This window comes from Salminus brasiliensis, chromosome 18 (assembly GCF_030463535.1).
Source record: "Salminus brasiliensis chromosome 18, fSalBra1.hap2, whole genome shotgun sequence".
Lineage (NCBI taxonomy): Eukaryota > Metazoa > Chordata > Actinopteri > Characiformes > Bryconidae > Salminus > Salminus brasiliensis.
Window position 1 is genome coordinate 10155337 of NC_132895.1, and position 72089 is coordinate 10227425.

The 72089-nt window shown below is 40.5% G+C and overlaps 2 protein-coding genes across 3 annotated transcripts; both read right to left on the bottom strand.

Annotated features, from left to right (window-relative positions):
• Positions 1 to 2002: 2002 nt before the first annotated feature.
• On the bottom strand, positions 2003 to 16935 carry LOC140539483 (BOS complex subunit ncln). The gene is made up of 17 exons (XM_072662202.1): positions 16895 to 16935; positions 15159 to 15326; positions 14003 to 14193; positions 13616 to 13760; positions 12186 to 12283; positions 12001 to 12078; positions 9951 to 10054; positions 7435 to 7523; positions 6794 to 6933; positions 6447 to 6509; positions 5205 to 5320; positions 4996 to 5083; positions 3993 to 4031; positions 3728 to 3900; positions 3569 to 3622; positions 2157 to 2235; positions 2003 to 2059 (listed from the first exon to the last, which is right to left on the bottom strand). The coding sequence occupies exons 2-17, from the start codon at positions 15313 to 15315 to the stop codon at positions 2003 to 2005; spliced, it is 1671 nt and encodes a 556-aa protein (XP_072518303.1). The 5' UTR covers positions 15316 to 15326; positions 16895 to 16935.
• An 839-nt stretch (positions 16936 to 17774) lies between these two features.
• fam219aa (family with sequence similarity 219 member Aa) lies at positions 17775 to 48020 on the bottom strand. Of its 2 annotated transcripts, none has more exons than XM_072662371.1 (6): positions 47808 to 48020; positions 30109 to 30208; positions 27220 to 27322; positions 26093 to 26173; positions 22940 to 22994; positions 17775 to 21002 (listed from the first exon to the last, which is right to left on the bottom strand). In XM_072662371.1, exons 1-6 carry the CDS (start codon positions 47865 to 47867, stop codon positions 20844 to 20846), a joined length of 558 nt encoding a protein of 185 aa, XP_072518472.1. In that variant the 5' UTR covers positions 47868 to 48020; the 3' UTR covers positions 17775 to 20843. The 2 variants fall into 2 exon arrangements, with proteins under 2 accessions (XP_072518472.1, XP_072518471.1); XM_072662370.1 differs by having other exon boundaries at positions 22919 to 22994.
• Between the last annotated feature and the right edge of the window lie 24069 nt (positions 48021 to 72089).

Here is a 72089-nt window from a genome sequence, read left to right on the forward strand (position 1 = left end):
CTATCTTACACTCATCTTGTACTTCATTCCCTGAGGTCCACCTTTGCTTATCTCTCTAACCTCTTTTAATCCTGTAGAATAGCAGAGGCTGTGCCTTTAAGACTGACATATGTAAATGACCTCTGTTCTGACTGGATCCATGTATTGTGCCTTATTCCAAAAGCAGTGTGGGCTGAAACATCCTCTATACACTGGATTTAAGGGGCCTTCAAGGTTTAGATTAAACTTCTGCAGGCTAAAGGTAAAGGTGCATGTATTTGTCACTCTACTATGTACAGCAAAATGTGTCCTCTGCATTTTACCTATCTGTGGTAGTGAACACACACACACAGAGAGTGTGAAAGGCCTCGCTCAAGGGCCCAACAGTTGCAGCTTGCTAAGCCCGGATATCGAACCCACAACCATGTCATCAATAGCCCGGAACTCTAACTGCTGAGCCACCACTGCCCCATAGACATGAATGCCCCATTTAAAAAAAATTCAAAAGGAAAGTATTATTTCCCATGAGATGGGCCTGTAACCACTACACACTATTCTCCCTCTCCTCTAATCACAACACGGGTCAAATTACACAGTGAAACCCATCATAAGGAATAATTGAGGAGGGGATTTTGGTAGTGGAGTCATGGAGTGTATTATAAGCTCCAGTAAGCAAAGAAAATAGAGGGCCTAGGTGTTTGGCAGGTGTGCGGTCACTTATCCTTCAGCAGATTCTAGTCTCTCCTGTCTCCGCTGGCTCAGGCCCCTGGAGGCCGGACTGCCATGGAGTGACTCTGCTTCTGTCTATCAATAATTCAAGTATTTAGAGTGAGTGGGGCCTTTGCATCCTGCTCCCACTGGGGCCTGAGTCTGACTGGATCTCTATCTACAGTCTGTAGTAAGCAGCGAGCTGTAGACAGCGAGCTGCTTTCAGTCACTTGGGAAATACAAGGAAAGAGATAGGAGCAATGAAGAGTCAGAAGGTCAGCCGGTGCATGGACAAAGAATACATCAGACATCTGTGCATGTCCCCTCACCCAGGTAAAACCTGCTATAGCCATATTCTCATGGCAACATCTGCAAATTTAAAACACATTTGGACAGATACATTATATGTCCAAATGTTTGTGGACTCCCCTTCTTGCACCCATTGCTGGCCTGTAGAGAAATATTGGCAATGGAATAGAGCTCACTTGAGCAGAGTGACAGTAGAGAAATGTTCTCCAACAAAAGCATGATAAACTCTTTTCAAAGAGCCTTGATTCTGGAAGAAACAATGAATGAGCAGGTGTCCCAATACTTTTGTCCATATGGCATATTTCACAAGAATTACACTGAAGATACCTTTAATCAAAGCATTTTCAGATAGCTGATTCCTCAGTTTGTAGACATGGCAGCTAACAAAAGCAGTTGCTAGGCAGTTGCTACGTGATTGCTATTGTATTCCAGGTGTTCTCTATGATGTTGCTAACTGGTTGCTTTGGTGTCCCAAGTGGTCAGTATTGTGTTGCTAAGATGTTGCTAGGTGGTTACTATGGTTTTGCTCGGTGCTAGTGCTTACTTGATGGCTGCTACAGCGTTGCAAGGTGATTGCAATGGTATTTCAGGCAGTAGCTATGATGTTGCTATGTGGTTGCTAAGCCTTTGCTATGGTATCACAGATGGTTGCTATGGTTGTGAAGTGGTTGCTGTGGTACCCAATGTGGTTGGTTGGGAGTTACTATAGTATTTAAGTTATGGCCACTTGTGTAAGCTTGTGTTCACTCTTACTGTGGCATCATGTTTCTGTTTAAGTGACCCATTATTAACCCATGAGATCTGCTCCAACGGTTATACCAGAGTGAGCACTACAAGCATCTATGTAGGTCCCCTGGTTGTAGTGCATCAAAAACATTGGTCTAGTGCTGAAGTAAAAGAAGCAACGCCAGGAACCAGCAGCATTTTTATTTATAAAAGTCAATAAAAAAGTGAAATACAAAGCCACACAAGAGGCTGCTCTCAGGCATGTATTGCTCAAAGTGTCTCACTGCTGCTTGGTCTTCACTGTGGCCTTGAGTTTAGTATAGAAGCTCCCAAAGTTCTGCAAAGAAAGAATAATCATCTCGAGGCTCCAAAACTCTTCACTAGTGTATGTGGTTTAAATGAGGAGTGTGGACCATGAGGAAGAGGGAACAAACCTGGATTGCATAGTACACCACTCCTAAATACCCTGCAATGCAGCCGCCCAGGAACAGATCAAATGCAGCAGGCTTTACCCTAGTGGAAAGAATTAAAAGACAGTAGAGGGGTGCAACTTCAGTAGCTGGGGTTGTTAATGTAATAGTTATTTAGAGGATCCAGAGATACTTGTTGGGGAAATGCTCTAAAACCAAACTTACAACCAGATTTCCTTATTTGAGCCTTTTAACTACTGCAAACTGAAGCATTACAGTGCCTCAGAGGCCTACCTGTAAGCTGCCAGATCAAAATGTATATCCACAAATGACAAATTTTAACTTTCAAAGCAAGTCAAGTCATATTGGAGCATTTCTATTGCACTATTCAGCTCTGTCAAACAACTTTTTATTTTATTTTATTAAGAACAACTTCACATTATGTCCAAAAGTGAAAAACGGCACAAAAGGAAATACAAGATTTTTGCTTGACAGTCATAATTAATGACCTCCTTAAATCTATCAGGTTTAGCCCAGATTGAAATGTAAAAGCCTGAATATACATGTCAGAAGTATAAGTGTTACACTTGATAACAATGCCACCACAGTGCAGGAGATTTTGCAATCATGCATATCGTGATAAATATCGTGTATCGTGAAAATTTCTTTTTACCTCAGTACCTGTTGAGGCAGTACCGCTCTCATCCAGAGCGACTTACAAAAGTGCTTTTACTAAAGAATAACCTCAGCTAGTTTGAATATGAAAAAAAAAAATCAGATACTTCTTAGACACTATTAAACACAAGTCAATATGGAGACCATAGTACTATACACTTCACCCAAGTATTCTCTGAAGAGACGGGTCTTCAGTCTGTGTTTGAAGACAGCGAGGGGGCAGTTCGTTATTATTCTCAACACCTACCTGTTACATATCTACGCACCTTACACTCAATAATGACTGGTATTTATTATATTTATTGTGCTGTCAGTTGTTGTCACCTACGTCACCACATTGCACTTTCTGCAGGCTGTCCTGTACTGTATTGTTTTTGTTGAACCCTTGTTCAAAAATAATTATTTCACTGTGTACTGGTATAGAGCTGAAAGGACAATAAAAGCCTCTTGACTTGACTATCATACATTTTTTACATATCGTCCACCCCTACTTTAACTCATTAGCTAAACATTCTCTGCTATCTGACGTTTACAGGCCTAGCATAATATGTAATGCAGTTTACTGTACTTACACTAAAAAAAGATCTCTGAATACCCAGCAGATGAAGTGTTCACATTATTCAGGCCAGCCCTAGCAATCACTTAACCGTAGTACCTCCCCAGGTAAAAACGATCCTGCTTCAATAGCAGTAAAGCTTTTTTTTCCCTCATTGGAAGTGAAATCAGATGTAGACTGACGTTAAAAAGAGAAAACCCCGAACCTGTACATCATCATTGGCTGTTTCATCTGATCGAAGAATGTAATGTCAGGATCTCTAGAAAAGGATAAAAGGACAAACACATGAATAATGTGTGTGTGTGTGTGTGTGTGTGCATGTATTTCTTGCCCTTTGTGTGCATGGGTCTGTGTTTGTATATACTTGCGGTCCTGACGGAAGGTGTGTCTGTAGACCTGCTGGAGGTGGCGTCTGAACTCCTGCTCTAAGCTGTTGATGAGAAGCGTGTGTTGTGGCTCCTTGTCCATCAGCTGAGCGGCTCGTGGGACAGACGTCAACATGGCCATCAGCGCAGCTAAACGATTGTCCAAGATATCCTACAGAATGTATACCGCACAGTAAGACAGAGAGACACATCAGGCTGCTAAGTATGTAATGCAGTAGCCGGAAAATGAATGTGGTATTTTACCAAACTGCCCCTGAAAACCTGGATTTCCTTTGGAGAGCCCTGCACCGTAATAACAAACAGGGAGAAAGTAGAATTAATTAACATTAACATTAAAAGGTCAAACATGAAGATTCAAGAGTTTTGTGTGATGTGACATTATCCAAGCAGGCCATAGATCTAATGCTATTTTTTCCCTGATAAGACTTTTAACATTAATCAATGCTTTTCAGTGGTTACATCTGAAAAACATCTGATTTGGTGTTGGATTTGTTCTGTTATCAAGTGTCGACCCGAGGAGGATGGGTTCCCCCTTTTGAGTCTTGCTCTGAGGCAGTATTTTCTTGCCACTGTGGCCTCAGGTTTGCTCAATAGGGGCTCAGACCCAGATCTCTGTAAAGCTGCTTTGTGATAACACCATTTTCAAAAAGCTCTACATAAACAAACCTGACTTTGACTTTAACAATAACTAACAAATTCATTTGCGAAAAATATTTTTTGGCATAAAATGTTTCTGGATTCTTATTTAGCAAATTTATTTATTTTTAGATGACCTATTCAGGTCACGAACTACCAACATTCTGTAGCAACTGTACTTTAACAGCAGCTTCAGAATCGTGTTGATGCTCTACTGACTGTAACAGGGAGAATTGCGTCTCTGTCACTGCCACTCCAGGCCAGAATGCTACTACTGCCCTATGTAACTGTGGTGAAGCTGCTTGAGACCTCTCTCCAGAACTGTGTAACGCTGCTTTACCCGAGTCATATTTGTGTAAAATCCTGGCATGTTACTCTACCACCTCAGTACACATGCATCTTTCACTTTCAATGGCGGTTCGGTATCTCTCAGCTTGTCCAGAAATGCATGTGCAGCATGTAAGTCCTTCTTGAAGGGTGGCTCAAAGTGCAAATTCCACTTTCTGGAGCAAGACATACCAATTTTTGCATAATGTTGCTTTAAGGGAAAGGAGGTTAGACTTTCACAACTTTCAAAACGACAACTCAATGCAGCACTCTTAGCTCTCACCTTGTCGGACAGATTGTACATGTACCGCGCCAAGGACTCTGCAATAATGACTGCATTCCGCTTGACTTTCCTGATGTCCACATGTGACCTGAATGTGCACGGGCAGAGATTGGTTTAAAAAAAAACAAAAAACAAAAAAAGAAGCAAATTCAGCAGTTTTTCTAACCTACAACTGACTGAGTTCAGTGGACTTGATATTTGCAGCTCACATTGTGTCCAGGATGGAGCCCCTGCGCTCTGATCTGGGGTCTTCCAGGTGAGAGAGGGTGAATCCTGGGATGTGTCTCATGCCATAACGCTCATGCTCCCACGCTACAGTGGACTCCTAAGGACATGCTACCATTATTTTGATAACTTTCACCATGAAAAGCTTTTCTGAGTATAACAACAATATTGTCAGTTCTTCTAGAACACTAAACAGCTCTACAAATCATACTGTCACTGGCACACAAAATCCCTGTGTCTCCAAAATGGTAACTTTGGTAGAGGAAAACCCTCCTAAACCTTCAATGAAAGTCAATGTAAAAAGATTTAACTAATTTTGGAGCATTTATATTAGTCCATTCATCATAATATTTTATCACAATGTGAAGAACAACTGCCTGATTCAGACCGATTCAATCAAAACGTGAAAAAGGTCAAGCATGAAGTTTCAAGGGTTTTGTGTAATGAGACATTACCATGTCAGTCATAGATCTATTCCATAGAAGACATTTCATATTAATCATTGCATATCCATTAGTTATTTCTTTATTTCATGCTTTGGGGTGTGATTTGTTCTGTTATCTAGTGTCGACCTAAGATGAATATTTTTTTTTCCCCTATTAAAATCTTGTTCTGAGTTTTTCTTGCCTCTGTGGCCTCAGGTAAAGGTGCTTTGTGATAACACCATTTTTAAAAGCTTTATATAAATAATCTTGACTTGACTTAACTTTTTAACAGTAATCTTAACAAATATGACTAATTTGGGAGTCATATAGATACGTAAGTCAACCAGCTGTTGACGTGCCCAGTTAGAGTAACTCTAGACATAAACTTTTAAGTATTGGAGGACAGTCACTTTAATGGCTACCTACCTATCTAGATAGCTGTACCTACCGCCAATCAATGCACAGTGTTGTTCATTAAGGCTCAGTTATGATGGCTATGGCAGAAATAATAAATACCGCTAGCTCACATGTGAAGGTAAAAAAATGACAATTCAGTCAACATTAGCGTCCAATTCTGTTTACCCTAACTGGGCAACTCAACTGAGTGGTCACACACTTTTCAGGGTAGTGTAGAGACACATTTATTGTCTTATTTGTGGGTGTTTTTTTATGTCTCAACTTTTCTGTGTAGCTTGAAGAAAATGTGTGAAGAGCCGCATTACATTTTTTCCCCTCAGCTTTCAGACAATGGAAAGTGAAACTGCCTTCAAGTATATTTTTGCCTCATCACCCAACACTTACCTGCAGGTTGATCTTTTTGTGTACAGTTCCAAACCTCACCCATGGAAACCTGGAGGATATAACCTGCAGTGAAGGGAAAGGCATATAAAGCAAGTTCATAAAAGTACCATTAATGCGCACTTATGAGATATGAGATAGAACTGCGGTAATATATGGATGGAAATAACTGCACCACCCTTTTCCATACTGAATCTTTCAATGGATGATTCTTTAAAGAACCATTTTGTTTTGTAAATAAGATGAACCATTTCACAATGTCCCATAAAATGCAAAGGTTCTCATCCAATTAAAGGGTTTTCTATATACAGTAACTGTAAGTCCAAGCCAATAACCATTTTCATGCTCACCTCTTCCAGCTGCTGAATGAAGCCATACTGAGGGGTCCCTGGTTTTGGGGGTCGAGACACGTGGAGGAACAGCTCATCTCCAGAGCCAAGAGAGTCCAAACAGATAACGAACGCAACACTGTCATGCAGCAGACTGGATTCTGCGTAGCACAGAAAAACCGATCAAGAAACCGATATTAACACAAGTAAATTATGTCCTGCTGGAGTGTCTTTTTTCAGCTTTGCTACTTTTTTGTTTTGTGCACTGCAGTGTCAGGGCGAATAGGACAGGGTGTTGTTTAGAGAGCGAGGCTGTTATGCTTTGTTATGACAGGCTGACTTCCTTATCACAAACAAAAAGCCATCCCAGCTATCTTCAATTCTGCAACAAGAAGTGATGACCAGGGCATATCTACAAAGCGCGACAAGCCTCCTGACAATGTTAAATAATTCCAATAGAATCTGTAGAAAACACGTCCCACAATCCTTTGCGTGTTTGTCTGATTGTCTGCTGAGCCTGAAAACAACTCCTGGACACAGTCCAGCTCGGCGGCTCAGCTCAGCTCATCTCTGGACCAGGAACACATAATAATCCTTCTCCATCAATCAACATTGCAATTAACACTGAGGTGAATGGATGAATGTCGCATCAAATTACTAACCTGCATGATCCATGTTTTCCTCAAGCCAGCGCTTGGTGCCAAGAAAATTATACTTCCCACCACCAGTAAGCGAGAACAGGAGGTGATACCTAAAAACAATACAGCCACATAGAAACCCATTCAAATCAACTAGAAGCGCTAATGCTACACTATTACAAATAAAGCTGCTGCAAAAGGTCCTCTGAGCAATGCCATAGAAGGAGCATTTTTGTAAAGGGATGTCTGTGTGAAGTACCTTTTAAAAGTGTAAAGGTTCTTCAGACTCGCAGCTCCTCTTATGGAACCACAAGTGGTTCTTCTACGGCATCACTCAAAGAACCCTTTGTAGAATATACAAGCAGGTACAGCAGAACCCCATGTCCAACCTGGACCCCAGCACAGCTTTCTACATGTACTGAGGAGCATCTGTAAAGAAGGGGATGTGCGACCAAAAGGTTGCTGGTAGCCGGCAATATTAGCTGAGGTGCTTATAAGCAAGACACCTACTGGGTGTATGTTCTCAGTGCGCTGATTACTAGTGTGTTCACGGCCATGAATGGGTTAAACGCAGAGACTTCCATTGTGCTGTTGTGCAATGGCGACAAAGTGCACTTTCCGAACAACTAAATATCTCGAGATGCATGTACCACATTTTTAGCCCACTATGAGAAAAATGTGCTAAATGAGGCTCTAATTGCAGATGCCGAACCGATGGGTGTGGCCAAATCAGCAGGAGATCTTCTAAGAATTTCTAGGGTAATAAACACACGGGCGCTTCTCCTGTTTGGCTTGTGTGTTTCTTGTGTTTTTCTCTTATTTTGGTGATTTATGTTCCTTTAAATCAGGTTCAGGTTCAATTAATGACAACACTGACAAAATGAAGTATTGCTCTTTGAGTATAGGATAATTTAAAAACAAGGGCGTAAATTAGACGTAAATGCCCCACCTGCCCCAGTAAAATGTTGCTGTGTTCCACAAAAAAAGGTAAAAATTGGTGGTAAAAAGTCTTTTTTAATTTTATCCAGGATTGTAGGACTACGCCACACAAATTCACTACAGGTACTACATTTTCCATAGTGCCCAAGGTCTTTCCAAAAGCCTGAACAGCTAAAGCTTTCGGGAAGAGTCAGTTTATTTAGTTTTTGTGTTTTATTATTTTTTTTGGGCATTTGTAAATTTAAAAGAGAGGCCAGGCACACAACAGATGAGATAACATTTACAGTACATTTACATTTAAGGAATTTAGCAGACGCTCTGGTCCAGAACGAATTGCAAAAGTAATGATAGCAGATGGGTACAAGACAAAACAAGACAACACAAGCATATTCACCATTAGTGTTGGACACAGATTGAATTTGGCCTCCAGCTTTAACCATGGCAAAAGTAATGATAGGTATCAATTAGGTAATAGCGATGTTTTGGTCATAGCCACTTATGACCGTATAACCTACCAAAAATACATATTAGACCTTTAAAGAAAAGGCATTCATTTAACTAGGAAAGACATCAGATATGTTAGCATAGATTTTAATGATGCTAGCTAGTAAAAGATGCATGGGTAACACAAGCTTGTAAACCTTTTTTTTTAACTGTTAAACTTTTAAGCTAATTATTAAATGCATGTAAGTAATAATAATAATAATAATAATAATAATAATATGTTAATGTTACTAATAACATTACTTTTATTATTAACAGTGATGTTACTAGTTACAGTATTAGCTTATTTGTATGATTATTATTATTATTATTATTATTATTACTACTAATAATATTATAAGGCTAGCAGATGGGTACAAGACAATACCAGACAAGAAAATCATATTCACCATTTGTGTTGGACACAGATTAAATTTGGCCTCCACTATAAATCCATCCATGCAGTGAACACACACATACATACCAGTAACAGTGAATACACATGCCCGGAGCGGTGGGCAGCCATTGCTGTGGTGTCCAGGGAGCAGAGAGGATAAGTGGCTTGCCCAAGAGGCCCAACAGTGGCAGCTTGCCTAGGTTTCGAACCCACAACCCTGTCATCAATAGCCCAGAGCTCTAAGCGCTGAGCCACCACTGCCCCCTAAATTCTGTAAGTGCCTCAGTACAACTAGTAGTCTAGATATCATATAATACATTACACTGACTTTCATTATTAAAATGCTTGACTTTTAATGTTTTGATATCCAAACACTCTGGTGCATTTGGAAGGTGTGTGATAGTGTATATCCCTGTATAGTTTACTGAGCACATCCTGGTCACTTGAGAACTGTATGGGTTCTTAAGTAGCATCAGCCTATTGCCACAAATGTGAATGTAATACTCTCAAAACACCTCGACAAGAGTGTTTGCGAAATGCGACACTTTTCTGTCTCTGAGAATCAACAATGGCAGCCACTTTAGTGCCTCTATAGTCAATCACAGCAGTCACTTTTTTAGGGCTTGTGATGGTGCAAAAGGTTAGAAGATCAGTCCCACTGTGAATAAAGGATGTATGAAAGCATATCCTCAGTGCTCTTGTACTGAAATTGGTGACTCACGGAGCTTTGTTGCGAGGGTCACTGTAGAGTCGCTGAAACAGACGAGCCAGTTCCAGCAGTATGGTGACCCCACTGCCATTTGAGTCTGCTCCGTAAGCCAGCCACTGTGATCCAGGCAGAGGTAGAGCCAGACACAAACAGAACAGCACAACTTAATACACCGCATGACATGCTTCATCTACATCTGCCTATGGGAGCATAACAGAGCTACAGCCTATATTAGGCTATATTATATTAGTCTTCAATCATTAGTTGTCTTGCTGTAATAGACTGGATAGCACCATGAACCTCTGGAGTGAAGAATCAGCTCCAGAACTTTCATTTATGACTCATATTTTAATTGGTCGGTTTAAAAGATTCATTAAGTGACACAATTTAACAATCTGAGAAGAACTGAGGGATACAGATAAGGAGTAAAAAGGGCTAAGAAGAGAAAAGCCAACAAAAAAAAAGCCTTCAAGCTTCTCAGAAGGTCACCAATACATATGGGTATTTAATGTGGCATTGGAAGTACAGAGGGAACTGTACAGAAATCCGAAATTGGAAAGTTGTACAGTTGGATAGTGTGGGCAGCTGAGGCGTTATAGGGCCGGACAGTTTGGCAAATCTGCCCAGAAACAACTTTCACGTCTCACAGGGGACTGGAAAGGAGAAAATCAGACTGTTTGTGGTTCTCCACCACAAATATAAAGAGCTGGAGCTGCTGTCTGTTAATGTCTTTTTGACTGCCAGTTTCTTTTTAGGTATTATGTAGTCCTACCTTGAATCTACAAACTTTGTCTATTGTAATAGTTGTCCCTACACCATATACTGTAGAACTTTGTTCGTTTACATTATTGCAGCAGTGCCACCAACATGATTATAGTATGGTAATGTGCATATGGTTCGTGTTTGTTGTTTCTAGGATTTTTACACATGTAGAGAATCTTACACTAAGAAAACATATCCATGTGGGCACAATGGACATAACAATGGTCTGACAACCCCAGTCTGGGCAACTGAGATGCTATAGGATGGGATATTTTGGGAAATCTGCTTAGCAACAACTTTCCCATGTCACACAGGCCTGGAAGTGTGGTTCTCCACCAAAAATGAGAAGAGATAGATCCCTTCATCTTACTCCAGACAACATCTAAAAATCAGTGACATGTCCATATTGTCCACTGATCTGACAGTTTACTAGGTAGTCCTACCTTGACTCTACAATCTTTGGCCATTATATTAGGTGCACCTAGCATATAGGAGCATTACATTATTGCAGTAGTGACACCAACATGGTGTCCAGCATGATACTGTGTATATGGTGCTGGTATGCTGTTTCTGGGGTTTGAAGTGTCACTAGGTTGAGAATATTCCACCAAGAGTGGTCCAGTGGACATAACAATAGTCTGATCATCCCAATCCGGGCAGCTGAGGAGTTACATGATTGGACAGTCTGGTACTGGTATCTGCTTAGCAACAACTTCCACATCTCACACAGGACTGAAAAGGAGAAAATCTGATCGTTTCCCCTCATAAGTGTGAGCGGTCGATAGCACTGGCGGGATTATGGTGCAATAAAGCACCCTCATTTCATCAGAAACCTGGAGATGTAACCTTTTAGATGATCTCCATCATTTAAGAGACACAGTCTGAGTCCATGAGACACAAAGACCAAGTCGCTTTGCTCTTTAATGGACGATGTGCCAAGTTTACGAGATTATCACGTCATCATTATTGCCATATTAATCAGAGACGCAGAGGAACGCTGAGGGGCAAATTCATCTCCACAAGTGATACTGTGGGGTAAACTAATATAGCCATTCCTCACTGTGTGTGTATGTGTGTGTGTATGTGTCTGTGTGGTTGTAAAGGTCAGCTAGATCAGAGCAGTCGCTTTAGGACGTGACAACATAAGCATAATCGTTTTATGATTATTACAATGGTTCCAGTGCATTGTGCGGTCATAAAGGGCAACCAAGGTCACTAAGGAGTGGCCACCTGATGTAGTGAAGAAATGAAGAGCACACATACTGTTCAAAACATTTCCCAGTAAACAACTGGGACTTACCGGAGCTAGGCCGAACGAGTCGTAGTGGGCTGTGATCACAATGGTAGGTGGATCCTCTCCGACTCCAGGAAGCACACCCTTGGAATAGCACAATCAATCAGTGTGTGTGACTGGCAGGTTCAATTACAGGTCACTCGCTGATACTTTAGAGGGAAGGAGTTGCCAGTTAAAGCTGTCAGGCTCACCTCTAATGTAATGATGGAGCTGTCAGTGATGGCCTTGATGGGGGCATTGTTGCTCACCAGTATCTGGAAGGCAGTGGCTGTGACCATACTGCGGAGAACTGCAACAAGAACACAGCAGCAGAGTTCACAGAGGACGCAGACTGGACCTCCAGGATATATGTAGTTCATTCTTTCAGCTACAGCTGGAGAACTGCAACGGGTACCACTTTACAATAAGACGACCCTGGAAAGATTTAGGTCTTGATGCATTTGCTGTGTTTTCCTTCTTCCTTAACACTCCAAGGCTTATTACACACTAAGGTGTGTTATTCAGTATCTACAGGGACTTCTGTACAAACTGGTGGGGCTATTCTTTAATAATAGAAGTCTTTAATAACACTTTTGGCCCACTGGCGATCCATAGCCTTTTTAAGGGGTTGACGATACACAATATTAATCATGATATTTTCTCATGCAGGCAAAATTCACCAGTAGCTGCAGATAAAAAAAAAAAAAACAGAAATCCAAATAAACAGTGATTTCTATTTTATATTTTTGTATACTCCATCCAATTAAACAGAACTAATTACACTCTCTGTAATGAAACAACATGCAGCTGGTCAGTGCTGTTTAAGCCCTGACGATATCTACAATATGCTCATAAAAGCATATTGTGCATCATGATAACAAAATTGATCACAAATCAATAAAATACTTTTTTCATATTGCCCACCCCTACATCATAGCACTACTGGTTCAGAAAACCTGGATTTCTGATGTCCATGAGCTATAAGCCATACTGATAAGTAGACAAAAACAAAATATTACATTTCATTAATATAAAATATGACAATTTACCTTCTTTAATGAAATTATGGACAATAATAAAATATTTTATGAGATGAACTAGTACTTTCATATAAGCACATTATATAAAGTTTGTACAAAGTTTAATGTACAAGGTACTTTTTCCCTACCTCACATGGCACTACTGGTTCAGGAAACCAAACAAGTCAACTGAACTCTACCAGTTCTGCCAGAAAGAGAGGTCAGAAATCCAACCGCAATTCTGCCAGAAGCTTGTTGATGCCTAGCAAAAGTGTCTGGTCAAGGTGCAACTTGCTAAGGGAGATTTCACCAAATATTAGGTGTGCTGGTGTATATTTTGAAACCTGTATGCACCATTTAGACCTGTATTGATCTTAAAAAACACTTAGAACTGACATTTGTGCTCTAAACTCTTTTCTATGAAAGATACTCTCGTAAAGTACCCTCATTCTGCCTCAGAAAAATGTACAGTTCAAAGAAGTTCACTGAAAGCGCAATATTGCTATGCTCATGATTATATATTCATGTCAACCTCTGACCACTACTGTATAATAAAGGCTATGTTTAATAATGACTATAATAATATTTTTGGGGGTGGGGTGGGGTGGGGGGGGTCTTCTTACCTCGAACCAGTATGGAGGCAGACTTAGTTGCTGCAGCCAGCTTCACCTCAGTATACATACAGAGCAGCTGCTCGTCCTCAGGCACCACATAAATGGGCATGAGAGTCTCCTTTTTCAGGGCCTCTGACTCGCTCACCATAAACCCCTGGAGAGCGAGAGATCAAATTCATTTTTAAACCATTAGCTCAGGCAGCTGAGCAAAATTATATCTTCTGAAATGTTATGATGCAATTCCTGTAGCCACAGGGCGTTTTTATTTGCTTTCACCCAACACAACACAACCCCCTTAACAGTAACATGGAAGCCCGAGGCTAGATCATGAAATGGTTAAAAAATAACCCCAACAGAACCGCAGCACTGTGTATAATGCGACCTGGTCTCCAGCACCTGGATTACATCTTCAGGTACAGCAGAGATGTTCTGAGGGAGCAGTATGAGCATTGCCGCTGCGTTCTGCCTTTTGGCCTCTAGGTAGCGCTCTACAGTGAAGTCAGGCAACTTCATGATCACACACCGACGGGTCAGGGTTGAGTCATCCGCAGCGCGTGCCTCTGCCACAACGATGGCACCACGGCAACCTGTCCATGAAACACCAGTTTCTGGATTAGCTGTGTTATTCCATGTAGAGACAGCACTGTGTAAAGGTTTTAGGCCCCAGCAGAGGCACCATTAGACCCTGTTTATGGAAATGCTGCCGTGCCCCACTAAAATCACATGGGTGATTCCCATGATGCCACGGCATACTTCCAAATTATTGACCAGCTAATGCTTTCAGTGAGAGCCAGTGTATTTTGGGGTTTTGCACAGAGTAACGGACATTTGTGAATAATAATAGAAGGTCAGCCTTGCAGTAGTCAGGGTACTGGCAGCTCCTAGCTGTATGTTTTGGTCGAGGCCACTTATAACCAAAAGACCTACCAAAGACCCCTAAAGCAAAGGGATTAGTTAAACTAGGTAGTGCTAACAAAGACCTGGAAAGGAAATACTTCATGCAGGTGTGTGACAGTAATATTTCTTATATAATAAAATACAATAATACATACTATCCTAGCTCCTACCACCTCTGTGGAAACCAGCATTCGAGGAAGCGCCACTCAGGGAAGCACAGCCAGGGAAAGTTCTGGGGCAACAGGGTTTTTTCACCCCAATTTAATTTTTGATTTAATACTATTTATATTATATTTATCTTAATACACGGAATACATGCATTAAATAGCATAATTAACAAAATTCACAATTTGTAAATGTAATTTTATGCTGCAAAGAAAATATTTCATGCATGTGAGACAGTAATATAACTAATATAATAAAATACATTAAAATGTAATTATTAATATTTTTATTAACATTATTAACATCATAATAACTAGTATAGTTATCATCCAACACCTGGTTGAGGGGCATCCAGGAACTACTTCAATGTAGAAACAGAGCATGTACAGTACAGTTCTATGCAGAGGTCATAGGCCATCATGAAAATAGGCCCTGTTTAAAAGCACTTCCTTTGGCACAGGCCTCTTTAGAGGCTTTGCAGTGAGGTTACCGCGTTTGTCCTGATGCAGGTTGTACTGCTGCATCCTGTAGGCTGTAAACTCGTAGGAGGATGCAGCTGGAAGGGCGGATGCATGTAGAAGGTGCGCCGACAGCAGCAGCAGAGCTGCCACTCTGGAGCTTTTCAAAGACATGGCTCTGCTCCACATTCTCCACAAATCTACAAAGAACAAAAAAGAGGATTCCACAAAAGAGCGTAGATCTATTCAGCTATAGCCACTAGAATGTACACTATGTGAACAAAAGTATTTGGACATCTACACATTACACCTACAGGAGCTTTTATGACATCCTATTCTGAATCCATAGGCATTGATATGGAGTTGGTGCCTATTTTGGAGCTCAGGTTCACAGCAGGTTCGGAGCTCTGCAGCTATTGAGTCAGCAGAGTGTTGGACACCTTTATGCACGATGCGCCTCACTCAGCACTCTGTGACATCGCCTTGTAACTTTACGAGGTTGAAAACTTCGTGGCTGAGATGCTATGGTTCCTGAATGCTTTTAGTTTTCAATAATACCACTCACAGCTGATGGTGGAAGATCTAGAAGGGAGGAAATTTCACCAACTGCCTTCTTGTTGCAACAGTGGCATCCTATTACATACACACTGGAGCTCAGTGAGCTCTCGTAGGAGGATTGTTCTTTAGAACCACCACTTCTTTCACTAATGTTCACTAATGTGTGTAAAGGCAGACTGCAGGGCTAGATACTTTTTTATACTTTATATTTTATACAGCTGAATTAAATGATTAAGAGGTGTGTCCCAATTATTTTGTCTATATAGCGTATCCTGCAATTGGAACAGTTAGTAAAACTGGCCAATTCCAACCCCCCAAAACAGTTATCTAACTTTTCATATTTACACCTCCTAAATGTACATACTCCCAGCCGACTAGAGCAAGCCCTGCTATCCCTAGTCAAAGCTGGCGAAGCATTAAGATTCAGCAGCTGCTTCAGGAGAATATGGTGTCGTTGATGCTTGTAGTCAGGTTTCTAAGACTATCTTTACCACTAATGTATGTCCAGTATCACTGGAGATCAACACCAGACACTGCTGATTAAAGGACAATGGATTACTATGTGAAGCAGGCCCTGTGACTGCGCTATTTCCTGTATTTTTTTCTGCAGAAGGGAAGCCCAATCTCGGGGAGTCAGTTAGCCAAAGCCATAAAAGCAAGTGCCTCTGTGGAAACTGGCGTTTGAGGAAGTGCCACTCAGGGAAGCACAGCCAGGAGAAGTGCCTCCTGCAGGTATCAGCTAAAAGATAAGCCTACCTGACTGGGTTTGCTTCTCGGTGCACAGAGAAGACAGCCAGACTATTCGGTAAGACGTGGAAATAATTACAAATAAATAAATAATTAGAGTGTTCTTGTTACAGTGCTAGGCTGTGTGGCTTTTGTGAGAGCCTCTGCAGTGATGTAGACCAGACAATCAGAGCAGAACATCAGAATAAGGAGCCCACCTTAAAAGGAAAAATAGCGCATATGTTCAATTCTGGGGCAGCAGGGTTGTAAACAGGCTTGTAAAACCACAGCTTGGCTTTTTTTTGCATCTATTATCCAGTACTGAGTACACATTATTCAGTAGTTACTCTAAAACTACCATGCAAGTTAGACAAAAGTGTAGAAAGTAGACCCAGCAACTGAGTTTTAGGGGTCAACACTATATTGATTGCAGTCCAGTAGTACATAAAGCCCTCAGTAGCCACCCACAAGTTTGAAATCTCACCTGAAACCTTTGGCGGTCTCTGGATCCTTTCTTTACCAAGGTTTTTATTGTCGACAGACACTTTTTACTCCTTTGGCTTGTGCTGTATGTGCTGTCCAGTGTGTGGTCAGTAGAAAAGGGCTCATTGAGGCCTGTAGGTAAGCCTGCTGCACCATCTGCTCCAGGAGGGATGAAGGCTAATCATGCCTGCTGACCAATCCTATGGCTCCCTGTCTCTCTGGGCGTAATTACAACTTCCTGGCTTATCAGTAGGCTTCGAGGTTAATACTGTGTCTTCCTGACAGCACTCAAAATCGACAGTCTGACAAAAGACAATGTGACATGAAGCAGGAATAACACAATAACATACACCCCAAATATCCAATGGGTCATTTTGATGTGACCCATTGAGGCCCCACCTCACAATTTGCAGTACTTGAAGGATCTGCTGCTATTATGCCACCGATGCCTCTATACTTCAAATGGTCAGATATGTTGTACTCAGTATCAATGTCCTGGCTGACCGGAATAGGTTCATGATTTCGGTCAAGACTGGCTGCCCTGTACTGCCTCATACAGAAAGCAGTCTAGGCTGAAGCACTACTTATAAGTTGTGTAAAAGGGGTGGGGCTAAACTGATGTTTTGCAATATTACAAACAGTCAAGATGTTTTTAAACTCAATGTCCATATATGGTAACTTCCAGATGAGTTGAATCAGGTGAGTTTCAGGTTACCTTCAGGTCTGGACTGAAGAATCCTACTGTGCATGTCTAATTAATGGAGTTTTACTGGAATGGCTACTATGTGCTAATATATAACTATGAATCCGGTCACTCTGGGCATTAATAGGCACTTAACTGAACGTCCTCACACATGCAATCACGACAAGGAACTCTGCTGTATGTGCCAGATGTATTTATTGATATGCTACACTACAACAGTAACATTGTTAAATACTGGTATGGAAACTGTTCACATCTTTACAATCATGATATTCGTCAGCAGAATAAAAAAAATGTGTCTCTATGTTAAAAAAAAATGCATACTTTCCCCATTTGTTGAAATAAATTAAAAGAACCCACTCACAATAAATAAGAAGGTGTACTACAGAGCTTGACTTAAGGCATACTCTAACACAGCAGACCGGGAGAAAACACAGGTCACATTAAAAACAAAGAGGACAACTGAAATATCACCCTAAAGCAGGTACAGAAGATACAGGGCACTCAGTCTAATGGAGCAAAAATTCAGCTTCAGGAGTTCCCTCCCGTGCTCTGTCAGGTCCAGTAAAAGAAACAGCTTTTAGAGGACCCTTTAAAATTGGCCAAATGAGAGCAGAAGTCTGAAATGAGCTTTATACATCTGACATGTTCTCTACATCTGAGCGCTGCTATGCTGATCAACATATTCACCCAAAAAACAATGCAAAATGATGGAAAACCAAAAAATAAAATCAATGTTGAACAGAAATCATATAGCTGTAGTCTTGTGTGTGGTGTCTACAGCCACAATGTTCGGCCTAGAACATTCATTCACTCTGTTTGTGAGGGTTATCATCCTAAACAAGGCTGATTATGCTTAAAATAGAAAAAAAAAATAATAATAAAATGATGAAAATCAGGACATTGCTGAATGGAAACTGTAGGAGTAGCCTCGTACCCTGACTACCATTAAACATCGCTTCTCTGGTAAGTACGCCATGCAAAACTGCTGAAATGACAGTCGTGGGCTTTGCACTGGGGAACTTGCATTAGACACAAGAGATAACACAGTACTTATAAGCCCCCTATAAGCCCCTGCACAATCAGACTGTGCTGAAAGCAGCTACAAACAAAGCAGGGCACGCTCAGACCTTAAAGGAGGCAGTGTGACGAGGGTTCATCCTTGAGAACATATATAGTGTTATCGCAATGAACCTTGCTGACGGGTCGACCCACAGTACCAAAGGTAGAAATGGAGACTGGTTAGCAGGCATACGCACTCCACACGTATTACATAGCATTTATGCAATTTCATGGTCATTTCCCTTCGTACATTCCTCGAAAGTAGTGTGTAGTAGTGTTAGTATAGGGTGTGTGTGGGGGCATGTGTCTTCATACGTTGCATGTCAGAGACATCTAATAACAAATGGCAGCGGGGAGAAACAGCTGGCACTTACACGTGGTATGCTCTACAGGGTGGTTATAACATGTTACTATGCTGTGAATGGAAATGGTGAGTACTGTGAAGAACAGAAGTCCTCTTAAACATATAACACTCACTTTTAAACTGTCAAAAACTAGAGAAAAGTAATAATACTGTGTATTATCTACAGTACCAGCTTCAAAATGCTTAGGGCCTTCGATAGAGAAGCATTAGCATCCGTAGAGGGCTTTCCCAGAATCAAATTAAGCCTTGTACTAACTAATCTTTCAGTTCACACCGTTACAGTCCAGATCACAGTCCACCAGGAGGAACTACTGACTAGTCTTTGGCTAAAACCAGATGAATGCTGCATGCGGATGCTGATGTGTAGCCAAATGTGTCCACAAAGGAGGCCGGTTAATTAAGTGATGGAGCATCGTTGGGAAGGGGAATTAGTGATGTGATCTGGCAACCTTGCACTTTTCCTCAGTCCTTGTTTTTTTTTCTTTCTTTCATTAAAGGTCTGACTGGAGAGCCGCACTATAGTACCGTATACACTATAGTGGCATCGCTGAGAACACCAGACGCTTTTCATCATGGGCTCCTACTATACTTTTGGCACAAATTCAAAAGTCAAAACAGAACCAATGACTTTTCAGTCATGACACAGAAAACTATGCAATATGTATGGCGGCAACGGCAATGTCACTTATAGGACACACTGCACGGTAAAACACAGTGAACACTGTTATTAATGCCTCTAATCAGAGGTGTAGAAAATCACACTCATCATATTTTGATAATTCTCGTCATATCAGACAAACAAACACAAAAAATAGTGTAGCGGATGCTAGAGATAGGCGGTCTGTTAGCGCTGCTTTAGTTCACCGTCATAACTTGTAGTAAACTGATATTTATGTAAGAAACCACGAAAGCAGCATGTAAAAAATTATAATAATAATAAAAAAAAGTCAGACTCGTATCTGATCCCAGCCATCCTCACCGAATCACTGAACAAATGAATAATCCCTTATTATTATATGTAGTACATTTCAGTTCTTCGCTGCAGGTGATGCTCAGTAATTACTGAAATTATGGTCATTGTTTTTTTTTTAGCTCTACCATGCAATCAATGGCAGTCGATGGAGTCTCAATTCCAGTGAAAAATGCAGATGTCTCATGCCAGATTAAAAACCGCTGATAAGCAAGTGCTACATTGTACTGATATTCCATTTAAAATCTACTGACCTAGGATATTAAATAGTTTAAGAAATTGTCCAGAATTCCCATCAGCCAGATGCGAAGGCAATTCCCTTTCTCATTCAACAAAATGCAATTTTTTCCCTTCGTACAGCCCTAACTGAGCAACGCTGTGCACTAAGACATTGAAACAACCGAAACAAGAAGCTGGAACAGAAGCAAAGACTGGAGCTTCTGGAGTAAAACACTGAAGAACTTGTGTGATTTACTTTTTAAATACATTTTAGCTAGTTCCTGCTTTTTATTTTTTTGTTTTTAAACTGTGCATTCGTTTGTTTTTTCTTTTCTCACCTTAAAACACTCTATACATATGCGCACCTAAGCCTAACGCCCTCTGGTGGCGATACAAAGACTCACATATCCTACCATAGGAGGAACCATTGACTTTTAGTATCTTTTTTTGTGCATTTCCTTCTGATATTGTCTCCTATATATTAGTTTTAATATAACCATTCTCACAAGTTTAAATTCTTTAGTAGTTATTCTATTCGGAGGGTTAAAGTGTAGCAGTGAGGTAAACTCACATTAGACGGGGGTTTGGAAAAGAGGGCTGGGGAAAAGGGGGGGTGGGAAGTGTATAAGGGGCTACTGGATCTGACAGGCTGTAGAAGAGGTGGCTTGGCAGCACATGCAGGTGGGGTTGACCGATTTGGGGGGAATGAGGTCTAGGTCTTCATCGTCAGGGATTTCATCCAGGCGGTAGCCGTCCTTCAGTAGTTGGATGTTCAGGTCCTGGTTGATTTGCTGAAGAGGACAGGCAAGACATCCGCGGTCAATACATATCTTATCAATGTTAACTGGAGGGCATGGCATTGCTGAAACCAGGACCTTTGCCCTTTGAGCTTTTAAAATTTTAATTACTTTGATTAATTTTATTTTTATTATTTACAATTTAAACACAATTTTTATTGTCATTTCTATATCATAATTTATATGTCTTTAGGTCCCATGTGACCAACAGATGAATCTAATGTGATAAAAAAAAAGGGCTAGACTGGGGTGAGTTTCCCAAAAGCTTTGTAACAATAAATAGTTTGTTACTAGTTGCTTGGAATGTTTGTTAATTAACAAGTATTTCCCAAAGACCTCCATGCTTGCAAACTGGTGACTAACCTGACCTATTTGTTATTCACAAAGTGCTTCTTGAAGTTTTCCTGCAGTTCAGCACCTAAAAGCCAGAGTGCGCTGGGTGAGGTCTAATTCTGGGTGAGGGATCCACACATTTTCTTGGAATTAAATGGAGAATTAATAACTTTAAAATAAACATAAAAAAAATAGTATGATTGGTAATAATATAAATTTATTTATTTATTTATATCAGCCATGACATCAAAAACCACCTGCCTAATATTGCGTAGACCCTTCTCGTGGAGACCCATTGAGGCCTGGACTCCACGAGACAAGATAACATTCACATTTACAGCAATATCTGCTATAGTAGCTCTTCTGTACGATCAGGCCAGACGGGCAAGCCAACAGTCTCACACACACATCAATGATGATTGGCACCCATGACCCTGTCGCCAGTCCACTGCTTGTCCCTCCATAGAATGCTTTTGGTAGGTCGTCTAGAGATCACAATTTGGTTCTTGTCAAAGTGACGGAGATTTTTCTGCTTGCCGACATTTCCTGCTTTAACACATGAACCTCAAGAACTGTCTGTTCACTTTCTGCCTAATATGTAGATCCCACCCCTAGATCCCATCCCACTGTAACCAGATAATGTTATTCGCTTCATGTCAGTGGTTCTAATGTTATGGCTGATCGGTGTACATTGTATGAGTACATTGTGTGATTTCCTTTTTTAACTTTATATTAGTTATGTTTCTGTTTTAGAATTTAAACACAATGGACACCAAACCTGAAGGCATGTGACGTTTCACTTAATTAAAAAATAAAAACCAAAATAACCCCCAAACAAACAAAATTAATAAAAAAGAATATTTCTTTCCCATAATTTGTAGCTTTAGACAGGTCACATACGTATGTGAGTATTTTACAACAGGTGAAAACATCCTGCAGCCAATCAGATGTCATCATTTGTATAATAATACTGTTGTTGTGTTTATGGGGTGTGATAAAGACATACTGTATATCTGAGGGAGTTAAACTGATGGTTCAGAGTTCAACTGGTAGCCGTTTCGGGGGAGTCAACAGAGATGTTCTATGAACTTTTTGGTTGCTTTTTGGTTTGCAAAGCTTTTCAGGAGAAACTTGGAGAATTGACTTGTTCCTTGTTCAAGCAAAAATGTACTGTTTTCAGGAAACCCACCCTGATCAGTCTGAATTACGGACTTGGAAGGATCAGTCCTGGTTAAAGCACAACAAATAATGATCCTTTATCAAGCTGTTCTATTTGGGGGAGGGCAATTTATGACAAATACCATGTAATGGAGATGGTTGGCACTAATGATGACAGTAACTGGTAGATCTGGTGATCCAGTCAATAGAGGGAACTTGTATGCAGGTGAAAGATATTCTACATTACTTACATTTAGAAGTTTGTACTATTTCCCTTTATATAATGAAAAATGAGAGAAGGGCAACTTCAGCACAGTGGTTCACAGGGTGATGGTGTGCAGATGTCTTAAAGATGGACGTGTTAAGGTGATCTGGAGCAGGCACAACGATTAATTGACATTAGTGCAGTGCATAGATACCTGGTCCCTGAGAGATCTCACCTCGGCTGAGGAGTATCCTGACGATGAGTATCTGGACATGTCAAAGTCATCGTCACTGAAAGAAACAAGATAAGACACCACCTTATACATCAGACAGTCCTTCTCATGCATGCAGCATTATTTCCTGTATAGGCCAGCAGTGGTTCTCAACTGATGAGAAGGTGTAGATGGTATTAGACCAGGGAAGTGAGAATCTGTGCTTTGGATCTCCAGGACTGGAATCAAAAACTGGGGTCCATTCATTCAGATACTGGAATTAAAAGTGTTTTTTTTGGGAGGGGGAGGGGGGATTGGGGGGGGGGGTATTGACCAGATTTGCTGAGTTCAATGAGAGCAATCTACATGCATTATAAGCCAGGGCGAGAGCAATGACACGGCATTTTAGTCAGATTGATTTATCATGGAATCCAGCGGAGGCAATCTGGGCCCATCCATCGATCTTTCTGGTAATTACAGCCTCATTTTAATGGGGATGAGCTCATCGGAGAGCATGAACTAAATGAGGAAGAACATATCAGACATCAGAGAGCAGAGGTGAGAGTAGTAGGTTAAGGCTATGATCTGGTAGTGAGGAACAGAGCCAACTGCATTGGTTTTGACGGAACTGATTATTAATGATTATAAAGCTACTTAACAAACATTATAATGCTTACAGTCAACATTCTAGTACTACACTATATGTCCAAATGTTTGTGGACACCCCTTGTAACGAATGCATTTGACTACTTAATGCACTTGTTGCACTTATTAATGACAGATGTGCAAATGCACACATGTACACACACACACACAGCTTGTCTAGTCCCTGTAAAGAAGTAAAGCCAATAGAATAGGACTCTCTGGAACAGATAAACATGAACATGAACGTGTTGGCACCATGTCTAATGCCAGGCATGAATTAGAGGGGTATTAAGCCGACCAACGCTGAGCTGTGGAACAGTGGAACTGTGTTCTCTGGAATGACGGTGGTGCTCCATCCAATACTTTTAGGATGGGTTGGGGAGATGGGGATCAGGTGGCAGGGTGATCATCCAACATGCAAGAATCCGCAAGAGATTAGCTATAGATAAAGCAAGAGAGAGCGAGAAGGTGCGAGTGCAAGAGAAAGAGAAAGCATGAGTGAGAGAACGAGCTAGAGGAGTGCAAAAAAAAAACAAAAAAAAAAAAAACAGAGGGAGTGAAAGACATGCAAGTAAACAGAGTTACAGAGGGCACAGAGTGAGTGTGAGAGAGAGCATGTGAGAGAAAGTGAGAGTGTGTGTGAGAGTAAAAGAAAAAAAAAGGAAGAGTGAAGTTTACTGAGGGAACAAAGAGGGGAGAAACAGATGAGTTACCTAATGCATGACCCAGTCATAGACAGGGATGAAGTGCGAGGGAATCTCTAGGCAGCTTAGACCAAAAATATTCATCAGAGCTTCCCATCTGAATGAGACACTAACACACTGTGTCTGGTCACCTGATGAGCCGGCAAACAAGTCAATAATCCAGAATAGTCACAAAAACTCGTCGAAAGTAAATAAAATCCAGTGTATCTAAAAAAAAAAATAATAATAAAAAAAAAAAGCTACTTAAAGCCAACTGGACTTCCTCTGCTCACTACAGCACTTTCTATGGCTATGTTTTCTACTGATCATTACGTAGCAAGGACACTACCACTGATTCAGAACATCTGGAAGCAGACGATCTTAAAAATCTCAAACAAACTGACAAGCCGACATGCAGGAAAAATAGATTTAAACAGTATGAACAGAGTCTTCAGAAGCTGAAAGCAGCAGAGACTGAAGCGGATCCATTTGGCCAGGCCTAATTATGTGAATTCCCCCAGTGATAGGCTGTTAATTACACTGCTTTTATGCATGGAATTTTCTCACGCTAATATGAAGCACACCAGATATTATCATTTTAAATGTCTCCATTTTTTAACAGGCTAGAAATTGTATTCAGTAGATTAAAAGAACAAAATATCCATTGAAGGGTCTGGCTTTAGAATGTAAGAGGCTATAAACGTGATAGGATCTTTATTCTATTTTATTATATATATATATATATATATATATATATATTTATTTATTTATTTTATTTTATTTTTTTTAATTGAAGTAGGCAGGAGTTTACTGCTGTTCAGAAGTTTGGAATCACATTAGGTCAATGCTGTAATTTTATTTAAAGAGAACATGCATGAATCCTTTGGAATTATCTTGACTTTGACTTTACCAGTTACTTATAAATTGTGGTCTGGTTGTTATATGAGTCGCAATAATAGATTAAAACAAGCAAACTTGCAACAAAAGTAATAAACACACAAACAGTTGGACTGTTCATGTCTTTTATTGAGCAAATAGAGTAAATATCCACGGTGCAGGCTAGAAAAAGTAAGTGAACCGCTAAATTGGATAACCTATAGATTTAAACATTTCCTGTAGCTGCAAATCAGTTGAATGGAAAGAAGGAATTGTGGACCACTCCTCCCTGCAGTGTGATGTCAGTTTCATCAATATTTCTGGAATGTCTTGTGTGAACAGCCCTTTTACGCCATGTAACAGCAGCTCAATAAGCCAAAACATTCCAAAATAAGAATTGTCCCAATGTTAACAGCATTAAGTTATGAAATGTAATAGAATTATATATTTAAAATCATCTTCTGCCAAGTTTTCTTCATTAAAAACTGATCAACATTCAAGGCGTTATGTATACTAATTCATTATAATCCAATTCTTGATGCTATGGAGATGGATCAGATGTTTTAGAAGCTCTGTTCATGCTTCTGGACAGATTCGAACATAATGTTTTTGCTGTCAAACAAAAACCTTGTATCTCCAAAGTGGCATCTCCAAAACCTTATTAACTTTCTACGGAAGTCAATGTAAAAAATACTTCATTCCAAGTCTGCTTCGAATAATGTCAAAAAGTGGAAAATGTAGATTACAAAAATGGAGCTACATATTTTTGTTACAGTAGCGAGATGTTTCCTACTTATTATTTGAAACCTATGAAAGTATACAGGCTAGCAGAGTAGGATTATTTTACACATATTCCTGCAAGCTGAATGGGATTCACTTTACATTTGGATGAAGATTCCAAACTTCTGCAGTGTGATTCCCTAATGTTAGTGTATGTGCATACTAAAACCTCAACTAGTGCAGAATACTGTACCTGTCTGTATCCAGTGCTACCAGGGGCTTCTCATCAGGGCTCTGGTCTAAGGATGAGTAGCCTTTATTAGGAACAACCAACCTAAAGCAGAAACACCAAGGGAAAGTTAATCAAATCATCCGGAATAAAACAGCATGATAAAAAAAAACATCATCACAAAAACAAATAATAAAAAAAAAGTGAACATGCATATTTAATGTCCCCCACACCAAAAACAACGAAAATTCCTGATAAGTGTGGGACAAGGCTGCATTTAATACCATTAAACCACTGCTACATAAGCCCCTGCACCAGCAAGGCATCCTCCACTTTCCCTCCATAGAACAAAAGACTGGGCTAATCTGCAGTCCACAGGCTCTTCGAGTAGGCCTGTGTCCAGCTAATCTACTGGCCTGTGCTCTGCGCCAGAGTCCTCTCATCTTTTCTAATCCCAGCAGGGGAGCAGCACACAACTCTCTCGAACTTGCCCCTTATTAGCATTCACAGGCTTTCTGCTCTCAGACTTCTACTATCAGAGGAATTTCTGGATCATTTCTGCGGTATCGTTTTGACATACAAAGAAAGCACCATGTTTCCATGTCACTGATGACACAAAAACAGTAAAAACATTAACTGCATGTTTCACCATGTCTCTATTTTTAAAAATAAAGTAGTCTGTAATGTACAAAGTAAACTTATTTATCTCAGCAATAAGAGAGTTTTTGACTGTAGAAAGTCCAGATCAGATGCAGGTAAACCCAAATCAATAAAAAAAAGCAGTGTGACGTGAATGACCGTTGGATTTGGTTCTTAAAACGACACCATGTTAAAATACCAAATTATAGCACTGATTAAGGTGATATTCTAAAACATTAAAAACAGACTTGGGAACTCCTGTTGGTACGAGGTGGGATTGGCCTAAATCTTTTTGACCAATATTATTTATTTATTTATTTATTTATTTATTTTTGGGATCCCAAAGCCTTTATTGGTCTGGAATGTCTGAGACTGGATGCAAGACTCATGGTAAATGGCTGGTAAGAGTTTGCATTAGTCTTCAATCCAAAAAATTATATGCAGCCCCAATAACCAAGATATTATTTAATTATGACCAACTGTGTGAACTCTGGTCAGTCTGGTTGCCTCACCGTGTTCTGGCCATTACGTTGTTTTTCTTGGGCTGCTGATTGACGGGGCTGCCCACCGTTCCGTTCTTCGCTGAGCCCTTCCTGGCCAGCTCTCTCTGTTTCTCTGCAATCAAAGGAAAACATAAAAACATCACGCCCTACATCCTCAGCATCCTGAAGGAAATTACTTTTTTTACCAGCGATAAAGAAGTACCATGGCATCTGATCATCACTGAAAACAATACTGGGCTGAGTGATGTACTCCTGGGAGGAGGGTATTATGTTTAGTTGTGTTAAAAGCCTGTACACTGCTTCTCCCACTAGATTTGATACGGTAAAAAAACAGAGAGTAGATTTCAACACTGCCTTTAACAGGATTCTGCAGCCATGGGTAAGGTTTATATTGCCATCCAGTGGTTGAATAAGGATCCTGTGACCTCACTCATTGCTGCTGCAACTTGCAAAATATCATATGATCTGACCAGCTCTCAGAATGGACTAAATTACTGGCCGATTGCATATTTGGGCTGAACATAAGCCGATACTGATCCATATCCAAACAATCCTTCCATTTCTACCTCATAGTTTTAGTGCTAAGGATGCAAAATCGGACAGCAAACATGCTGCCACTGCTAGACTACACCTATGCCAACAGGACAATTGTGTAAATTAGATTTTTTGCCACAACATTAATTTAAAAATCTGGTCTATTTGCACTGCATGGCGCTATTTAGCAAGTTTTTTATTTAGCAAAACACTTTTTATTATGTTGTACGTTAGAGAAAACAACTCCAATTTTGCATCATTAATAAGAAACTGTTTTGATTATGTATACTGATGATTGCTGAGTACTGCTAGAGTCTGTTTGCATGACCCTGCCTACATTTAAAGCCCCGTTCTAAGCGAGGACATCCTAGGCAATAAAAGTAAATAAACAAGTCTTGACTACTTGACTTCTGTGTGACTTTAAGATGGTGCCCCAATGTGTACTTGTTATTCCTCTGCAGTCCAGAGAGTAATCACCAATTGCTGCCCGACAACTTCAATACAAAACCTAATTAACCAGCAACGTCTGTATTTCACCTGGAGGCCTCTGTGGTGCTCTGGCCTGGGAGTAGAGCAAAGGACACAAAGCAATATGAGACAGCATGGCTGAGTGCTTAATTAATAGCAAAAGGCCTCAATAGACCCATTTCACTCAGTAGAAGCAGCAGCAACAACACTACTCATCAAACAGGTGTGTAAACAAGTCCTACAAATGATCTGTCTCCTGGATGTTCTTAATGGGCTGCTTCCAGGGAACACATTTTGATATACTGATTTTTTGCCTATTTGGCTGAAAGGAGGCAATTTATCTTAGTGATCGACTGGCCAACTTTGGGCTCTTGGGGCTCCAACGCTCAACAGCTGCAGTGATGAGAGGCAACATTATCCTTAGTTGGCTAAAATGAGATGTCATATGTTTAGGCGTGCTCATGTGACTGACAAACCTCTATCACTGGACAAAATTTGTTAATATACATTACCATGGCAACGCACACAGCCTTGAGACAGAGAAGCTGTGCTTTTTAGCTTACTCCTTTTGAGCTGTGGCTGTGGTTTCACAGATCTTTAGGGTTTACTGAAGCTTTGATATCTGTAACTGTTACCAGCCCATACATAGGTGTGAGCTCGAGCCACGAGCTCAAGCTATCATCCCTCTCGTCCTACGACCATTCCCTCTCTAGGTCTGGTGCTAAATTCTGCGGTGAATCTGTGAGGCGAGGGCCCCCGGACGTGAGGGATGATTGGGCACGTGGGGCACTCTCCTAGTTTAGCTCTCCAGATTGCTCAGACTTGAAGAAAGGGCAGAGGCACGTTATCCTTGTGACTGGCCAGGGGTGTGTTATCGTGAACCTGACCACTTTTAGGTCCGCCCAATTCCAAATGGTATAGATGCCAATTTCAACAGTATAGATGGTTTAAATAGTTCTGACCAGAGGAGGAAGAAACCTTGTAAGTCTTGGTTCCACCCAAGGTTTCTTCCTCCAACTCTGAGGGAGTTTTTCCTTGCCACTGTCGCCGTTGGCTGCTCACCGGGGGTCTTGGATCCTTCATGTCTTACGTTATTTCTTCTTTGTCTCGGTCTTTTACTAATTACTAATTATGTAAAGCTGCTTTGTGACAACAAAACAACAGTTGTAAAAGCTATATAAATAAATTTGACTTGACATGGAGAGTAGAGCAATACTGGTGAAACACAGCAGATATTTATTTGACTTTGGGAGGATATTCAGAAGACTTTGAACGTTTGTACTTTGTACACTGGGGGACCTGAGGAGCCAGATTAACTAAAAAAAACTATTTTATTTTTTTAAATCACAGTCATGGGCACACCATTAATTTATATCTTTTTGTGGTTTCCTTCAAATTAGTCTCATAAAGGAATGATAGTTACCTGATGAGCAGGACTGCAGGTATTTACATCTAATGGTAATAATTTGAAGTAACACTTCAGAATTGGGAATCAAAATAAAGGCTTTACAAGTCAAGTTAGTAGTTTTTTACAGGCTTTTTTAAATAATCAATCCATAACTACAACTACACACAGTCTATAATTTTGACTTTTAAAATGCAGGTGAAATTAAAAATCACCAGATATTAATAACCCTTTCTATTTATCCATATTTTAATGATTGTTCGAATAAAATATTCTCCCAGCGTTCTGTAAAAGGTTTGTCCAACCAGACGTAGGTTGCTACAAAAAACTAGATTACTGTGTTTAGGTCAGTTGTATGTTATGTGCAACTATGTGCGTCCGTAAACAGACTGATAGCTTTGTGCTAACGGACAAGCTGTACCCACACAGAGGCCAGAGCACTCTGACCTGTGGTATTTGACAGATCAGTGGCTGGATAAAAGAAAACTCACCAATCTTCACTTGCAGTGGGGAAGGTTTGTAGTTGATAGCCATGGACTCTGCCTCCCTTGTGTCCGAGTCGGGCTCTGATGTGGATGTCGCTGCTGGGTCCTTGAGATACACAGGCACACACAAAAACAAATCAATCCACAAAACAACCAACAATGCATTCCTAAAGGTAAGCAAAGGGGGAGGGGGATATGAAGCAAAAATGGAAATCGATAAAAGCTATTTTTTATTGATCAGTGTAATAAATGGGAGTCATGTGTTACATCCTGACTCCCCATGTTATAAAGGTTTATGAAGAGATCTTAGCTGGAGGTAAACCTGATAAGAGAGAAACAGCAGCAGCAATGCTATGCATAAACAATAGGCTCTGGTGAGGCAGAGCCTCCAGAGACTGTCTAGACAGGCTGAGCATGGTGATTAAGGTGCTGCTGGTTCCGTTCCCCTCAAACGCCATGACTCAGCAGAACCCCATCGGCCTTAGAAGAAACGTCCCATCTGAACCTTTCTCTCAGAGCGTGTCAGACTCAACCAGCTGTGCCTCACCTGCTCAATGACAGAGTCCTGAGAGACATGAAAAAGCCTAGCGCTGAGGAAGAAATTCAGTGCAACCTTCAGCCACAAAGAGCATATTTGAGTCCTCCAGTTTATTTCTTTTTTTAGCTTGATAAAAGATTCATGCATCTTCATAGCCTCTGGTTATTTTTTCAGACTCTATTACTATTACTTGTTGACTTTAGCCAAGTTTTTTTGAACAAAATCTGTGCTTGCTTTTGCCAGCTGTGAGGTTTTAGCCTATAACTTGATGATGCAATTAAAAGGCTTTACTTTTACCATCACCTAGGCCTCGGCAATATTTTAATGATGCTGAGGCACAGGGTCAGTACAGTAAAGTTAAAAAGTAACAGACGTGCCGAGTTTGTTTGGAAGGGAGAATCAAGCAAACCTGGATATAGAGCTGGGCAATATGATGATATTTTATCGTATCGTGATAACAATATGCTTTTCTAAGCATATTGAGGATACTGTTGGTGCTAATAAACACTGATCAGCTGCAGGTTCTATTACAAACAGTGTAATTAGACTGGTTTAATTAGATGAAGTGCAGCAGATGTTGTATGGGAGAGTATCTGAATAGTAGTTCTATTATTCTGAAGAGTTGTTTATAATAATCTCTTGCTACTGATGTATTCAGTCTGTGATTACATGTATTGTGATAAACATTGTGTTTCATGAAAGTATTTAAACACTGTATTTTTACTAGATCGCTCAACCCTGCGTGGTATCTAAATGTGTGTGATTTGAACCTCAGTTAGCTTGAACACAGACTGGGATGTTTGTATGAAGCGTGCTGGCTAACTTATCCAAATATATCTACATAGTGCTCATACACTCAAGTCTTAATTTGCCTTTCTGTTTCTCCCAACACCGGTCACTGACCTTTGGTCTTTGCTTTTATATATATATATATATATATATATATATATATATATATATATATATATATATCAGATCTTTCTACTTTCTTCCCAATTTGGACCACCAAGTACCCAACCCATACATACTGCTTTCCCACTAACATTTACATTTACGGCATTTAGCCAACACTCTTGTCCAGAGCAACTTACAAAAGTGCTTCACTGTTTATTCAAGAATAACCTCAGCTAGTTTGAATAGATTAAAATTCAAAGATACCTTAATCTTAGACATTACTAAACACAAGTCAATATGGAGACCATAGTACTCTACTCTCATTTGAAGACAGCGAGCGACTCTACTGTTCGGACACCCAGGGGAAGCTCGTTCCACCACTTTGGTCCCAGGACAGAAAACAGCCTGGATGCTTGCGGATCTGCTTTTGACCATTACAATCAAGTACGGAGGGGCCGGTCCAGTCTTTGTAATCCAGCTACAGAGCCAGTGAAGAGAACACAGCATTGGAGATACATGACTGAACTTAAAAAGGCTGACATGGCTGAACTGAGCTAATGCTACCCAGCTTCTCTCTCCTGATTCAGAGCAGTTTAACGTTTGTAGGTCATTGTTGTCAGACTGGCGTGACCCAACACTTACTGAGATTATAAATAATAACTAATATTGCGCTTGTCCACTTAGTTTTTCACCTTGTGACGAAACTGAACTCTGAACTAAACACACCCTCATTTTGACACTGTTTGTTTGTGTGATTGTCTCTCTCTATTAAACCACTAAGACCCCTGATGACTCACGCCTGATTATAAAGAACAATCTAACCACTGTACAAAACCCTCAGGACAGGCAAAAGCTGCATACTTAAAGAATACGCTCATCAGAGAGACAGTTCGTAAGGAAAAAAGAAGAGAATCCAGTGTCCTTCTGCAGTGCTGATAAAATCTAATGATCAGATAAAAGGCAAGAATTTGATAAATCATCCATGTAGCATGAAAACTAGGTTTCTCTGAAATGGTAACTTTGCATAAGTTTTACTGCAACTTCTAATACAAGTTATTAAGAGGTTAAGAAGGTATGTTAGACCTGTTTCTATCAGTGCATTTTTCATGAAAGGTTAAGGGGCAGCTAGCATGATTGCATTAAGTACATAAACAGAGCTACAAGGTTTATGACATGACATGACCTTTATACCCCTCCCTTCTTCCAGGGCTGCTTCCCATTCTGGACTGCTCCTCAGCAAAGAAATAAAGAGACAGGCGAATCTTTTTAGACACCAAAGCAACCACCTAGTATTTCCTACATGGACAGCATCCCAGTGTTCTGCTCGGTTTGTAAGGTTTGGGCCCTGTGTGACATCACCGGGGACTGGGAGGAGAACAGAGGGTGTCTGTTGGAGGAAGAGCTAGAGTACGACACTCTGCCAAACAGAGCCTCCATTTACCAAACACACAAGCCTGGCCTTATTACGAGCAGCCAGAAGCACGTCATGAAGCAGTCAGAGCAGCGGCTCGGCTCGCTCATAGCAGGTCGACACGCTAAACATAGCAGCCGTCAGACTAGAGATATTCTTGACCAAAAGGTCTCCGACAAGGCTCACAGAACTGAAAGCAGGGCTGACCACTACGATACATCACTGTCTGACCTTCCTCAAAACACCCACAACAAGATGGAACGTCAAGGAAGAGGAACTGGAGTGGAGTGATGTACACATGGCGAAGAGGCTCATACAAACGCAGCTGAAGTGAGGAGAAGTGCCTTCACAGCCACAAAGGCACAAAAGATACCATTTACTGCTCCTTCTGGAGCGGTCACGAGTACTCTGTGAGGCTTCATTGCTTCAGCTGAGGATAATATAGTTGATTTGAATGAATTTCCTCAGCAATGATTAATTGATAATTTCCCCGATGATCATGCATATTTTCTCCCATTGCTCTCTGTTACAGAAAGAATCAGAGCCCAATTGAGTTGCATGTGTTTAAGTGCATTTTTCTGCCACACAGTAGGAACAATCAGCTACTCTGGTATTCAGTTAAACATTTATTCACGTTTACATTGACGGCATTTAGCCGACGCTCTTATCCAGAGTGACTTCCTTCATAAAATGCTTCTCTATCTACTCAAGAAAAACCTCAGCTAGTTTGAATAGACTAAAAATTCAAAGATACCTCTAATCTTAGACTCTACTAAATACAAGTCAGTATGGAGACCATAATACTCTACTCTTCACCCAAGTACTCTCGGAAAAGGAGGGTCTTCAGTCTGCGTTTGAAGACAGTGAGCCGTTCGGACACCCAGGGCAAGTTTTGTTCCACCACTTTGGAGCCAGGTCAGAAAGAAGCCTGGACGCTTGTCTTCCGTGGATTTTGAGGGATGGCAGGTCGAGCCGAGCAGTGGAAGCTGGAAGGGCTCTTGGTGCAATCGGCTTTTGACCATTGCCATCAAGTACGGAGGGGCTGGTCCAGTCTTGGCTTTGTAGGCCAGCCTCAGGGTTTTGAATCTAATGCGGGCAGCAGCTACAGGAAGCCAGTGAAGAGAACGCAGCAGTGGAGTAACATGTCTGAACTTTGAATGTCTGAAACATTAAAACGCTCTGAGAAAACAAACAAACAAACAAATAAATAAACAAGAACTACTCTGCTACTCTTTAGGCTGCTTCTGGAATGCCGGGGAGAAATCCCAAGGCTAAAAATCCAACTGAACACTACTGGGTTTTATCAGGGCTGTGATTTGTGGCAGTTCCTGTCCAAATATTTGTGGACACCCCTTCTAACAAATGCATTCAGCTACTTTACGTTGCAACCATTGATGACACAGATGTGCAAATGCTCACACACAGCTTGTCTAGTCCCTGTAGAGAAGTACTGCCAATAGAGTAGGATTCTCTGGAGCAGATATGCCTGATTCAAGTGTGGGCTAGAGGGGTATAAAGCCCCCCAGCATTGAGCTGTGGAGCAGTGGAAGAACTGTGTTCTCTGGAATGATAGATGGTGCTTCATCCAATACTTCTGAGATGAGTTGGGGAGTTGGGGATGATGAGGTGGGGTGGTAATGATCCAACATCCTGACCTCACTAACGCTCCTGGTGCTGAAACCAATCAAGTCCTCACAGCAGTGCTCCTTCGAAATCTAGTAGAAAGCAATCTTCCCTGCACAGTAGAGACAGTTACTCCAACAAAAGCAGGATAAACTATTTTCAATACCCTTGATTTTGGAAGAAACAATGAATGAGCAGGTGTCCCAATACTTTTCTGTCCATAAAGTGTATTTCAGATAAAGTTTATTATATTAAACATCACCACGAGTGACTTTGTGAGCTTGATTGTGAGCATGTTGTCAAGGACATGTTGTTAAGGAGGTGATAAACCAGAGATAAGACTATCAGAGATTGACCAGATCTACCACAGCTTGCCTCAGCTAGAACCAAAAACAAAGCAAAGGTGACGTTAACGTCAAGACTAGAATACCTACAAAATGCTGGTAAACACAATATATTGCCTTTGGCAAATTAAATCTTTGCAAATTTAGCCCCGCCAGGACACAGATTTCCACTTTTCTCCAGGCAAGATTTCACAGTGTGTTGGAAAACATTTTTGTGCTGCTGCTATGCTCCATATTTGGTCTTTGAGCACCCAAAACCAATCAGAGATCCTCTGCTTGATTCCTTTGAAGAGATACTGGATCTTTTTCTTTTTACTTTAATTTTGTAATTTTTTTCTTCAAACGTTTTTACTCACCGATCTGATCCGAGTGTCTTAACGCTGACTATCGGATGATACCGATCTCTGTGCTTCTACGTATAAGTAATACAGCCCCACAACTTCGGTAACATGTGCTAATACACAATAGTAAACACCAGTAAAATCACTGTAATCAGGCTAAATTTTAATATTTACATTTATGGCATTTAGCTGACACTCTTACCCAGAGCGACTTACAAGGTTACTTGTATTACAGAGGTGGGTCAGTGTAGTGTTAGGAGTCTTGCCAAAGGACTCTTATTGATGTAGCGCAGCATAGTCACCCAAACCGGGATTCGAACCCCAGCCTCCCACATGGTGTGGTAGCTCAGTGACAGGTAGTGTTATCTGTTGCGCCACACAAACCACCATATGATTTACTTTGTTCGGAGCAACATTTTAAACAGCTAATTTAAACTCTATAGTGTTTAATATCTTACAGTCCAGTCTGACTGACCTACCTGACCCAGTTCTTTTACAACTCTGCAGTCTAATCATTTAGTGTGTGTGCATTAGCATTAGCATTAGCCTCCTCCCCGGTTCTGAATGCACCGTTCAGAGCTGGTTTAGAACCAAAGAGCAGAGCATTTCCACCATAGTTCCAACCAGGAGTAAAGACGGGGCAGGATGAACGTAAGATCTTCCCAAATGTAGATCTAATATTTTTGTTGTTACACAACTACAACCAGGCTGGGTGGTTTTGGCAGTGTCCTCCTCTCCCTCTCTGACTAGATTAACTAACCCACTCTATACCTGCTGCTCTGTGCTGTTGCTGCGTCCATTTACAGCGAGGCTCTGAGCTGAAGTTTTCCTCTTCCGTGAACTTTCCGTTCCACCTTAAATAACGCAGCAGTTACGCTCTGCTGTTGAACTGTACACAATGTAACAGCGGCTCTATTTAAGGCGGAATGGAGAGTTCACTTTAGAACCAACTGTAGCTTTTGTTTCGGCTGCTTACTGGTAACATCACAGCATTTACCAGCTCAAATAAAGCTCTGTTTTGTGTTGCTCAGCGAAACAATGCCACAGATGAACTCTGTGTAGGGTACTTTTGGGAAAAAATGTGAAGTTTGTCTGCAGCAGCTGAGGAACACATCTTTGGATGGTGCCTAGAGGATGTCAAATGGCACTCTACTACAGCAAACCTAAGGATCAGAGGTGGACTGGAACCCTAAAAGCTGAAATTCTATCCACTAAAAATGCCAGGATCGGCCCCCTATCCCGAGTCGGGACATCTAAGGATCGGGACAGGTACTAAAACCTGTTAAACTGTCCCGATTACTCAATTAATATTCAAACTCAAATTGGCACATTACTAAACCACTAACCACCAATAGTGATAGCTCTGTTTCCGTCATTCGTGAACAGTGAACCGTTAGTGTGAAGCTGCAAAACATGTTCACTGTTGACATCACTCCAGTGAACACAGACAGGCTAAATAACAGAGGCTATAGGAGCTCCTTCTTATCCAGCATTCAGCTCCTTTCAGAAACAGCCGTACATAGAGGTACTGTTCATACAGCTCCACTAATTAGACAGAGCAGGGGCTCAGAGCGGCCTGTTAAACCTGATCTCACCGCTCACAGCACAGCACAGCACAGCGAGCGTCTGTGAGCGTGTGAGACACGACAGCTAGCTAGTGTCATTGCGAACATGGAGACAGGAGCAGCGTCTGTTAGCATTACACAGCAGTGACGAGACTGACGTTTCACCAGCGAGATGAATCGGTTCTGACTCTCAGACAAATGTGTTAATTAGCAAATGCGCACACTGGAACCGCCAAATACATCATTTCTTAATTACGGGCAGAATGATACACTTGGCCCATGACATTTTAAATATTTGATTTAGTGAATAATAATGGACTCTGAAATAAAGAAATCATGCTTGTCAGCTACAGGACTGGGTTTAAGACTGTTGTTAAATTCATTCTGATCAGAAAATCGCTGGATCGAATCCCGGGGCACGCTGCTTGCCATCAGCAGCCGGAGTTGGGTTAATGGCACCTATTCCCTACATCACTCCTACAGTGATGCTGCTCAGCACAGGCATCTGTTGGCTGTTGTATCGGAGCTGGGGAGCTGCGCTTTCCTCCGAGCTGCCGGTGCTGGCTGCCCAGTGATGCTGCATCAGAGGTGGTGGCTGGTTTTTCATGTGTTGGAGGAGACATGCTAGTCTTTGCTGGGTATCACCACTGATTTCCAGGATCGAATCGAATTCAATTTGATTTCCGATTCATTTGATTCAATTCAATATCGATTCATTTAGGGATATTTTAGTAACAATATGTTTTGTTTGAATATGAAGAGATTTTCAGAGAACTAATGTTGTAAATGTACAAGGAACACTCAACCTACCATTCTTAGAAAGATTGAAAACTGTTAAAATCTAAAAATACAGCGTTTATATAAACTCTTTGAGTTTGCCGTGGTGCTACGATGAAAAAATTATGCAATGCAATGCGTCTCACTTGGCCAAGCAAATACACAACAGGTGGACTTTTGAGAGCTGCCTGTGAGGCTAAGTTGAGTGTGTGGGCGAAACATCCAATGTGTAACAAGCCGGTTAACTTCACAGCATGTGTCACCCTTGTCTGTAAAACATGAGACATGAGTCTCCATCCGGCAGTGATATAGTGAGCCGTAATTGTTAGGTACGAATCCATTGCTCTGGATGTCCAGCTATCACAGGTAAGGGCCACTCTCTCTGACGACTTAAGTGAACTTTAAATTTTGGCAGAAGCCATGTTACATTAGATAGAGAATAACAGGCAACATGGCATCTGCACATGTATATCCATCTATGTACATCCACCACAATTCTTAGCTATGCCTATCACATGTTAACTCATATCACTCCTATTCCTAACAACTGAACCGCTTATTCGATTCACCTTAGCTGAACCTTAGCTCATCACTACCGCACTATTCACTACAGCTGCTTCTGATCAACTATCTTTACCTAAACACACAGTCCCCAGCTCCAAGCACAGACAGCCTTTGATACAGCAACAGTGACCTCACTGTGTTAGCAGGCTGTTAGCCTGTAGTTAAGAACACACTGTTCTCTCAGGTCCTCTAGGAAGGAGGAGGGCAGCGCTGTGTTTTTGGGGAACATGCACAGGCATGGTCAAAAAGTGGGGTCCCTCTGGAAAATGTCCCAAAAGAAGGGAAATGAGCTGGAAAACTGGCACTGAGCCGGCGATGGGAAAACCCCAACTTGACCAGGGGAAGGAAAAGGGCATGCGTCCAAATCACATGAAGAACCAAGACACTGAGCTCAACCTGAGAGAACAAATGAAGGGCTAAAGCTGTGCAGCACTCCCAGCTTCAGTCGCTGCAGAGGAGTGTTATTTTCCTTTCGAAAATATCAGGCACCAGACTGAGCACACAAAACTGCTCAAGCAACACATGAAACGCTAAATAATTCAGGCTGGATTGGCAGTTGTGAAAAGGAGCATGCTGAGTGTAATCTTGACATATGAGTGAATGATAAAGTCAGTGTGTCATGCAGATCTGCCACCCAAAAAAAAAAACTCTCTCAAACATGCAGGCTATCATAATTTCATCACAAACCAAACCGACACTGATTTTGCATGAGAACACCATGTACAGTCTCTATACAGATACAGATAGAAGATACACCCTGTGCCACTGAAACAGCTCATTCTGGAAGACCTCTGAAGGTGGCATCTATGGTATCTGGCTTCAAGACATCCATTTACATTCAAGGCATTTAGCAGACGCTCTCCCTCACTGTGCACTTAGAAAATATCCTTAGCCAAGTTGTAAAGGCTTAAATCCAAAAGATACTACTTAATACAAAAGTCAGTATGAAGGACACTGGGGAATTGGCCTTCCAAACTGGGCAGAAAATGGGGTATAATTAGAAATTAGGATTATAACAAATCAGGAATAAGGAAGTGATAGGGGGGATTTAGAAGATACCAGTCTATTAAACAATCAGTATGGAGACCACAGTTCTCAACATACACTACACTTTAACTTAATACTCTTTGCAATTGAAGACAGCGAGCGACTCTGCCTTTCGTCCCACCACTTCGGTGCCAGGACAGAAGAATAAGCCTGGATGCTTGTCTTCCAGCAGATCCCTGTTGTAGGACCTGATGTTGTACAAGTGATGTAAAGTAAAACAGGACTCATGAGACTAGAAGACCTTCCATTGCTCCAAAGTCTGGTTCCACTGCTCATATGTTCAACTTCAGTGCACAGGACTCATTGTGGTCACTCTGACCAACATAGCCTCACAAACACCAGGGGTCACTGATCTGTGTCATATTCTTCTTTCCACCTTCAGTAAAAACAGGTGATTTTTCAGCTTGCAGACTCTCTAACCGTGTCCAAAACTCTGCCCGATTCACTGTGCCCTACATGCGAAAATTCAGATCACTATATAGAGCACTATATAGAGAGCAGAATTCGACAAGGTAGTGAATGATTTCAGACACCCTTCTTAAGTGCGAGTTCACTGATGTGCGCCAATAGATTGCATTGCATAAACAATCTGACCGCCAATCTGACTTCCAATCTGAAGCTGCGCACCTTCTTCTGCAAACCAGACAACGCAACGAAATGTGGGTATTTCTTGTCTGATTGGATACATAGTTGTTAAGCTACTTACTGTGGTGGACTGCGTGATCATTGTAGTGCACTAAAAATATACCACCACGAAATGGCCAAAAAAATGTAGTTAATAGGGCACATTACGGCTTCTGCTTTAGAGGACATCTGTTGTCATGATGGAGTAAATCATGGATTACTGTTTCTCTTCCTTTAGCAAGAGCCCGGCTCATAATTTTTGTATCAGTATTCATAAATGATAGCAAAGGCAGCAACTGGAATTCTCATATTTTGTCTGATTACTGCTGTGAACCTTTTAAAGAAAGGCACTAGTATGGACCAAAAAGTGCTTGTTAAAACCTGGAGGTACCTACCACAGTTGGTACATACCAACTGTCATCTATGATAACCAACTGTTCAGCCACTATCAAACATACATTGTTAACCAAGTTAATCAAAATTACTCACTTCATCTGTGAGTGCTCATGATGTCTTGGCTTGTCGGGGTACGGTGTGTCGGTGCTTGTAGGCACACACCCTTTTTCAAGCAGAAGCAATTTTGTAGGGTTCAAAATCCAACACCGTCACTCTCAGCTGAACTCTACAAAAAAAGGGCTGGTTTTGAAATCTATGGTAGGGACTAGTGTTGCACCGATACTGGAACTTACACAGAACATTCTTGTTTGTATGCTTTGTTATTAAACCATTTAACACCCAGTAAAAGCCAGTCATAAATAGCTTTTACCATTAAACAGACATTTAATGGAACGTTTAGCACTTTTTGTTTATATTTGGTGTTTTTTTGGGTTCTGAAACTAAAAGCTGAGTTTCAGCAGCTTATTTAAAGGCCACACATTGAGGTTTAGTACCTTTTTACATAGAGACGTGTACTTGAATGTGAAATTGTTGCATCAGCACTTCTTGCTACTAAACTGGCATTTTTTTCCACTGCTCTGAAATGTACATTTAAAACACCAATTAAAAAGCTGTTTGGTCAAGCTTTTTTGGTTTCTGCATTGTGGCAATTTTAATTTTGTATATCTCTGAAACTTTGAAAATGTGAATTTACCCAACCAGTAAATGCCCAGTCTTTTTTGGGATATAAAAAGTGGAACGCCATAAATACCAGGATTTACAGCCATCTAGCGAGTATTTAAATCAGAGTTGGGGTCAGTATCTGTACTCTGTATCAGCAGATACTGGAAAATCTGGTATCGGAAAGGAAAAAGTGGTATCGGTGCATCCCCAGCAGGAACAACCATGGAGGCCTTAAGACCATACTTCCTCCACAGTGCCTGTCACAGCAGTGTCACTACACAGATGCTACTATGCCGACCTTTGTTCTCTGCAAAGATATCCTCAGAACCTCACACTCTGCTAAAGCCAAGAGATTTATTATAGCTCCTAATAAAAGCAGGTGTTATGGCTTACATGGCGAGGGTCATTCCATGTCAACTCCACCGAGGCACGACACCATTCATTACACACAATATTAGCAGAGCCTGAAAATCGATGTAAAATGCACCACTTCTGCCTTTACTGTGGCCACTGAATGCAACTGTCTTCGCCTTGGTTCATAAAACATAAAGATGAACGTCTGAGGAGGACTAATTCTGATTAATGGAGTTGAGTCATCATTCATGCAGGAATTAAATCTAAATGAAAAGAAGACACTAATTACTTTAACTACGTTTACATGCACATCAGACGTTCGACATTAGTCTGAGTAAGACTGACAGGCTAAACTCTCAAAATAAGGTCCTATAAAGGGTTCTTTGAGCAATGCCATAGAGGAACTATGTGTAGTTCCATTAAGAACCAATTTTGTGCAATAGCTGTAAGTGTAGAGAACCTTTTAAAGGTCAATGTAAAGGTTCTTCACACTCAAACACTCAAATCTCTTTTTCAAAAAAATGGGGGTCTTTCATGTATTGCTCAAAGAATCCTTTGTAGCACCTTTATTTTTCATGTACATTTACATTTAAGGCATTTAGCAGAAGCTCTTATCCAGAGCGACTTACAAAAGTGCTTTGCTATTTACCCAAGAAAAACCTCAGCTAGTTTGAATAGACTAATAATTTAAAGATACCTCTAAGTTTAGACTCTACTAAACACAGGTCAATACCACTCTGCTATTCACCCAAGTATTCTCGGAAGAGGTGGGTCTTCAGTCTGCGTTTGAAGACAGCGAGCGACTCTGCTGTTCGGACACCCAGGAGAAGCTTGTTCCACCACTTCGGTGCAGGACAGAAAAAAGCCTGGACGCTCGTCTTCCGTGGATTTTAGGGATGGCGGGGCGAGCCGAGCCGTACTTGAAGCTCGAAGGGCTCTTGGTGCGGATCGGCTTTTGACCATTGCCATCAAGTACGGAGGGGCCGGTCCAGTCTTGGCTTTGTAGGCCAGCCTCAGGGTTTTGAATCTGATGTGGGCAGCAGCTACAGGAAGCCAGTGAAGAGAAAGCAGCAGGTGTCCCTAGTGTCCCTAAGCTACGCTTATGTAGATATCACAGTTTGATAACCAGAGTCTGACTGAGGCAGATACTGGTCGGACTCTTCGAGGAGAATTTGGGCATTAGCTTTTAGCTTATGCTGCGCCACTGACTCAAATACAGTCTTTGCTGATATTTAGAGGCTTGTCTGGGAGCACCACACATGTGATGACAGCTTTTTGGCGCCAAAACAAATATAAGTGATAAAAGACGAAAGAGCCAAACTACTGGTGGCGGCCGTGCTGTTGCATCCCTCAATTAACATTTAGTCAAAAACAGAAATTTAGCAGCATTTAAAAACAAGCCTGTTTTCATTTTAAGCCACCATGACTTAAAATGAATTCATTCAGAGGGTCAGCCGCTTAAAATGAAACAGCACAGAATATCAAAGCGTCTTTAGAAAGCCAGACGAATCTGGTCTGACTTTTATGAAGGTTGAACACTTCTGTAAGACACTGTACAAATGAACCGTCTAACACCATAAAAACCTCCAATGTGTCCTATGAGCATAGCTAATCACACATGCTCCTGATGAATGTTTTATGGGTGTTTTGATAAATGAAGGCCTTTATATGCGTATCAGTAGTTAGCACAACATACTGCTCTCTCAATTAGGCATGTCTTTTTGCAGATTTAATGATGAATACATTAATTTCTCTTTACAAAAGGCCAAACAACAAAAATCCTTTTAAAAATGACATACTCTGTACTGAAAAAGATAAAGACTTTGAAAAGTTTTTATATATAAATATAAACAACACAGGGGCAAAAAGGCATAGGACGCAGAGGTCAGATTCACAGACGTGTCTAAATTTCTATTATACATAATTGTCCTACTTCAAAATAAATAGGTATTATTAAAAATCTTCTTAATCATTTTCACTTAAAGGAAAATCTAAGAAGCGCTGTTCTTAAATACTTTCTTGACCTTGCGATCGCCTCACACTTCAGAAGATCAGCTTCTAAAATGATTGGTTTAAATAGTTGAACTACTAGAATTAATGTTCATTTAACAAGACTGGGTTGTTCTTAAAGTACTGGTAAAAATAATGCCTTTGCTAAGAATGACTTTTCAACACACACCACAACCCTCAAATTTTCAGAAGAGAAAATGTATGTTTTCTTTCTCGATTTTGCACAATTTTAACTGAATAATAGAAAATTAAATGTCTCACTTCATGTACGATATGCTAAAATAAGAAATGGAGCATGAAAGGTTCCATTACAAACGACTACAGAAGAAAACTATGAATAGCATATTTAGAAAATCTAAGAAAATAATTTTCTTAAGATAATATTTGAGGATTTGATTTTTTTTAGGAAAGCTTTTGTAAATTCGAACCCAAGCTCTGCTTCCTACTGTAAAAGAGAATAGCAGCAGAATTTAAAACATGTATTAGTTTAAAACAGGTATCAGCTCATTCAATGTAAAGTTGCTAATGACAAAATTCGATTGGTTGGTTAATTTGGTTTGATTGGTTGATCCGTTTTATTTCATTATATGACAAACTTGACTTTATAACTAATCTATGTTCCTGAGGAGTTGTAGCAGTGTTGTATATGACTGCTAAGCCACTCAGATGTATATTAAAAAAAATAGATAATTTCTTTTTAACATGTGGATGAACTTTTGAACACAAAAGGAATATTTCACGCTGTAAAGTGAAACTGCAATTGCGGGAATAAAAACATTCTTTTAGACGGCTCTTGCAAACTGAAAGTTTTCAAGGAAATCTGGACAGGTAAACACTTGTATGTAGGTGTAGGTACTTAAGTCAATTACAAGTCAAATAACATTTACAGCAGCCACATAATTATTAGGAACAAGACAAATAAAGATTCACTATTCAGTAAGACCCTGTTTACTCCTGGTCAGACCATGTGACTAGTATTTGGATTGTAGCTTGATAAGATTTTAACCACATGCTTTCACACTTGGTAGTCAAATGCATTTCTGGTTAGTCAGACTCGAATCTGATTCAGTGTGGGACGGAATATTCTGATTTGCTTACTAAGTGGCTCTCATTACTGGTGTTTAGGTTATCGTGGGAAGGGTTTTGGTTAGACCTCCTCCTAAAGTTGTTTGAGTAATGGGATTTGTATCTGGTTTAAATGAGTCTTGGATGCGTTTATGCTTGCTTTTTTTATGTGGCTCGGCCTTACCCAGATATAATTTTGTTAATCAAGATGCATGAAGTGAACAGGTGTAAACGGGGCTTTAGTCAAACTTTGTAAACTTTAGGTCAATAAACATAGTACTACTCATTTTCTCTTGAAAAAGAAAGAACAGAACAGAAAGTTTACTTATTAGTGCTGTGCTATGATTGAGTTAAAGAGCTCCTCAGAACAAACGGTCATCGTCAGGATGAAGATCATCTGATGCTCCAAGTCCACAAACCCTGACACTGTTACATGCAGCATGACCTCTCTCCAAGACAACAAGCACATTTGGCTACACAGTCCGCCTTTGTTAAACGACACCGACGGCACAAAGCTCACACCAACAGCACAAAGCTCGGCATCAAAAGACGAAGCAGCTATTCATATTCTGCCAGCTACATGTTCAATTGCCTGTGCAGTTTATGGTAATTCTCCCAGCCACAGACAGGGAGTAAGCGTGTAGAAAACCAACGGGGGGTGAGGGGGGCGACCTGGCGCTTCACACAACCATGAGATAATGGCAGACGAAATACTGATCATGACAATCAACATGAGCTCCAGAGAGAAGAAAGCAGACGCAAGACTGCTGCAGTCCTGTGGCACGACCTGAACCGCACAACCCATCGAAACTAAACTCAGGCAAAGTGACCGGAGCAATGGGCTAGTATTTTATCTCTCCAGCTGGTCAGAAATGCCCAACTGCTTCACTTTGCCTGTCAGGAAGATCTCACAAACGTAACGCGTCTCCAGTCCTCCAGAACTTCTGACTACGTTTTTTTCTTTTCAAGATTTCATGTACTTTAACAGTGGAGAAAAAAAACAAGCCGACGCTGCGGACCCAGGCTCTGGACCTTAGGGCCGTCCACCTTTTCAATGCAGCCTTTTGTTACGTGGTGTTTATAAGAACTGATGAGGCTGCTGACACAGCTGAACAGTAAAAGGGATTGGTGGGATAATGTCGAGCTCTGCTAGGGAACCAATGGTGACAAAGCTTCAGCAGTCATGTGACTTAACAGCTGTGGATAGAGGCACAGTCAAGAGATGGATATGAGCCACTAACCTACATGAAACGGGGTCAGAAAACATTCAAACCTTCTGTTTTGTCTGATAGGTCACGAGCTGGACACATGTTTAACTGGGCTACTTTTTGGCTAGTCTAGTTTCCTAGTACCTGTGACCACAAACAAGCACAACAACCCAATTTTGTAATGAGTTCACTCTCAAAATACAACAACCTGATCCTCTGAACATCTACTAGATGCTTTTTCAAGGCATTTGAGAAGAAGGTGCCAGATTTGTAGAGCAGCACAGCCACAATAAAGGCATTAGCATGACAAAGTGCACTGTCTCTGCTGGCTTTGCTGTGTGGGGTAACAGCTGGCTCTCTCAATAGTGGGAACCAGTGAAAGAGACTCACTCCAGGCTGCCTCACCTCATTCCAGCTCCATTTTAATGAGCAAATGTCACACTGTGCTCTGAGGACTACACATTGTATCATACGCAGAGCACCACTATACACTACAGATAGGCCGATCAGTGGGCAAGGCGAGGTCTGAACATACAGGGTGTGTCAATAGATCTTCAAGGAAGGCTGCAGGACTAGGCTTAGGCCTCACTTGAAGCTGGAAAAGCACTGTGTGTGTATGTAAACATGTGCAGGATTTGCATTTTGGGGTGTTTATCAATTGCCAAATGTCTACTGAAGCACTCAAATCTCCCCTTTGGGATGAATAAAGTCTATATCTATCCATCAATCCATCCATCCATTCATCTATCCATCTATCTATCTATCCATCCATCCATTTCTGGGTCCTACAGCTGCTGAGGAGCCACCATCAATCAATCAACTCCAGACAGATCAAGCAAGGCTAGCCTGAGTCGAGTAGAGTCGAGTCAAGTCAAGTCAAGTTTATGAAGCACAGCAGACAACAACCAAGTGCTGTAGGACAGATTATAAATAAATAAGGAAGAAGATCAAGCTATTATGGTAGTATCTATTCCAAAGTGCTGTTCTTATTGAAATACCTTGGCTCTTCCTTTACACAGCTGTAAGCAGTGGTCGCTTTATCCCTGCAGGGGTGCTGAACAAACCCCAGAACCCTAACATGGCCTTCCACTGCCTGCCAGGTGCTCACTTGGCTGTGGATATGCTTATATAGACTGAATGACCTCATCTACTTTACAAGAACAGAAGTCTATTAAGGCTGTATCGTGACTCTAATGCCACAGGTAACAATGGCTCAAATAAACCCCCTGAATAAACCCCCAATTAATGCACGCCTGATGTCTCCCAACGTCTCCTTTAAGGATAGTGTACCTACAGCCAAATTAATAGCAGCCGAATGTACAGGATCTGACTACTTGCCAATACAGCACACACATACACACACACACACACACACACACACACACATAACCGCACAGTATGTGAGAGATAGGAAGCTTAGAGAGGGTAGAGATTGCATCTGTGAAGTGACCGCTACGTTATAGAGAAGTAAACACAAATTTATGATCGGTCTGGCCCATCCTAGTCTCAGTACACCCTAGATCTGGCACACTGCCACTAAACTAAAAAGCAAAGCATGCTTTTCACAGGGATCCAGGGTGACAGACTGGGTTTACTGGCACAGTTATACAGAGTTTTGTATAATGTTTAAGATCCTCATGTTTTGACCTGTCTGAGCTGATCAACTTTAAGCAAAAGCAAATCAGGCCACACCAAGACCACACCAAGACCACCTTAGGGGTCAATGATATAGCCGGAGGGGTTTCACAGATAGGCAAGTTGGCAGTTAAGTATACAGAGACCCTCAATTTAATAAATCATTACCTAAATGTAACTGAATACATTAATAATATTGTAAATACTGATATACTAATTACTACTACTTTATTTTTATATTTCTTCTAATCATTAATTGAATTATTTCAAGAGGGGAATGAATTAAAGTTATGTTTGACATTATTTTAATAGCTTAATATTTTAGGTATAAGGTATAAGAGGGGTCACCAAGCCAGGCTTTGTTAAGCACTACAGTCCCAGTAAGCCCTGAAGTTCATGCAGTAGGCAGCTGAGCGGATCCCCTAACCAACCCTCTTCATTTTCGTTTACGTGGCCCAGCTGAGACGAAGCTCAGCCTGCCTCTCGTTCAGTCGTTTTCCAGAGAGAAGCCCAGAGGCGGTTTATTATCCCTGAGGTCGTTTGCCTCGTATTTTCTTGGTGAATTTTAATAAATCAGTCTAAGTTGAGGTGGCCTGGCCCGCTGCTGCTGCTGCTGTTGTTTACCATCAGTAAAGCTCCTACTCACCAGCGGCTGCATCTCCGAGTTCACTGCTGGCACTTGAAACCTATCGATTTCCTCCATCATCTTGGACAAACACCCGTCTGAAACAGCGTAGCACTGAATTTAAGACGATACAGCAGCTAAAAACGCATCTATTCGCGCACTATTTGGAGCCAGGGGCGTCCATCTCAATGTGTTATCGGCCGAGTAGCGGTTACGGGGTGACTCAACAGCAACATCTCACTTCCGGGTGTCTGGCTCCGCCCATCGTGACAAAGTGATGAATAATTCACGAGGACACGCCCAGAGGAGTCGTCTGATCTGGTGCGTTTTTTAATTTCCTTTTTATTTTTATTATTATAATTTTAACATATTTAATATTAATTATTATTTATTTAGTGAAAATGTATTTCAAATAAAAATGATCGGAAATTATTTTGATAGTTTTACGAATTATTAACAGTGAATAATTAACAGCAATAGGTTTAGGCTTAAAGGGCAATTCAGATTTTATTTATTTATTTATTTTTATTATTATTTTTAAAACATTTAATTATAGAATTAAATTTTCAGAATTAATTTTTAAATATTTATTTTTATGAAATTAAAATTACATTTAAATATTTTAATAATAAAATTATTATAAATAAATACATTGTATGGAAATTGCAAAACTGTGAAGATCTCTTTACAGTAGTGGTGACAAGAACCAAGGGTTGTACTGTCTACAACATGAAGATTTTTGTTTAACCATCATTAATATTGATGGCATTTGGTTGATGCTCTTATTAAGATAATTCTGTGTGAATGACACAGGTTACACAGGTAGGTGAATGTAGTGTTAGGAGTCTTGCCCAAGTACTCTTATTGGAAGTGTACCCAACCAGGTAATCTAACCCTACTTTGCCATGAAAAAGACTGTGTTGATACCCACTTTGTTACTTTGTTCAGCTACTTTTTACTATCCAAAACCAGCAGTGAGCCTACACTAGGCAAGGCGTTTGTGGTGCTTTGTTGGAGAGCAGTCCACAAAGCTTTTTAAATAGCTGCTCATAGAGAATGCCAAGAGGCCAAACTGCAAACAGGGTCATGGGGTGGGTAATAAGCAGCATTTGTCCTTGCACAAAGATTGTTTGCTTAGATAAATGGCTGAACAAATGTAATGGCTTTGAGTTTTGAGGGCTAAATAAAACTAAAAGGGGGTTGTTTTCCATACCTAATCACTTGCAAACAAGTATTTTTGATATTCAATGATTAGTATATAATTGTACAATACTAAAGAATCATGTCAAGCTAAAACACATTCAGAATTATAACAGCATGCAGGCTGTCTGTGAATCAACCACATGATGTCCAACCTGTAATTTACGAATGTACAACAGATTGGGAATATTTCCATTGAACTCAGGTGATGCATTTGCCATTTTTAGAGAGATGTTGTTTCTTTTCTCTCAACTATATTATTATTATTATTAAATTCTGACTGTAAAATAAAGAAAAAAAACATTACTTATATCATCATATAAGAAGAATTAGTTTATTCATGCTAAAGCTTGAAAATAATGGGGGGGGGCGAGGTGGACAAGTTATTTATGGAACAGAACAGTTGTCACGTCATGACATTTAATGAAAACATTTCAAACAATAAAATTAACAACTTCAGATTTTTTGAATTTCTGATTTTTTTGCAGTTCTTTATTCATTCATTCATTCATTCTCTTAAGCCATTATGTAATCTTCAAGTACATTAAGGGAAAAAAAATGTTCAGTATAGTTAAATAAAAAATATAAAATTAATAAATGTAGAATGTTAACAAAATAAAAAAAGAACATTTGAAGTTCATAAAACATAGAAATTTCTTCTTTTTAAAATTTGTTTGTTTTGTCAAATGTTTCCCTTTTTCTCCCAATTTTGGTTCTGCCAGTAAGAGACAATTGGTTGTGCCTCCTCCGACTCTGGCTGCTCATCGCAAAGCAGTTCGGCTTGGGATTCAAACGTACGGCCCCCCAGAGCCATAGTGACAGCGCATTAGACCGCTGAACTAGTCAGATCCCAAACAGAAATTTTAACTGAACCAAGGCATGACTGTTTATAAATAAATAAAACCCATTTTCTGTCATGACTCAAAAATAACGAGAATCATCCAACTTGAGCTGGCAAGCTGGTGTTTTGTGATAAACAAAAGTCCAAAGACCTCAATGCAGCAGCTGACACCTGCATGTACAAAATACTACCATAAACCAGGCCCCAATAACGTTGCCTCTGAGGCATCTTTCTACAACAGGATAATATAAAAAAGTTTGTCTACAAGATTTTTAACTCATAAATACATCAAAATTCCCAAAGTTTCTTGTATTCTGTGACTCTTTCAATATTTGAACCATTACTGGTTGAGAGATGATCACATTATTATAGTCAATGTATTTACTTCTGATTAATAAAATCTATGTTTTTTGTACAATCAGAACTAATTAATGGCCATTCAGCTCAACCTATAAATAATAAAAGCAGTGCTCGGTAGATGTAACAGCAGTATGCTCTGCTTCTGCAGAGCAGTACAAAATAGTATTATCATACAAACAATAAACCCGAGAATATGAAGAGAAAATTAAATCACCTACATAAATTATGAACAGAACAGGCCCCAGGATTGAACACTGTGGATTTTCAAATGATCCCAAAAACTGATTCAGCATTTTGAAGACACTCTTCTCTGTTTGTTTGTAAGTTAACACTGGGATCATTTATGAGCACTTTGAACACAGCCAATGCTATTATACCTTTTTAAAAGCAAGGAATGGTTGTTTGTCTGGTTGTAAGTGCTTTTGAAAGGTCAGTTAAAAGTGTAACACAGAGCATCTTTCTAGCAGGGCAGTAATGCTCTCATTTAAAACAATCGTGTCAGCAGTCAAAGTGCTGTCCTTTTTATCTAAAACCAGACGGGTGTGTTTTTAGAACAGGATGTGCTAAAGAAAGGGTTTAAGATGACTTACTTACTGATGAATCTAGAATTTCTACTCAGCAAGTCAGCTTAGAGACAGGCCTAGAATGTCTTAAGAGCCTAACAGAGATTGGAACCTTAACTTTCTTTATGTAGAGAGTTTTGTGAATTCTAGGATAGTTTTATTACAGGAACCTAGAATAAATTATAAAGGTAAAGGTAAAGGTGCACGTATTTGTCACTGTACAGCAAAATGGGTCCTCCGCATTTAACCCATCTGTGGTAGTGAACACACACTCACACACACACTAGTGAACTAGGGGCAGTGAGTACACACACACACCCAGAGCAGTGGGCAGCCAACTCCAGCGCCCGGGGAGCAGAGAGGGTGAAGGGCCTTGCTCAAGGGCCCAACAGTGGCAGCTTGCCGAGCCCAGGAATCGAACTAGAAGGATGTTAACCTTTTGACCCCTAGGTTTATGATATTGGTAATAATCATGATGCAGAAACTACTATGAATTATTTGGTAACAGTTTAGCATATTTTGTGGAGTCCCACAGGGTTCTATTCTAGGGGTTATGAAATTGATGTTAATTCAGCCCACGTATAGTTTAAGTTTAAGGAGCAAAATCCGAAACAAAAATCAGCAAAAGTGTTTCATTGGTCAATATAATTTTTAACTGTTTTGGAAATATACTGTAGTTGAATGTTCCAACATTGTATGAAGTAGCATATTTTATTTATTTTAAGCATGACTGTATCTAACTACAGGCACAATATGATGAAAATGACTAAATGAAATGATAGATTTTTACTGTGCAGCATCAACTTCATCAAAAAATATGATGTTAGTAATATCACTGATGTCAAAGATCAGGTGTCTTAAGGCACAGTCGCCTATACTTTAGGAACACATGTAAAATGTTCAATATTTTAATGAATTGTGTGATAGAAATTATTAAATGTCTAAACAGTGAAATATCATGGCTATAGCTGTAAGATATTATGGAAAATCTTTGAATTTCTTGCTATTTATTCATTTATTACACATGTTGACGATGTTCAAGCAGCACCTGAATTTAGTGTGTAAATGTTCCACAAATTGAATTACTCATGTTGTTTCAAACATCCAGACTAGTTCCCGATCATACCTTCTTTCCTTCAGGGAGCTGATTATTCTGAAATACCAAACCCATGAATATTCATTTGTTCAGGGAACTGTTTCATGAATCTTAACTTTGTCAGAGTATGTTTTCTAATCAATTTCTAATTGGTCCCCTGTTTTTATTTTCAGCAGTGATTAGCATGGTAATCAGACAACAAGCTGTGTTTGCTGTGGCAACACATCATGCCTAAGCTTTAGACAACTAGTGACCAGAACATTGTTGAGGCACTGGTAAGAACACTGCTTAGAAAGTGGCTTTTCTTTCTTGGACAAAAAAAAAAAACTATTTTATTTTATAAAGCTATACAGCATTACAGTCATTACAGTCTTTAATGTTTATTATTCAACAAGTCCAGCAGATGGCGCTAGAGAATAAGTTAATATTTGAGGTTGACCCTACATGTGAGGGTGAATGATATATTTTTTTTACTATATATATATATATATATATATATATATATATATATATATATATATATATATATATATATATATATACACACACATACACACGCACACATCAACCAGCCATAACATTAGTACCTTAGTGCCTTATATTGGTATATTGGTAGATCCCCTTTTTGCCACCACAACAGACCATCCATGCCAATCATGACCTCTGAAAGTGTCCTGTATCTGGCACCAAGGCATTAGAAGCAGATGCTTTAGGTCCTGCTTTATGTCCAAACGCTTCTAATGAATGCATTCAGCTACTTTAATTTGCAGCCATTGATGACCAGATGTGCAAATGCACACACACAGCTTGCCTAGTCCCTCTAGAGAAGCACTGAGAAGAAAGAATCATCCTATTCTATGCTCTGGTGGTTTTGGTGCTTGCTAGAGCAATTACTTTTAGCTTACATTTGGTCCTTGTGGTTCGTAAAGGCTTTCATCTTCTCCAGAATTGAGCCATAGGTTTGCTTAATATTTAGCAAGTAGTGTTCCAGAGAATGGGCAAATCCCACAGGCTGGCTGTAAGTGATTTCAAAGTAAGTATGACATTTAGGAAATAACAAAGGCCATCTATTTACAATGCATTAGAGAAAGGCAATTTTCCCTGAGGAAAGGCATTTTACATATTCAGCAACAGATGGAGATGTTCATCTGTAGTGTTATATTTACAGTATTTCACAGATTAAAACCTAATGGTGGCTGACATGCTCTACAAGGCTCTCATCTTTACTAAACAGACATGGGCTTAATGTGCTAAATTGAACCAAACAACATGTTAAGCCATATTAAATAAGCTCATCTGAGAAAGGTTCACACATTGTCCTTATGGATGGTTCATTAAGCAGTCATAATTACCTAAATGGCACTAAACTTCCATTAAACACGCTACTGAAAGACCAAGAGAATAGCTTGTGCTGCTTATTAAAGTGTATTACAGTCACATGAAAAAATATGGCACCAAATGAAGACCTTCCATTCCTGTTATTTTATTTAAATAATAGAAATGCAATTTACTTGTAAAGAAAAAGTTAGGACACCCTATGCCATAATAGCTGGTATTTTTCCCATTGGCTAAAATAACCTCAATTAGACAATCTACCACTCTCTGACTTTGGTTAGGGAATGTTTCCTCACTCCTCCATGCAGAATATTTTCATCTTATGTTTTCGTGTTTCAGTTAGGATCCAGGCTTTGACTTGGCTATTTCAGAACTCTTAATTTCTCTTAAAATCTTTTTAGTCTTTCCTTGGTAGACTTACTGGATAGTTTTGGGTCATTGTCATGTTGCATGGTCTGACTCCACTTGAGCTTAGTTTTAGGACAGATGGTCCCATATTTTCCTCAAGCACCCCCTGATAATAAAGAAATCATAGTAGATGTTATGATACGCTTAGAAAACGCTTACAAACCGGTTGGCTAACCGTACTTCGGGGCACAGAACCATTTGGTGGAAGGACTTAATGGCTTACGGATCCGCTGATTAACTCCATATTCACGTCACCTTTGTGCCACAAGATTGTGGTTCTTTATATTTCCAGTACAGAAAATGGTGTAAAAACTGTATCTAATCAACACAAGAACAGTTGTTTAATTTTTGCACTGTTCAGGTGCGCTAATCAGTAGTGTGGTGACAAGTTCACTTTAGTACACTGTAGCGTAATAAAATTTAGCACACTTAAGCACAGCCCAGCTCGCTTAGTAGCTATTCTTACCGTCTCAAGGCAAACACTTAAACACTTATTTTACAGCTGTGCTGAACTATGTTAATGATTTTGTGACTGTATATCGTCTATTATGCCAGGACCACGTTAGCATAGTGCTAACACCATGCAAATATCATCACACACTCACATCAAACCCCACTGAGTTGGCTTCAAACAGACTTGTTTAAGGGGATTCCAACAGTATTTGGCATACTACATCTATAAAACGGCCTCCTTGGCGTGCATGATGTGTGTGTGCAGATAGATTACACAATGCTAACAATGCAACATGGCAAATAGAAAAAGAAACCACAACCAGTCGAACACGTCCATACCAGCGCGGAACGGTACAGCGCGGCCTGGGTAAATATTTGGCCCTGTTGTGGAAATGAGGCCTATGTTTGACTGCAGCTACTTGTATGTAGAGAATGTTGAAGTGCTTTGCTAGTGGATTAGAGGCAATTTTGAGCAGCTTGTACTAAGAGTTGTCTTCCTTTAAAAATTCTGAAGTGAACATCCAGGCCATTTTCTTCTGAACTTATGCAGAACACTGTGCATATGAAGCAGCTATGCTTTGGTTTGCCTCTTCGCCTTGACAAACTCACTGGCAGCCTGTCACAGTTCATGAATTTTCCTTACCAGAATACATTTAGCTCAACTCAGAAGTGCTTTTCTGTTCTATTTCGACATCGTATAATCCTGAAGATGTTTGAGTTCGGATATCGTTTTTGGGTGTAAATGGATGAATGGCTGCTGTACTTTACGGGTTTTTTTCTCCCACTTTAAAGCTGATGCTGGAATGGAATTGCCAACTACAATGAGTTGCCAGTTTATTGGAACATATTTCTTGAACATACAGGTAGACCCGCCGCCATAGGCGCATTTTGTATAGGTTTACAATTGCTGGCTGTTTATGTAAGGCTGCACAACTGGCCAGCCATCCTCTACCCCTTGTATTAATGGGAAATGACCAGCCCGGGACCACCAATGACCAGATATTATTTGGATGGTAGAGCTTTCTCAGCACTGATACTAACATAGTAGTGATATGGTACTGTGTATATGTGTTGCTAGCAGCAGTGGGTTTTAAACAAGGCATTTACAGTACATCTAAAGCACTTCATTATCTACACCTATTTGTGGGACCATCTTGGGGCCATACACAAGAAAAAAACCTTAGTTCGGTGGAAGTCAGATACCTTCATTGAGATCTTCATAGACAATTTGTGTCATTCATCCTCTAACCCTTTTTTGGTGGTCAGGTTTTGACCACTGGCTGGATTCTTTTAGCTCTTGGGTTATTAACACCACATACAGAAAAACAGATGTGTGCAAACATCCTAGAAAACACTGCCTGATAAACTCATACTAGCTCAGCACATACTACACTCTTAAAGGTGCTATGCCATATATTAGAACCACTTTTGGTTCATTAAAGAACCATGTCCAAGTGTGAAGAACCTTTGAAGGTTTTCTAAACCTCTAAAAAGATCTTCACGCTCACATTTCTCTGTTACAAATATAGCTGTTTATGGAACCAAAAGTGGTTCTTCTATAGCACCACTCGAAGAACCATAAATAGCACCTTTATTTTTTTCAAGTCTGTACCCCATCCATCCATTGAAAGAAAGGAACCACCACAGGACCACCATTGTTCAAGTCTTATTTGGGCAGCGTAATTCGAGTATGCCTTGTGCTGGCTTTGGTCCCAAGACTGTGTAGTAACTTTGAGTACTCTCAAATATCTCAAACATCTCAAACCTGAAACATCTTCTCTGTCATGGTTATTATGATGCTTGCAGCTTACTCATCAGACTAGGCAAAATACAAATGGAGCATTTCCCAGACGCTGACCTTGCCTGAAACTTCAGTAGGACTCTACTGTAAGCTCTTGATGGCCCCATTTCTTTTCTTCCTCCTGAAACATCTTCCAGAGTTCCTCATGTCTTCTCTTTGGAGGACATCTTCAGAGCAAATTATTATATAATGTAAATTATGTTTTAACATGAAAGTTCTTTCATTGCAGTGTTAAGCTGGAGATTTGAGCATGTTAGGGGGATAATAGAGAGGACTGGCCTAAACCTCAGTGGAACCGAAAGCTTAAATCTCATTAAGCTCATTTCTTTACTCAGGCTCGCTTTAGTATTCGGGGCAGTTTGCGCATAGTTGTGTGTAATCCAAGTGAAATGACAGGATAATTCCTCAGATCTAAAGCATTAGTTACACTATATTTCGTATTTGTTTCAATGACACCCTTGACCAAATTGGCTTAGCTCCAAATCTGATTAAATTTCTTAAAGAGGACTCTTGATAAAGCCATTCTTGTCAAACGCTATAGCCTCGGATGTACAACAACAATGGAGGTGCTTTCCATATTTGAGTGATCTACCTACTCTAATAGCTGTCATTAGACATTCTCATTAAACTCCTGGCCACATTTCACCACAGTATCCAAATGTTGCAGTCTGTTGTTGCACTTAGGTAGCACTAGATGGCAATCCTACATCAACTTCTTCCCAGTCTGGAGAAAAAAAGCTTCTCATGGATTCTGTAGCCATTCTTCATGTGTAACCCAGAAGAGGTTCCTGGTTCTGCAGTTGGAGATTACTTTAATCAACACAGTTTTCTGCATTGTGATCCAAACATTAGGAAGGGTTGAGAGGGCTTTATCCACACCTGTCATTCCATCAACAGATCGTGCAGATATGTTATTCTGCAGCCCTTGGCAATGTGGATTCATGTGCTGTGTGTAGCCCAATTTCTCTTGTTTGTGCTAGATGTGAATTATTCTCCTTGCCATTTATGATTTAGCACAGTTATAAAGCATTGTGTCTCATAGGGCTGCCAGCATCCTCAAGGCCAGAAACAGAAACACATTAAATCAGCTCCAAAATACGCCAGCCTGGAGAAGATATATAGGCTATCGTAGCTCCTGCTTATTTCTCACCAATTTAGTTTCTGTACAGCATGAGTAAAAGCTCTGGGTATACAGTATATAGAACCACAGCACCTTAAAGAACCTTTTGAATGCATAAATGCTTCCTTGCAGTTTAGCAAAATTTTTTAGTTATTGTATGCCCCGTATAAAAGTTAAAGGCAGGCCAGCTGATTAGAGTGTTTTTATGAGTTAACTCAAGTTTTCCTAAGTTAAATTTTTTACTTCTTCATGTCAGTTGTGTAAATATTACATCCTTGAGCTAAGCCTTGAAAACATTAACAAATGAGCTGCAGCTGAAACTGATTGATTAAGTAAGTTTACTCTTTAGGGTTTATTCCCATCTTCAGGTTAGAACTCCCCTCATCAAATGACGTCCCAAGCATGGCCGGCCCAAGCCTTTATGGGGCCCTAAGCAGATTTTCATTTGGGCCCCCCATACCACCACCTCAGCACCAGCTGCTTCATCATTCCATAGGTAGAGAGATATTGTGCAATATGCTAAAGTGCCCAGGCCTTCATCGACCACCCAAACGGTGCATATCTCCATTTGCCCAACAGTGGCAGCAGCCAACAGCAGGAATTAATTAACCTATTATCAGTGGCCAACTATGATAATTAATTAAGATTCTCTTTTACCTGTGTAATACCATTTAGTTTTATTTAGTTTTATTTATTCAATGTTATTTTTAAAATATGTATTTTTTATCATGATATTTTGGTGCTCTTGGGGGCCCCTACTGGCGTTGGGGCCCTAAGCGGCAGCGTAATTCGAGTATGCCTTGTGCCAACTTTGGTCGCAAGACTGAGAAGCTTTTGACGTTGGTGCTCTGAGCCCTTGCTGGGATTTGAACTTCGGTCTCCTAACACTTGTGAGCAGCAGTTAGACCGTAGGGCCGGTCTAGAACTGTGAAATTACACTACATAAAAACACAGTTCTGAGTAAATTTACCTTCCCGTTCTTTCTTGTACACAGATATCCACATGGTTTCACAGCTCTTGGTGTCACAACTGTCTAACTGACCGTCTGTCAAGAGGCAGTAGATCATAAGTTAAAATCCCATTAACACTACAGCCCTCCATGGTCAGGAGTCTGAAAATAGAGATCTCTCTACCTGAACTCTAGCTGCTATACTGATATACATACACTCTGCTTATGTATTTGATGCTGTTTATAACACCAGACCAGGTCTACCTCAGCATGCACTCCTGAACTTCCTGTTTCTACTTTTCATTTAGACACACAGCTCATCCATCACTGCTCTACATATTTATTCTATTGTACTGATAGTATAGTAACTTAGTTTGGAGCTTAATCACCCGGCCTTCTTGCCCACATCTGTACATGCACATATTTGTATATTTTTGTATTTATTATATTTATTGCCTTTGTCTTATTGTCTATACACCCTGTTTTGTGTTTTATTTATTGTCCTTGCACTACTGCACCATGTCCTACCTATTCTGCACCGGAGACTTAGCCTAACAGTGCTTGGCTGTACTGCACAAGCTAGTATTAGTATAAATACAGTATAAATAGTATAAATTACAATAAAGTTGAATTGAATAGGAATAGTAAAGCCTCCCTTATTGTGATAGGGGCAGTTCTAACCCATAGGTGGAAATAAATAGTAATCAGATTGAGGGGGGAGGTGCCACAGACATATTAACACTCAATATTTAATCAGTTTCAGCTGCAGATCATTTACTAATGGTTTTGAGGCTCAAGTAAATATGCATTGTTGACCAAACTGAGATGCAGAAGTAAAAAACGAGAGTTATGAGAACTTAATCAGTTACTGTACCATTCGAATTAGGCTATGACGGCTAGTTATTATATTCTCTATTGCACCTCATATTGGAGTACATGACCAATAACACCAAAATAGGTTATCCTATTGTTTCAAGAACCCCACAGAGCCTTTTTTTAGATACTGTATTCGACAGAACAATGGCTGCTATTAAATGCAGTAGAAAAACCTACAGTGTGCGCACATTGGGCTTCATATTGGGCTTCTCCAATTACTAAGCTACTGCATACTGTGGGTTTAATTATGTGCACATTGTTCTTCCTCTCCTTTCAGAGCGTTAAATTGTGCTCCTGATCTTAGTGGTTGAAATTGTTCATTAAGCGATGTGCATTATGTTGTTCAATTCAGTTGCAATGTGTGGAGTGAGTAAATAAAGGCGTTTGTCTACCCTCTGGCCCAAGCTGCTCATTACAGTGATAAAACTCAAGTAACTCCACTGCAGTCTCAATTTGTTTGACCACTGTATTTGTCTAAGAGTAGGCCTACTGGGAGAGGCTAAATATGAAAGATTGTGATACACATATTGCAGCACTGAAAGCACTGTATCGCTATTAGGTGCACTGCCAGCGTGTCTTTTCATTGAGATCGAGAGGGACACTAAGCTAATTATAATGTGGACATTTTACCTCAATTGGCCATGAAGTACATGAACAAAGATGGTGCACATTTGTAGCAGAACTGTGTATCTGTAGATACAGTACTGTGCAAAAGAATTAAAGAGCTTCATATCTGGGCAGTAATCCTAAACTTAACCTCAACACAAAACCTAATCCTAACCCTCATTCTGGCCCTAACCCTAACCTAAACCCAAAAACTAATCATAACCCTAATCCTGGCCCTGATCCTAACCCTAACCTCAACCCAAACCTAATCCTAACCCTAACCTCAACCCTAACCTAAACCCAAAAGCTAATCCTAACCCTAATCCTAGCCCTAATCCTAACCCTAACCTCAACCCAAACCTAATTCTAACCCTGACCTCAACCCAAAAACTTATCCTAACCCTCATTCTGGCCCTAATCCTAACCTTAACCTCAACCCAAACCTAATCCTAACCCTAACCTAAACCCAAAAGCTAATCCTAACCCTAATCCTAGCCCTAACCTTAACCTCAACCCAAACCTAATCCTAACCCTAACCTAAACCCAAAAGCTAATCCTAACCCTAATCCTAGCCCTAACCTTAACCTCAACCCAAACCTAATCCTAACCCTAACCTAAACCCAAAAGCTAATCCTAACCCTAATCCTGGCCCTAATCCTATCCCTAACCTCAACCCAAACCTAATCCTAACCCTAACCTCAACTCAAAAACTTACCCTAACCCTCATTCTGGCCCTAACCTAAACCCAAAAACTAATCATGACCCTAATCCTGGCCCTAATCCTAATCTTGACCTCAACCCAAAACCTAATCCTAACCCTAACCTCAACCCAAAGCCTAACCCTATTCCTGACCCTAATGCTAACCTTAACCTCTACCCAAACCTAATTCTATCCCTAACTTCAATCCAAAACCTAATCCTAACATTTATTCTGGCCCTAATCCTAACCTTAACCTCAACCCAAAACCTAATCCTAACATTTATTCTGGCCCTAATCCTAACCTTAACCTCAACTCAAAACCTAATCCTAACATTTATTCTGGCCCTATTCCTAACCCTAACCTAAACCCAAAACCTAATCCTAACATTCATTCTGGCCCTATTCCTAACCTTAACCTCAACCCAAAACCTAATCCTAACCCTAACCTCAACCCAAAACCTAATCCTAACCCTAACCTCAACCAAAAACCTAACCCTATTCCTGGCCCTGCTTAGGTGCCTCCACAGTACAATATATATATATATATATACACACACACACACACTCAATGGTTGAGAAGAAATATTCTTTATTTCATTTTATTGCCGTCATCTCACTCTCGTCCATCTCTCTCTACCCTGTACCCCCCACCCTCCTCTCTCTGTGGGCCTTGTGTGTTTTTTACTTCTCTACGACTTGAACTACTTTTCCCGGAAACATAGTGGAGGCAACCTCCGCTGCAGTCCCATAATGTAGTCATTGCTTCCAGCTTTGATGCCATAATTTGCTCCAATGAGAGTCTAATTAAAGGCTAGCATCATCCTCAGCATCCATATGCTCCTCTCCAAAACATACATTTCTGTGGCCTGATAATTACAAGACAGGCTTCTATATATGGGCTGAGCACAACCAGTTCCATGACAACATCATTTTTCTGGGAAAAAAGGAAAGCAAAAGTAGAAAGTTCTACTTTTCAGTCACAAGTCACATGCTTCATTTCTGATCTGAGCTCAGTCATTATCACAGTCATATGTAGCTCCAAGCACTGCAACAGCAGTGTAGGTGTATCTGCATACTGCTCTGCTTCATCTTATTGTGCCTACTCCTAGGCCAACGTCTTTAGTGATTCAGAGCATTTTGGAATATCATCACTGTTATGCAACAGTCTTATATCTCCTAAATGGCAACTTTACAGGAGAAGGAAAAACCTCCACATTTAATAGTAGTCAATGTAGTTTTGGAGCATTTTTCTATTGGTCCATTCAGAATAAAATTTTGACACAAGGTAAAGAAAGACTGCTAGATTGAAAATATTGCACCAAGTAAAAAAAGCAGCAAACATTTTTGTTTGACAGTAAAGATATGGTTTGTACTCTTTGTATAATATTTTCAAAAAATTATTTAAATTTTAATTATATACACTCTTAAAACATTGCAAGGTGCATAAATTGCTCTTGGAATGAATGAATTCATTAATTGGTAGAGAGTCTTTATGTGGAGGTTCTTTAAACTTTGAAACATTTGAATCTGATTTACAAAGTAGCTCTTTACAGAACTGTCACTGAAAGTCACTTTGAGAGGCATCACTCCAGAGAATACTTTTTGGGTTTGTTTATGTATTTATTTGTACATTTGTTTACCCCCCCCCCCCCTTGTTTTCCCAATTTGGTACTGCCAATTAAGTCACCCATTCGTAGCTCCCTCTAGCACTAGCAGTGCTCCCAACACTAGTAGAGTAAGGACTTAACACATGTCTCCTCCTACATGTGAAGCCAAACCCCGCCCTTTTTTCGAACCGCTGCCTATGCTGCTTTGTCGGGCAACCGACACACTGGAGGGAAATGCAAGGTACTGTGCCAGTCTACATCTCTTGAAAAGTGATAATGGGAGAGAGTGCCATCTACCCACCCGGAGAGAGCATGGCCAATTGTGCTTTCTTTGACTCCGGTTGCTGATGGCAAAGCATTATCGTGATTCAAACTCGTGACCCCCGGGTCATAGTGGTGGTGAATTAGGTCGCTAAGCAACTCGGAGACCCATTAAAGTCTTTTAGTAAATCTAGCACTTTGTTTTTTTTTCCTATTTACCTTTCGTTTCGAAGGATGAAGCTCCGTCTCAGTTACTGCGTTTTGGTCAGTTTCAGAGTGAGGGGTTAACCAAAAAGTTTCCAGAATTTGAATCATGTTACACAGCAAGGTGAATTTAGCATTAGCAGTCTGAGCCTCGGGATCTTTTTTCGGTGTAGTGTGGTGTGCTCGTCCAGCCGAGAAATCGAACCCTGTTGTGCCATGGGGACGGTGATTATTACTATCTCTATAAGTACATCTGCTGATGCCTCCAGGAACAGCACTGATGATGTGTCCAGAATCAATAGCTGATACACTTACAGAGATAGTACTACACTTTTTTTAAAGGTTTATTTAAGGGTTCTTTCATTAAGGCATTGGTTCTTTATAGGATATATTGCACATTGCAGGTCCATGACAACTCAAAGAATCACATGAATGCCTAATGGTTCTTTGCATTGGTGGGAACTCTTTAAAGATGGTGTATATACATATGCATACACTGCTTGAATAATTTTTGGTTATTATATATATATAAGGATTCAAGCAGTGTACAACCTGGAGTCCTAGGATCTTGATACTTAAATAATAAAAAGCACCATATTCCCCCCCTGGGAAGTTTAGGACACATCTAAATGGACACAGTGATGGCATGTGAGTTGAACAAACACAAAGATGCAGTTGAGGAATAGTTGTAATTGTATTATACTTTCATCTGCCATTGGGCCATGAAACATTTTCTAGTCATAAAAAGCAGAATTAGGATCTAATGAGTTGCAGTAAATGTGGTACTAATGCGTGCTATCAGTTCACTCAGCATGTCAAAAGGTTCAATTATGTCCATGCTTCGGAATACTGTTGCAATATTGTGTATGAAATAAATCAATAAATGAATGACAGGTTTCGAAACCAGTGGTAAATGAGTGTTACTGTCACTGGGAACCGTTACCATGGTAACTCAGTTCTCCATCACTGAGCACAGGCCTAACCAAGATTCAAAGGGAATCAATTCTTAGAGAACTGGGGAAAATGTAAAAGAATTAGGGTAAACACTGAGAGGAACCAAGGCCCAAAAGCAGAACCCCTCCTAGAGCCTGTGGCATAACATTGAGATGAGCCAAGACTCAAAAAGAAAAAAACATCTTGGAGTATGAATAATAATAATAATAAAAAAGGTAAAGGTGCCCGTATTTATCACTGTACAGTGTACACTGCACAGCGAAATGTGTCCTCCGCATTTAACCCATCTGTGGTAGTGAACACACACCCATAGCGTTGGACAGCCAACTCCAGCGTTATGGGCAATAGTAGCAGCTTGCCAAGCCCGGGTATCGAACCCACAACCCTTACTAATGAGAAGAACCAAGACTCAAAACCAAGACTAAGATTATGATAAAGAACCACTGAGGATACTAAGTCTCAAAATTAAAAAACTCTTTAAGAGCATGAGGACATAAGACATCTGATAGGAACCAGTACTCAAAAGGATAAACTCTCTTAGAAAATGAAAGAAGGTCCACTGAAAGAAACCAAGACTCAAAAGGAAAAACTCTCGTGGAGTATGATGAATAACTGGTGAGAAGAACCGAGACTGAAAATAAGAAACTCACTAAGAACATGATAAGGAACCACTGAGGATAACTAAGTCTCAAAAGAAAGAATAACCTCCTTGAGGAAGTGGCATGAGGAGAACATCTGAAAGAAACCAAGACTCAACAGGAGAAATTCACTACAAGCATGAGAAAGAACAGTGAGAGGAACCAAGATTTGAGACACTTAGATTTAAACACTCTCTAAGAGCATGTGGACAAACAGTGAGAGAAACCTAACCTCAAAAGGAAAACCTCCCAAAGAGCATGAAGAAGAACCTGAGAGGAACCCAACCTCCTCAATTAGGCAATTAGGACAGAACAAAGACCACATGGAAACACCTTGATCAACCAAAAGATGACCAATGTTTGTCAAATATCTGGCAGGTTGCTGATTATGTTGAACATGTACAGGATGTTAGATATGCAAATATGAAAGGTAAAGGTTATCACACAGGTTACAAACTCTTACAAATAAAAGTCCCTCAATAGTTCTTGGTATAGAAAACTGAAGAATTGCACTTTGTAAAGGTTCTGTAAACTTGAAAAGGTTTACCCTCACATTTACCTCCTCTCCATAGCCAGTTCTTTAAAGAACCATTCATTTTATTTTTTAGGGAACTGACAGAAGTACTGTAGCATCACTCCAAAGAAGCCTTTTTGACACCTTTGTTTTTAAAGGAAGGAGTTTGCGCAGTCATGAAGCTAATTACAAGTCATGACAGACGTTTGAGAGGGATGCGATGACTATTCATTAAAATCTCTGGAGCATCCAGGTGAGACTTTTCATCGCAGCAGGAGGCTGAATGGCACATGCTAATGGATCCAAAGTGGTCAGGCAGGTCCAGCCGGCAGGAGGAACCATTACAGGAATAGCAATTTGTTTGCCCTCATTTGAGATCATGTTGTGAGGTGAAGGCTGGACGTGTGTAAATTATATATTAACTCTGTGATGATTACGGTACACTGCCCAAGCAAATGCTCACAGCGGCTACAGCTGTGTTTTCCCTGAGTCGTGAGTGCAGGTACAACCCTGCAGCCACTGTTGCATTAAAGATGGCCTTGAAACAATGCCACAACTTCCTGCCTATTATGTCTCATCCTCTCTCCTCCGGTCTCTTTTGCTCTAAACCTTCCTGCTGTGCCACCCAGCCGTCTCCTGCTCTTTCCTCTGCCACTGCTCCTGCAGAATTGGCTTCACTTCCTTATGGAGAGCCACTGCTAAGTGTGTAAACACAGTAAACAACTTAAGACTGGTCAGAAGAGCTTAAAGTTAAAGCTCAAAAAAAGGAACTGAGTTGGCATACAGGCATACAGAACATGAATAATAATGTAGCTGTTACTGGTTGGGCTGTTGTTAAGCCTGGTCTCTGCACTGAGCATGGTCCCACAGCTGGATTTGCTGCAAGTCTGAATTTGAGCAAACAGAAATGTTCTCAGATACAGTGCTGCTAGAAAATATCTGAACCCTTTACAGTTTTATGTTCCCAGCTTTATGTTCTGGAAATATAAGAAGGCCTTCAAAACTCACCCCTGATTGCCACCTGATTTCATTTAACGCTTTAAGTGGTCAAGTGCTTCCAGCAGGCAGCAGGAACCCTAACAGGATGAACTTGTACTCCAAGAGGTTCACATATTTTTTCATGACAAAGATATTACTGGATAATTCTGCTCAGTAACTAAAGTCTTTACCTACACACTTAACATTTACATTGCATTTACGGCATTTAGCAGACGCTCTTATCCAGAGCGACTTACAAAAGTGCTTTGCTATTTACACTAGAAAAACCTCAGCTAGTTTGAATAGACTAATAATTCAAAGATACCTCTAAGTTTAGACTCTACTAAACACAAGTCAGTAAGGAGAACACTCTGATATTCGCCCAAGTACTCTCAGAAGAGGAGGGTCTTCAGTCTGCGTTTGAAGACAGCGAGCGACTCTGCTGTTCAGACACCCAGAGGAAGCTCATTCCACCACTTTGGTGCCAAGACAGAAAAAAGTCTGGACGCTTGTCTTCCGTGGATTTTGAGGGATGGTGGGTCGAGCGGAGCCGTACTTGAAGCTCGAAGGGCTCTTGGTGCAGACCGGCTTTTGACCATTGCCATCAAGTACAGAGGGGCTGGTCCTTTCTTGGCTTTGTAGGCCAGTGTCAGGGTTTTGAATCTGATGCGGGCAGCAGCTACAGGAAGCCAGTGGAGAGAACGCAGCAGTGGAGTAACATGTCTGAATTTAGGTCTTCTTAACAACAAAGATGCTGCAAAGGGTTCTTTGAGTGACGCCTAAAAAATGCACTTTTTGTTAAGGAGTGTGAAGAACCTTTTCATTGACTCCTTAAACCTTTAAAAGGTCCAAAAATGGTTCTTCTATGGCCTTGGTCTTCAAATCAGGACATTGAATCCAGTTTCCAGGCCTGTATTTGGTGATCTTTGGTAAGTGTGGCACTACATGGCCAATCAAGGACATTGACTGGTTAAGTACCTGGATTCAAGGCCTGTGGCATTTTTGGTTCCATAAAAAAACATTTTTGAAGAACATTTACCTTGACTTTTTAACCTTTCAAATGGTTCTTCACACATATCTCTTTTTCAAAAATGACTCTTTTTAATGTGGAATTTAATGTTGTTGATTGGCTACATAGTGTCACACCTACCAGGGATTGCAAAGTACAGGACTGGAAACTGAATTCAATGTCCAACATTTTTTTTTAATTATCTGTCTGTGTAAAGAAACTTTACACTGACTTATTGAACTTTCAAATGGTTCTTCGCACACATCTCTTTCTGAGAAGCGATTCCTCTATGGCTCTGATCTTCAAATCTGGAGCTTAAAAAAAAATCTTCAAAGCCAAGCTGTTGTTGACAGGATTGTGGGTTCGATTCCCGGGCTCGGCAAGCAGCCACTGTTGGGCCCTTGAGCAAGGCCCTTTACCCTCTCTGCTCCCCAGACGCTGGAGTTGGCTGCCCACCGCTCTGGGTGTGTGTGTACTCACTGCACCAAGTTGACTAGTGTGTGTGTGTGTGTGTGTTCACTACCACAGATGGGTTAAATGCGGAGGACACATTTCACTGTACATAGTACAGTGACAAATACCTGCACCTTTACCTTTAAATCTAGTTTCCAATCCTGGATTTGTTTCTGGAACAGTAAAAGTAAAAAGGTACAGGAACAGGTAATTATGTGGCCACATTGTGTCACACCTACCAAAGATGGCAAAGAACAGGATTGCGAAACTGAATTCAAGGTCCAGATTCGAAGACATGGGCCATAGAAGAACCATTTTTATGATACACATGTGTGAAGAACATTCTGAAGGGTTAAGAAGGCAATGTAAAGGTTCTTCACATACATCTCTCTTTCAAACAATGTTCTTGATGATACCAAAAAATGGTTCTTATACGATCATGATCTACAGATCTAGAGCTTGAACCCAGCTAATCCAGTTAATGTCACTGATTGGCCACATAGTGTCACACATACCAAGGATTACAAAGAACAGGACTGGAAACTGTATTCAAGGTGTAGATTTGTAGAGCTCTGTTCTATGCTTTAGATATGAATACCTGGGCCACAGAGGAACCATTGTTGGTTCCATAAGGAACAATTTTTAAAAAAGAGATATATGTATGAAGAACCTTTAAACCTTCAAAGGGTTCTTCATACACACACACACACACACACACACACACACACGTGAATACAACTGTTATAACCCAAATAACCCTTTGTTGCGTAAGGACTGGAAGATGTGATCACATTTTAGGTAAAATTAATTCAGCAATGCAAACAAATAGTTCAAAAAGGTTTGACAAACTTTCTAGCAGCACTGTAGTTAGTAATTATTCATTAGCTGCAGAGCTGTAGATGATTCCAAAATGACAGAGAAAGCTGCATAACATCAATAATAAATAACACCCCATCTCAAAGCACATTACTAATATAATCATAGTACAGTATTTTTTATTTTTCATTTAATAGTTGTACAAATAGAACACATATATACAGCACCAGTCAAACGTTTAAAGACACCTGGTTGATTGTGTGATGATCATCATATTAAAAACATTTGATCCAAATGCTCGGGTGACCATATTAGTGTTTTGCAAAAGAGAACACTGGGGACACATGCATGTCATGAGGGTGGGATGAAAGGGACTGATCTGATCATATAGGCTCATTAGGCCATTAAGGCTATTTATTGGTCTTGCTAAGTGAGTAAATGTGTATGTATTAATGTCCATTATCATACATTAATATCATTTTTGGATGGATTGAGAGGTATTTCTAGTCTCAAGCACACATTTTCATGTTGCAAATCCCTGTTATTCACATCCCAGTAGTGTTCTCTTAGATTTAGAGCCAGAGACTGGAAATGCCTCTGAACAGCACTAAACTCACTGTTTCATGTTCATTAAATATCAGTTGTGGTCATTTGGGCATCTGTGGCATTCCAGTGATGATTGATTGGTATTAGCAGACCTAATATGTGCCCAGAAAACATTCACCACACCATCACCTCCACCAGCCTGGACTGTTGACACAAGGCAGGTAGGGTCCATGCATTCATGCTGTTGATGCCAAATTCTGACCCAACCATCTGTATGCCTCAGCAGATATCCCGATTCATCAGACCAGAATACATTTTTACAGTCAACTGTTTCACTGTTCAGTGTTGGTGAGCCTCAGCCTCAGCTGCAGCCTCAGCTTTCTGTTCTTGGCTGACAGAACTAGAACCCTACAGGGTCTTCTGCTGCTGTAGCCCATCTGCCTCAAGGTCCAACATGAGGTGCATTTTATGCTGCTTTTCTGCTCACCACCATATATTCCAGAGTGGTTATCTGAGTGACTGTAGCCTTTCTGCCAGCTCGAACCCTTCTGACTATTCTCTGTTGAGCAAGGCGTTTTAATCTGCAGAACTGACGCTCCCTGGGTGTTTTTTCTTTATTGCACCATTCTGAGTAACCTCTAGACACGGTTGTGCTGAAATCCCAGGAGATCAGCAGTTCTAGAAATACTCAGACTAGCCTGACGGGCATCAACAGTCATGCCATGCTTAAAAAATGACTGAGATTAAATTTTTGCCCATTCTGATGGTTGGTGTGAACAGTACCAGAAGCTGCTGGCCTGTATCTGCATACCATTATGCACTGCACTGCCGCCACACGATTGACTGATTAGGTAATTTCACGAATGAGTAGGTGTACAGGTGTTCCTAATAAAGTGCTCAATCAGTGTATATTAATACATGTTTTATTCAAAACCAGAGAAGTCCTGTTCATTCAGCTATTACAAACAACACCATCAGCAACACAGAGGCTTTATCCAGTTGCTAATGCAGTGGTACACCATGGTTTCCTTGCCTTTTTCCTCACTGTGCTGCCCCTCCTATGTTTCTGGATGCTCTAGCCATGATTTAGCTCTGGTGCCAAACCTAATTAGACATGGCTTTTGAGTAAAGTCAGTGTAAAATGAAAGCCATGTAATGGATTGGTGGCAAGGTTGTTCCAGTCATGTCCTGCTGATGGCACTATGGCTTTTTCCAAGTCCCTGCGGACCTCTTCTACTGCCTGGTCCAGCTCAGTTCATCTTTCTGATGCTGATAATATTTTTTTTTTAAAAGAAGATTTATGGGCCAGAACAAGCCAAGAGGTGATGCATCATATCAGGAGTTTATAGACACTGAGTAAATTTGTCTTTCTTATGAACTGCAGGGATATGCATGATAGGGTAGAGTGTTTACGCTCAGGCCTGTTACTTGCTCTAGAACTTTTTGGAGAAGTGTCGTTTTTCATATTTTGCTTAGAACTATTTAGCAGCAAATGAAAGGCAAAACAGAAGTAATAAACCACCCCAAGTAAGTGCCTGCCCAGTGGTGGAGGCAGTGAGTAAACAGGATTGAAATACTGCCTCGGAGCCTTGGGCTTTATATTAATTTATGCTAATGCCTACACTTTATCAGCGCTGGACCGCAGATACGTTTACGTTTACGTCTAAAATTACTGAGCCTGTGTTTTTCATTATCATCAAGATGGTAACATTATTTTTCTTGCACATGTTTGACAACTGCCCCCAGGGTGCAGCTAGCAAGGCTGCGCAATCAGCGCATCAGGAAGTAAACACTCAAAGTATGGAGGACTTGTACTAGCCCTCCAGATATTGTCTGCATCCTGTTTTCCCTCACAGACGTTGCATAAGCGTCTGCAAAACCCGCCTTCATGTCCCGGAAAGAAGATGCACAAAAACAGTGACACAATGCAAACACAAAGAAAATGATGTACAGAACATGACAAACTGTGCTACTGAATGTTGCTGTTTGCAGACCCACATGCTCCGCTAGCTGCCAAATGTACACTTATGCGTCTGTCCTGAAACGAACAATATCGCTACTGTACCGTGTACTGTGGAAAATCCAGAGGATGAAGCAGGGATTTGCCTCAAATGTTTTAGAGTAATTTCAGTTGACAAGGGTGAGTGCAGTCTCAGACTGACTGTTGTATATTCATTCACATTCACATCACGCCCCATTAGTGCTTTGGTTAGAGTTCATTCTTCAGGCACTGAATTTATAAAATCAATCAGAAAGTAAATAGACATATGTATATACTTATATTAATGGACAAAAGTATCAGGACACCTGCTCAGAAATACTGCCTTGGTGCCTGGTATTAAAAAAAGAGTTTTTCCTGAGTAACTGTCTCTACTGTCCACAGAAGGATTTTTACTAGAAGAGGGGCATTGCTGTGAGAATTTAAATTTCATTCAGCAACAAGAGTGTTAGTGAGGTCAGGATGTTGGATGACCACCACCCCACCTCATCCCCAACTCCCCAACTCATCCAAAAAATATTGGATGGAGCACCATCCCTCATTCCAGTGAATACAGTTGAATCATAGCTGAATGTTGGGGGGCTTTATACCCCTCTAACCATGGTGCCATTAGGTTCATCTTTAGCTGTTTAAGAAAGTCCTATTCTGTTGGCAGTACTTCTCTACAGGGACTAGACGAGCAAGACAAGCTACAGTTGTCTTGCTTGTCTGGTCTTGCTTAAGCTGTCAGTTAATATATATATATATATATATATATATATATATATATATATATATATATATATATATATGCATAAGTCTGATCAACAGGGCTATCAGTGATTTCTCTAATAGGAAAAAAACAGTACATACAGACTATACCATACAGAGTCAAAAATATACACCCCCCCACTTAGATTGTTAATTTAGTGGTTCCAAAATGTCTTTAAACTTGTTAAGGCCAAGGCCTTGATACTTCCTGCTAGTGGTCATGATTGGCCACAGCTGGAAGCTTCTCTGTGCCCACAGAAAAAGGGTTTGTTTGGCAGCACTTATTGGATTAACACAGTACAATGGGAAAGTCCAAGGACCTCATTGCAGATTCAAGAAGAATATTCATAGATTTGCACAAGTCGGGAATGCCTCTTGGAGCCATTTCTAAACTACTACAGGTTCCAAGATCACATCAGTTCAAACTGAATTTGTTGCAAACGTAAGTACAATTAATGGGGAGATGTTGCCACTTTACCAAGGTCTGGAAGAGGACCCAAATGGTTACTCTCAGCCAAGGGTGGAGGGGACATAAAAGTGGTCCATAGGGGGCACCCTGGAAGCTGAGGCTTTTGGCATTTATGACTTCTGACTGCAATTTCATGCCATTTCATGTTGGTTGTTGTGCACCTACATGGACCTCTAGTTGACAGATGCTTCTTACATCCACAGCCTCTCACACAAGAAATGGCAAAGTCAGTTGTGTTAGCGATATGGGTTAGGAAGACAAGACCCACAGTAGAGAACAAGATCTGTGAACTGCTTGTGTATCAGCACTGTGTATTGTGTAACATTTTTGCTACAGGACAATTCAGTAGTCGCTGGATATTGGTGGGGTCATGTCCCTACTGCTCCTGTCTACCCAATTCTACACCTTTGCCCTCAGCTGAGAGGAAATTGATACACTGGTCCAATACAACTGTAGCTAGTGTGGTGTGCAGGAAATAACCCATGAACCTAAAACCAATGATCTTTATCACAAACTTCAGGAGGAAAGAAATCTCTGAAACCTTATCCACATCAATGGTAGCTGTGTGGAAAGGGTGTCTAATGTCAGGGTTCTGGGTGTACACAAACCATCATGGCGGTCAAGAAGGTCCAGCACTGCCTACTGAGCTACTGGGGAAAAGAAAAACCTGGCTGACAAACTGGTGGACTGTGTCCTTCTACTATTGTACCATCAAGAGTGTGCTGAACTACTGCATCTCTACATGGTTTGCAAGCGGCTCCTCAGAGGACAGGAGAGTCATTTCCAGAGGGCAATTT

What these genes read in the sequence shown, in the direction of transcription:
- LOC140539483 (XM_072662202.1), bottom strand. Translation starts at nt 15,315, where the DNA reads ATGTGGAGCAGAGCCATGTCTTTGAAAAGCTCCAGAGTGGCAGCTCTG. An exon ending in TACCTGAAGATGTAATCCAG is followed by an intron (nt 13,761 to 14,002) that starts GTGCTGGAGACC and finishes CTCGCTCTCCAG; the next exon opens with GGGTTTATGGTGAGCGAGTC. An exon ending in TGGTGTACTATGCAATCCAG is followed by an intron (nt 2,060 to 2,156) that starts GTTTGTTCCCTC and finishes CTTTCTTTGCAG; the next exon opens with AACTTTGGGAGCTTCTATAC.
- fam219aa (XM_072662370.1), bottom strand. Translation starts at nt 47,867, where the DNA reads ATGATGGAGGAAATCGATAGGTTTCAAGTGCCAGCAGTGAACTCGGAG. An exon ending in AACGTAATGGCCAGAACACG is followed by an intron (nt 26,174 to 27,219) that starts GTGAGGCAACCA and finishes TTTCTGCTTTAG; the next exon opens with GTTGGTTGTTCCTAATAAAG. An exon ending in GTAGCACTGGATACAGACAG is followed by an intron (nt 22,995 to 26,092) that starts GTACAGTATTCT and finishes TGTTTCTTTCAG; the next exon opens with TGACGATGACTTTGACATGT.